This window comes from Tenebrio molitor, chromosome Y (genome assembly GCF_963966145.1).
Source record: "Tenebrio molitor chromosome Y, icTenMoli1.1, whole genome shotgun sequence".
NCBI classification, from domain to species: domain Eukaryota; kingdom Metazoa; phylum Arthropoda; class Insecta; order Coleoptera; family Tenebrionidae; genus Tenebrio; species Tenebrio molitor.
This window is the reverse complement of record NC_091056.1, coordinates 4,283,533-4,355,621: the sequence shown is the minus strand read 5'-3', so window position 1 is coordinate 4,355,621 and position 72,089 is coordinate 4,283,533. Positions and strand designations below refer to the sequence as shown.

The 72,089-nt window shown below is 38.5% G+C and overlaps 1 long non-coding RNA gene across 1 annotated transcript; it reads right to left on the bottom strand.

The window, feature by feature from the left end:
• Nucleotides 1–47,783: 47,783 nt before the first annotated feature.
• Nucleotides 47,784–51,672, bottom strand: LOC138140572 (uncharacterized). Its single transcript, XR_011162618.1, has 5 exons — nt 51,445–51,672; nt 50,480–50,670; nt 50,178–50,426; nt 50,011–50,124; nt 47,784–49,339 (listed from the first exon to the last, which is right to left on the bottom strand). It is a non-coding gene; the product is annotated as an uncharacterized lncRNA (long non-coding RNA).
• Between the last annotated feature and the right edge of the window lie 20,417 nt (nt 51,673–72,089).

Sequence of the window (72,089 nt, the reverse complement as noted above, 5' to 3'; positions counted from 1 at the left end):
CGGCGTTTAATAAAAATTGTGGTGGTATTTGTTCACATACTGCTACGATTCTTCTTACTAAATCATCTCTGTTATCGACCGGAGTCATTGTCTTGAATGTCCATAGCTCTCTTAGGCCCGGTTTCTGGAAACAATTTTATCGGGCCAGTTAGTTAACTCTCCGATAAATACAAAAATCCTGTAACGTGATTGGTTACTTTCTAGAGTTTCTATAGCAACGCTTGATTTAACCGGTCAGTTAGTTATTGGACCTTTCCAGAAATCGGGCATTAGTCACTTTGCAAAATTAGAATGCATTTTATAACTGTTTAATGTGACTGCCTGATAAAAAAATACATTATCTTTTAATTTCTTCTTTTTGTTTCTATGCATGAGCATGGTTGTTTACATTTTCATATTCAAAATAAAAATCTATAAAACTGACCAAAAAAAGTTAATAGTGCAATTTGAAAAAAAAAAGTTGACTATCATCTGCAGAGATCGGATTCAAATAGGCGTTAGGTAGGGTGGCTCGGGGGCCGCATGGCTGTCGGAGAAAGTACTCCGAGGTCGCGGTCCCGATGCTAGTGAGTTCGAATCTCACCGAAGGGGGAGGATTTTTTCCAAGGGAGAAACCTCCGCCGGGCTATGGATGTGTGTGTATGTCTCCTCGGGGCTGACGGTAGGGTGGTGGAAGGAAGAATCAACACTCTTTCGACCACCACCGCGAGGTCAGCACGGGTTCGAGTCCCGTCGGGAAAAGGAAGCGGAGAATCAGTTCCTAATATAATTGTATGCAAAAACACTAACCAAGTAGCCCAAGTACTAATCGCTCACAATTGATGTGGTGTCATATTATAAATACAATCAGCGCACGGAATAATGCTAGTTAATCCGACTTGCGATGGTGTTTATTGCTGAACAGGTCGACTGTATGGTTTTTGCCGAGTTTTTGTTCCGTTTTTATTCAGCGTGAGACGGAAGCAATGTCCGGTGGCGTCCCAAGTGTTTAGCGAATTTATTTGAGTAAAATTCGATATGGTTGTAAAGTAAAAAATAAATTATCAAATAATAATGGAAACAATATTCAAACCATAAGACGGCAGGTCATCTGTCGAGTCTTGTACTGCTTCAAAAAACAGACAAATCATTATTAAATCGTGAAATTACATTGGGCCCGACGCCCTGCAAGTACTGTGCCGCACGTTCATGAAATCGTCCCCCACTACTTAAATCGCCTAAATCTGTCCGAACACTGATTCATATGTCAAAAACAGAACTCAAAAACAAATATTCGATCAGTTCAAATTGTAGCCCATTTAAAACGATTTTGTTTGATATCAATTATTAAAATCGTATGAAAAATAAGGAAGTTACAGCACCAAAGATTTTTCATAATACATTGAGTCTGCGATGTCCTTTTTCTGTTAAAATTGACAAAACTTTGCTATATTCAACTGATATTTCTCGATGGATATTTAAATTTGCTAAACCGTTTAATTTATTTTCACCCATGGTGTTCCTAAGATAGGTTTTTATTTTACGCACTGTAGAAAACGATCTTTCTGCAGTACTTGTAGATACCGGTAAAGATGCAAATATGTATCTTTATTACAATCAAATAATACACATAAAAATTACTCTCTTATTAACGAAAAAATTAAATAATATCTGCAACAAAGTTTAATTTTAATCTGAGCCATCGTCCTGGATATTATCTTTGGCTTCATAACATTTTTGGCATGTAAAAACTGCATGCTGAACACAGTCCTGTATCACAAGTTTTGCAAAAGCAATTTGTCAGTATTCTTCTGTTTTCTAATGTACAAGGCGTACATGCTTTTTTTTTTTTGCGTGGAGCGTTGTTGTCGACGTTTCTTCCTTCTCCAACATTCTCTGTTGTGATGCATTCATAAAAACAAAAGAATAGTTTTTTTCGCCAATTTCTTGATTTTCCAGTCCATAAGGTTTATAAGCCAAGAATGGGAACTATGTACTACCCCAGGAGGAGATTTCAAATTTGATTAGGAGTATGCCCCGTCGTTGTGCTGAATTAATCCGGGTCAGAGGAGGTCATACCAGTTATTAATTTCTTTCTTTTTAACAATTTAAATTTTTTTATTAGCAAACAATTTGTACTTTTAAATATTTGGATTTAATTTTTTTCTTAAAAACATTTGCAATGTTTATTACTTAAAGAGTAATTGTTTCTAAAACAAATAAAAACAATTTTTTCAATAAGCATGTTATATACACACAAAAAAACTCCATTTTTATAAGTGTCTCCTTATTCGTTTTGAGTAGTTTAGAATTTTGATGAGACTTTTGATTTTCATGAAACTCTTGAAATTTTTTAATTAGTATCCTAACGCTGTTATCATCGTCACTATGAAATATTAGGGTAGATGTACCGAATATGGAATACTTAAGCTTTTTGTCATACATATGCAGTTAGTTTCGTTCTAAAAAAATTGGAATAAATGCAACCTATTCTTTTATTATAATACTTTATTATATTATATTGAAAATTAACATATTCTTAAAATAAAAATAATTAAAAAAATAATTGCATAATGTAATGTCATTTCATATTAGGAACACATTGCTGCTAATATGGAATAGTCGGTTTTCTAATATGAATTTCACTTTTTCTTGCCCTTTCGTCTAACATCCGACAATCCAACACATGCTAGACACTGAAATTGTTTTTTCGGATAGCCGGCACATCTTTCATGTGCCCACCGCTTGCAGCCCCGACATTTTACCCAATCACCGGATCCAGCGCTTCGTGACCAAAGTTTCTGACATTGCAAGCACCGTGCATCATCATCATCAGATTCAGAATCAAACTCTTCTTCTGATTCATTCATTGAATTTTCTGACGAAGAATCTCTTTTTGTGTTGGTACATTTCTTGCCCTTTCTTTTAGAAAAAAATTGTCTCTTTACCTCAGGTACTTTTGCCGATGTACTTGGTTTATTGATAGATCCCTCCAAGCTTCTTTATTAGGGGTGCTTGTCAAAATTTTAGCTTTGCCTTTTTTTCGTCCAAGAGACTGGTTAGCCTCGTTGGTTTCATATCGGGGAAGAGGACAAATGTTTTGTAACAGCAATAAGTCATCTGAAGTGTTTGCAGACATTTCAGATTGTTCCAGTTCCTGGGATTCTTCAATAAAGTCATGGTCTTCAAATACATTTTCATCTAAAGGATAAATGCCTGTTTTCCTAAAACCGTTCATGGCAGTTTCCAATGTAGCAGCTTTTGCAAATGCTTTTCCAATGAGTGAAGATATTTGGTAGTGTGTTATCGGTCTAACAGGGTTTCTGTGATTAGCCAACCACGTTCTTACTTCTTCATTGTAATAAGTTTTGAATGGAAGCATAAATGAGACATCCAATGGCTGAAGTTTATGCGAGCAGTGTGGTGGTAGACACACAATGGTTACAAAAGAATCACGAGCCAAAAGAACTACATCTAAATTTCGTGTATGGGAAAAGTGTCCATCTAAAACCAGAAGAACAGGGTCTTCTGCACTCGGCTTTACATAATTAATAAAATGTTTAAACCATGTGGTAAACATGTCCATTTGAATCCACCCTGACTTATGGCAAGCAAAAATTGATCCTGGTGGAGCACCATCCATAAGCTCGTTTTTCATTCTCTTACGCGGGAAAATTATTAGAGGTGGTACATCCCCCTGCACTCATACACGTTACAACAGTAATAACAGAACTAAGAGCGCCTATTTGTTTTTACCTTTCTTGGCAACAATTTTTACCTGTTTTCCTTGGACTATTGTGACACCCGTCTCGTCACAATGGAAAACCCTGTTAGCAGGAAAATGATTTTTTTCAAATGCAGTTTTCAAAATATGGAAACATTCTGAGACGCTTTTACGATTAAAACCTTTTACTGTACCAATTGAAGTAGCTTCAGGTGTTCTCAATGAGATGTCTGGGTTACGACGTAAAAAATTGTTAAACCATTTTCTCCCAGCTGTTTTGCTTTCCTTATTAAATGGTGCAGAAACTCCATAAGACTCTGCTAGTTGATAAGCAATTCTCAAAACATCACTTTTTGTTAAACCAAAGAATCTCCGCTCCATCTCCAAGCAATAAGAAGTTAGTTCTTTTTCTAACTGTAGAGAAAATACAGGTTTTCTGTCCAACTTTATTCCCAGAAGATCATCGAAGTCTAAATTAGGGTTACTTTTTTTCAGTTTTATAAACCTATGCAAGGTTCCTCGAGGGACACCAAACGTAGTTTGCGCCTTAAGATAACCAATTTCACCAGACATACAAGCTTCTATGGCAGCCTTCAGTTGATCATTGGTCCAGGTTCTTCGTCGTTTTGTTGTTTCCTGTGCCATAAATACAAAAATCCTGTAACGTGATTGGTTACTTTCTAGAGTTTCTATAGCAACGCTTGATTTAACCGGTCAGTTAGTTATTGGACCTTTCCAGAAATCGGGCATTAGTCACTTTGCAAAATTAGAATGCATTTTATAACTGTTTAATGTGACTGCCTGATAAAAAAATACATTATCTTTTAATTTCTTCTTTTTGTTTCTATGCATGAGCATGGTTGTTTACATTTTCATATTCAAAATAAAAATCTATAAAACTGACCAAAAAAAGTTAATAGTGCAATTTGAAAAAAAAAAGTTGACTATCATCTGCAGAGATCGGATTCAAATAGGCGTTAGGTAGGGTGGCTCGGGGGCCGCATGGCTGTCGGAGAAAGTACTCCGAGGTCGCGGTCCCGATGCTAGTGAGTTCGAATCTCACCGAAGGGGGAGGATTTTTTCCAAGGGAGAAACCTCCGCCGGGCTATGGATGTGTGTGTATGTCTCCTCGGGGCTGACGGTAGGGTGGTGGAAGGAAGAATCAACACTCTTTCGACCACCACCGCGAGGTCAGCACGGGTTCGAGTCCCGTCGGGAAAAGGAAGCGGAGAATCAGTTCCTAATATAATTGTATGCAAAAACACTAACCAAGTAGCCCAAGTACTAATCGCTCACAATTGATGTGGTGTCATATTATAAATACAATCAGCGCACGGAATAATGCTAGTTAATCCGACTTGCGATGGTGTTTATTGCTGAACAGGTCGACTGTATGGTTTTTGCCGAGTTTTTGTTCCGTTTTTATTCAGCGTGAGACGGAAGCAATGTCCGGTGGCGTCCCAAGTGTTTAGCGAATTTATTTGAGTAAAATTCGATAAGGTTGCTAGTTGATAAGCAATTCTCAAAACATCACTTTTTGTTAAACCAAAGAATCTCCGCTCCATCTCCAAGCAATAAGAAGTTAGTTCTTTTTCTAACTGTAGAGAAAATACAGGTTTTCTGCCCAACTTTATTCCCAGAAGATCATCGAAGTCTAAATTAGGGTTACTTTTTTTCAGTTTTATAAACCTATGCAAGGTTCCTCGAGGGACACCAAACGTAGTTTGCGCCTTAAGATAACCAATTTCACCAGACATACAAGCTTCTATGGCAGCCTTCAGTTGATCATTGGTCCAGGTTCTTCGTCGTTTTGTTGTTTCCTGTGCCATACTGGAAGAATAATATAAGAAGAATCGAACCATAAACTTGTGTTCCTAAAATGGAATATTCCATAATGGAAACGTATGCGTATTCCATATTAGGAAAAATGCAACATATGAAAAGGAACAGCATAACCTAATTTCTTAAATAACCAACTGGCTTTCCAAACACATGAAACACATAAAGAAAGAATGCGGAAGAAGCTTATACAAAAATAAATGGTTTCAGACGTACCTTACAACAGATATAGTCTAATATAACGACTAAAAAGATAATTCTCTTACACGCAAAATCTGTCTTGTGTGATATCATGTAAAACAATTTCTCACTCTCACTCCAGATGGCTCTGTATGTTATATTTGCTGTTTATAAAGTGATTCGTGTGGTAAATGTTAGACGACAACCCAAATTACATTTAATAGGCACTATTCCATTTTAGGAGCATATTCCATATTTGGTACAGTTCCCCTACGTCAGATTGCACATTAAAAGCCTTTTTAACTTACCCGACCAAAGGTGGGTAATAGTAATAGTTACGAGTATTGTGATCGGTCCAAAATTTCGAATTGCTAATTTCATCAGATCTTTACGTTTTGAGGTCCCCTGAACACGTTTGTGAAGTTTTTAGAATGATGTGTCTGTGCGTCTGTCTATCCCACTTTTCGTTCTCCCACGATTACTCAAAAACGCTTTGACCGATTGCTTTCAAATTAGATCAACACAAACTTACCCGTGGTCTCTCGAGTTGAAAAGCTTTTGTTGTCAATCGGACCACGGGGGGTGGAAGAGGGTGGGGGTAGGTCGAAAAAATAATAAGGGAAAATGGAAATTTGACTTTACCGTTTGAAAGGGCATGTGTTTTTATGTCGGAAACGATGTTTACCATTTGCGGATTTTTCCAATATGGCGGGCTTATAAAGTTATTTACGTCTTCATAGATCGACGGCGATAACTGCTGAAACTTTTAACAAAATAATCTCGGATCTTGCCATTGGAAATAACTCTGTAATAGTGACCACCGAATAGAGGGGACTACGAGGGGTGGAAGAGGGTGGGGGTTGCTCGAAAAAATAATGAGGTGACATGGAATTTTACATTACCAGTTGAAAGAGCATGTGTTTTTATGTTGGAAATAATATTTACTATTTGCGGGAATTAGAAGACGACTTATGTGGGTTAACACGGACAAGGTAGGTATCTCGGGTCAATTCAGATTGGTTTAAATTGATGTCGGGTAAGTTACTAGGCCGGGTCTTTGACTCGGCTCCATCCCAATTTTTTATATTGTGAATGTCACGATTTGTTGTATAATTAAATCTGTCATCCGCATTAAATGTTTTTCCAATATCTTCGAAAATTCGACGATTGGGAATCTCCTGGAATAGTTTCTCTGCTATTGTTGCTCTTTCGGATTTCTTTAGGCTAAGCCTTCCAACCTCTGCTTCATGTCCTATGTGGGTTTCCATAACTTCAACTTTAACTTCAATGTCATCCTCCTCCTTCACGGTCATACGTGCTGGACAGTGACAAACCTATTTTATTGGTTCCTTTCAATTTCATTCCTCTCTGACGCACTAAAGTTTTTTGTTGTGTACCGTAAATTCCAGATCGATGACAAATATATTTGGTCACGTTAGCATCTTTTTCATTATTCCATTTTTTTGAATCATAAAATCGAAACGATGACTTGGTATTTTTCTCGAAATCTAATTTCCATTCTTCAAATGTCTTTTTAGAACCGAATTTGAGATGTTGATATTTAGACACCACCCCATGATTTGGCCGAAGATGCCTATCAAGTAAGTCATAATTTGCAATTTCTGAGGCGCATAAAGGACACTTTAGACATGGCTTTTTGAAGTTATTTTCAATTCCATACATTTTTTTCATCTATCTATTTATGGTGGACTTTTTTGCAGATTTTGTAGCGCACAGTGTGCAAACATATACCGAAGCGGTTCTATAACGAAAGACAAATGCATTTTATTATACACTCACAAAACTTTCAAACTTTTAGAACTAGGTTGCGTTTTAGACGCTAGCGTCACAGAATATCGAAACCAGGAGTTTCACTCGCGTCGGCACCTTTGAACTTTGTGAGTGTAAAAATTTGACTTTGCGCGTCATTTTGTGAGAATAGAAAGCAGAGACGTATTCAGGAAAATGTTTAAATTGACAGACCCGTCCTTTTCATTTTTTCATATACATACATACAGGTTGATTCTGAAATAAGTTTGGAAAAAAAAACCCGTAATTGGTGATGATGAGAAGAAGTCATTGACAAAAAATTTTTCTTATAAAAGTTTTTCCGTTTTCGAGATACAAATAATTCAAAATTTGGTCAAAACTGCTGGTGCGCTGCTGAGTTAAAGGTGATTACCTGATTATGTTGGTAGTTTAGCAACAATAATAATCAAAGGTGCCCGTCAGTCACAAACGTAACTCCTCTCGGTCATTTCCATAGAAACATTTGCGAAGCAGTGTGCTTGCACCTACGACTTTATTGTGGAGTTGGTGTAACAATGGTTACTAATGAAGTGAACAAATTCGGACAAATTTTCCCCATTCATAGGCGTTGGAAATACAAGGATATAGGGTAATTTCCATCCTTTTACGCAGAATTATTTTGTGTCAAGGATACTCCACATTTTTTTTCCAAACTTATTTCAGAATCACCCTGTATAATACAATAAGTGGTCAAATTTTTTCCGACAAAATTTGCCATTTAAGACATGAGTAGCTTTCGCAACGAAAATTTTCCAGTTTTCCAAAAGCAAAAGCTACGAATGCCTTAAATGACAAATTTTGCAGAAAAAATTAGACCACGAATTGTATTCGACTTGACAATCCACCGAGAAAATTTTTATCGAGTTGACCTAATAAATTTGACGTTTCATTTTGACATAAAATTTTTTCGCTTAAAAACTACTAGTTGTTTTTTCACTCAGCTGGTTGTTTTTCACTCTGCTCGGTGTTTTTTCACTTTAAATCAATTTGATTGGTCCAAATTTGAAAAATGCTGCAATTCTATCGGTTATAAATTTTCGAGTTGGATTGTCAAGTTAAAAAGACTGCAAAAATTTGCATTATTAAAAATGCATGCATAATTAACCTGAATATTAAGAGAAATGTGTTAACTATAATGAATTGTTGTCACATGTCAAATCTGGTATGCTTTTTTTTTTGTATGTAGAGGAGGTAATAAAATACCAATACATTTAAAAATATAATTTATCGATGCCTCCATTTAATTAATTTGTTGCTTCCGGACGTATTCTTGAAGTTTCAATTTATAAATTTTAAAGTATAAAAAACTCTAAGTCTAATAAATAAATAAATGAAATATTTGTTTGGAAAATTTTTGCAGGGATGTTCAAATTTGATATCTACAGGGTGATTCTGAAATAAGTTTGGAAAAAAAACCGGTAATTGGTGATGAGAAGAAGTCATTGACAAAAAAAAAATCTTATAAAAGTTTTTTCGTTTTCGAGATACAAATGATTGAAAATTTAGTCAAAATCGCTAGTACGCTGCTGAGTTAAAGGTGATTTTACCTGATTATCTTGGTAGTTTAGCAACAATAATAATCAAAGGTCAGGTCAGTCACAAACGCAACGTTACTCCTCTCGATCATTTCCATAGAAACATTTACAAAGTAGTGTGCTTGCACCTACGACTTTATTATGGAGTTGATGTAACAATGGTTGCTAATGATGTGAACAAATTCGAACAAATTTTCCCTATTTATAGGCGTTGGAAATACAAGGATATAGCGTAGTTTCCATCCTTTTGATTTCACCTCCAAAAGTCATTTACGCAGAATTATTTTGTGTCAAGGATACTCCACATTTTTTTCCAAAATTACTTCAGAATCACCCTGTATAAGTATCTTATAAAGGTTATGTATTATTTTTAATTCAGTAGCAAAACTTTCAAAATTATTTTGCAATAATACTTCCATCATTGAAATATAATATACAAAATTGTCAGAGGGCATTTGCAAACTGCCAAAAGGTACCTCGCTTGTTTGGTAAGCCTTTGGGTAACAAAATAGAGATGAATCGTCCAATTCTTGGTACAGTTTGGCATATTCTTCACACACTGGACAAGAGTGTCGACCTAAACATTTTTTATTAAAAATTAACAAACATATCTTGTAAAATTTTGCTCCAATACGTCGCTTCTTTGGTAGTCCGTGTCTTCACTGTAAGTGTTGGTAACATAGTCGGCGATACAGAAGCTTGAATTATCTCTTCTTCAAGTCGTGTAGCTGTTGTTATCTTGAGTAGAAAATCATCTATGTCCCCCTCACAATTGTCATTTCCTGAATTAAATAATCTTGTGCAACAGATTTTTCTAAACGTTCTTTCGAACTGAATTGGGGTCGGATTTATGCAATTTCCATGTTGCTGCCTTATGGACCCAAATAAATTTTCCAAAGTGTCTTGGTTTAATCTCCTGGTAAAGATATATTGAATATTTTCATTTTCTTGTAATAATAATAATAATAGTTTATTTACGCCAAGAGAGCAACTACAAGAAAAACACACATGGAGCATTAGCAAGAACAAAAAGTGGGAACAAAGTGTATCACTTGCACAGAAGTCTCCTACAATCACTCTTGCACTTATTTATCGAGACTCCACAGAAGTAACTCGTTACAGTAAAGGTTGGCCAGGCGGAGGGCACTATTCAAGGGTGAATTGTAGGAGTAATTGTGTTTATGGCAGTAAATATGAATCAAATTCGGGTGTCTGAGGTTACATAAAGGAACATTAAAGCCGATATGAAGCAGAGCAGCAGAAGAATCAACATTATAATTAATTATTTTATGTAGAAAACACAGCTTGTGACAATCCCGTCTGTTTTTAAGTGAGGGCAAAGACATGTAAGCGGCTACAGAGTTCAAATTATCGAAATTATATTTCAAATACTTTAAGAAATTGTTCTGTACCGACTCGATACGTAAAATGTGAGTTCCGTAAAAAGGTGACCAGATAACACAATTGTATTCTAATGTGGAGCGGACCGATGAATTATATAATATTATTATCGCTCTGGTGTTCTTAAAATCTACTGTCCATCTTTTTAAACATCCCAGCATTTTTCTTCCCCTAGAAATCAAGAAGTCGTAATATTCATGAAACGATAGGTTGGAATCGAGAAAGAGACCCAGGTCTTTGATGACATTGATAATTTCCAGCTGCTCCCCTTCCAACGAGTAATAAGGAACGGAGTGCACAGTTTTCCTGCTGAAACACATTGCCTTGCATTTGCAAACATTAAGTTTCATACCATTGCGTGTGCACCAGTTTTCAATTCTTCTGACATCTTCCTGAAGATCAAATACATCCAGCTGCGTTTTGATTATTTAATAGATTTTGAGATCGTCCGCGTACAGCAACGATGCCAAGGTCAGACTATCAGTGATGTCATTGCAGACGACCTCACACCCTTAAGGACAACATGCTGAGTTCGATTAGAAATGTAGGTAGATGTCCAAGATAGGAACGGGTACGCATATAATTTATTTAAAAGGATCTTGTTATTAACAGTGTCAAATGCTTTGCAAAAATCAGTATAAATGCAATGCACATCAAAACCGCCCTCAAATGCATCAAAAACATCATTAACAAAAGCAAAATGTTTGGTTACCGTAGATCTATTGGCGAAAAACCCATGCTGTGATGGACTGATGACAGTTTTGAAGGAAGCGGACAAGTGTTTGTTCAACTAGCTTTTCAAAGACCTTGGCGGGAACTGATAGAATACTGATGGGTCGGTAATTCTCGAAGTTTTGTTTAGAGTCAGATTTAAACACTGGAGTGACAAGAGCTGATTTCCAACAGTTCGGAAAAACACCTGAGTTGAGTGAATACTTAAAAATACGCCACAAAGGATCAGTAAGCGATGTACAGCAATTTCAGTAAAAAATTGGAGGCAGCCCATCTGGCCCAGCACCTTTATTACAGTCGAGATGAGTTAGTTTATAAAAGACACTATCTGAAGTAAAGTCAAAATTTTTTAAATCAACGCTCAAACCGACAGGATTGTCACAAGCAGAAGCAGGCTGTGTGGTAACGACATCATCATAAACAGAAGAAAAATGTTCGGCAAAGGTATTAACAATATTGTCATTACCACATACAGGGTTATTGTGATAGATCATGATATTCGGTATTTCGTTACATTTGGTATGTTCGTTTATATATTTCCAAATTTTTTTCGGATCAGATGTAATAAAATTTTCAGTGCGTTTTATGTATTCTTTGTATGATTTCTTCAGGGCTTCTTTGCATTGTGTTCTGACTGCAGCAAATACAGCATAATCATTCGCATTGTGACTGATTTTATAGCGACGATGCAAGGTTGACTTCCGACGAATTAATCTACGAACCTCATGGTCGAACCACGGAGGAAATATGCTCTTACATTTTCTCTTCACAGGGACAAAAAGACCACAGACAAAATGTAAATAATTATAAAAAAGGCTCACAGCTTCATTAATGTCCCTGCAGGAATCAATGGTGTTCCAGTTCACATTAGACAAAAGTATGTTGATTTCATCATAATCGGCATTGGAATAATCATAAAAAAATGTCACAAAGATCTTCAACAAAAACATTATCAACACTTATTTCAAACATGAACGGTGGATGAAACACATCAGTCTTGGTAAATTCATTACAGTTTTCAATCTTAATATAGTCACAGTTAGAGAAACACAAATCAAGGATATTACCATTACAATTAGTTATAGTATTAAATTGACAGAAATCACAGGAATACAGACTGTCACAGATTATGATATCCTTATCAGAATTGGCGGCAGTATATATCAAAAAATTAGTATCACTATCATTAATCCATTTCACATTTGGCAAATTATAGTCGCCTAGAATAAAAAACGTAGTGCGACGATTATTATATAATAAATTTTTGACAATCTGGACATGTTTCGCATAACTAACAGTCCGGCGGAATATAGATTGCACCAAAAACAAAAGGATTGTTACAGCACTATAGCGAAATTCAAACATCTTCTAAGGAGGAGTTGGAATCACTCAAACGTTTGGAGGTGAGGAATTTCTTAACAGCAATTAAGACACCACCGCCAATACTTTTCCCACTGTTGTTCACATTTCTGTCGTTTCGATATACCACATACCTGTCATACAGCACTTCAGCATCAGAAATACCACCATGAAGCCATGTTTCGACCAGAACAATCACATCAAAGTTTTCACTCAAACATGACAAGTAACAGTCATTCAATTTGGTACGGAGTCCACGAGGATTTTGATAATAGTATACTCGTATTATAAACCAAGGTGAAGAAGTTCATGATTATAGCCAGAGCGCCAAGATTATTGCCCGAGGCGTGCCGAGGGTTCTAAGGCGCGAAGGCTATAAGGGACTTCTTCACCGTGGTTTATATACTATTTTTCCACTACTAGATACGTTAAAACCCTTTCGGATAATAATTAATTAAATTATTTTGTCCGATGCGACGATCCGAGTTCTCATTTTTCAACGGTTGCTATGAAAATCGTCTACGTTAACCAATGAAATCAACGAGAATCTTTCGTTGCTAGGTGACGGCTATTCATTATTCACCTAGGTTAAAATGAAAATTATTATTAACCTTGGGAGAGAAATTCTACTTCTGGGGTCGGTTCGGGAGTCAATAATGAAGCCTTCTGAGACTAGTAGTGGAAAATTGTATATTATAAACCAAGGTGAAGAAGTTCATGATTATAGCCAGAGCGCCAAGATTAGAGCCCGAGGCGTGCCGAGGGTTCTAAGACGCGAAGGCTATAAGGGACTTCTTCACCGTGGTTTATATACTATTTTTTCCACTACTAGATAGGTTAAAACCCTTTTGGATAATAAATTATTAATTAATAGTAAATTATGTTATGAGGAGCAAAAATGAAGTTTTATGTGCGGCCGCTGGTAGATTGGCTGCCGAACGCAGTGAGGCAGACAAACCAGCCAACGCACATAAAACCATTTTTGCTCCGAATAACATATAGGTACTACTTTTTCTTCAAACCTTCATAACAAATTATTTAACCACCCAAAAAAATATAATGTGGCATTTAAAGCCGAATAATACCAAGTAGATTCTTTAAAAGACTGCTGCTTATTTTTTTTAAATGTTAAGGCGCTCTCTGACCAGTCTGATTACACATCAAAGATAAAGTGCTTTAAGGGTTTCCAAGTTACAATTAATGGTTTCCTACACTTGTGGAATTTATTAGAAAGCGAGCCATGACTTCGAACACACGTTTTTCCCGTTATGTCCGATCTAAATTGTTCGTTCCACAAAGCTAGCAGTCCAAACTGCTGCTGCATCTAAATAGCCAAATCTGCCGTACAAATTTAAATTATGTGCTACTGTTGCACTGAAAAGTTGTGAGGCTAATTTCACCTTCATTTTATCAAAATTGGTGGGAAATATATACGCATCTGTGAGTTTTGGTGCACCTCGCAACAAATAGTTTTTGTCATACATATTTATAAAAATCAACAATATGTTGCCATGAAATCACCTTCTCATACATTAAATTATATTTAAGAAGATTATTTCTTACATAAATATAACTTTCATATTTTCAATAACAAAATAAGGTGTAGCCGGAGTGATTTCCAAATGTCATACTACATAGTTGCATATTGTTGGAACCCATGTCACAAATTAAGACACATACAGTAATACCAATCCTTTTCAACTTTAGGACAGTTCCCTTGACAAGCATTTCCAGTATTTCACTAGCACAAGAAGAATGTGAAAATTGATATACAAGTGGTTGGCTCCATTTTGAAAAAAATCCTTTAATTAATAGAACAGAACTACTCTGTACTGCTTGTACACATCCTCCACTCGATGTAGTGGACTACTACACGTGTGGTCGTGGTGGTGTTCGACGTTGGACTCCGCTTCGACTTGAGTGGTTGACTGTCACGCCCTCTTCAGACGCGGCAAATTTAAATTCAAATAAAAGTCTACAGTTTCGGCCAATCTGACCAACGATCGATATCGATCGTTCATAACAAATAAAATAAACATAACATCAAACTTATCAGCTAAATGAATTAACATTATCAAAATACATAACAAACAATGTAAGAGTCAATGGCACTCGAGTTTTAACATCACACATAAATTTTTCTTAAACCTAAGATATGTTTAAATTTGTTTTACATAAATCATATCTAAAATTAACAGTTACATAAGTGGATTCAACATAACAACTTTATAGCATAATTCTGCTAACATCATAATCATAAAGGTCTTTCATAAGTTTTTCATACACAAACATAACATCAATTCATAAGAAATATTTAATTTTTTGGTTTGGGACGTTACTGTCGTAGATATACTTGCAGACAGTTACGTATCGAAAACATCTGAAGTCTCAGGTTTTGCCGCTGAAATGGCTTGCAAACGCAAACATAGCAAATATATTTCAATTATTTCGTCAAACTACATATTTAAAGGTTTAGCCTTTGAAACCTTAGGCCCTTGGTGCAAAGAAACAATCGATTTCATTAATGTCATCGGAGACCGACTTATCGTGGTATCAGGGGATTCAAAATCTAAGAAATTCCTTTTTGAGAGGATTTCCCTTGGAAACGCTGCAAGCATTCGGGGCACTTTTCCAGATTCCGCATTATTATCGGAAATTTTTGCATTGTAAATTAAAAATCTCATGTAATTGTTTATTATTATTTTTTGTAATTCTAACTAACAATTTCCTTAAATTCGAGACAAAGTACTTTGTGAATTAACTTGATGAAGAAATGTAACTAATTTAGGGATCACTCGTCACATCCAGATCAACAGTAGAATTAAAAGAATTGGAGGTTGATAACCAAGGTTTAATTCGCGAAGCGTCATAAACACTTTTGAACGGAATCTGGGTGTGCTGGAACCCATCTATATCTTCGATCAAGTATCTATCATTCGGTAATACTTTTTTAACAATATATGGACCGCGAAATTTAGGTATACATTTTTTGTTAACTCCTGGAGTAACATCGGTATTCATTATCATAACGAAATAATTTTCTCTGTACTTGCGAGCCTCTTTTTTATTCTTATCGTGTACAGTTTGGTTGTAGTTTTGTAACTTTTGTATATTTTCTGAAGCTAGATTTCTGATTTCACTAAAATCGCGTTCTATTTTTAATTCCCAATAGAATTGGGAATGCTTCATTGACTAGGTGTTTCACTTTCAAGGATTTAGGCGTTACATTTGATGCTCAATTCACCTTCAACGAACATGTTGATATTATTGTGGCATCATCAGTCAAAACTTTAGGTTTCATCTTTCGATCGTGCAAACGATTCAGGTCTGAGAGTTGCTTAAGGGCACTTTATTTTACCTTGGTCAGATCTAAATTGGAGTACTGTTCAATTGTATGGTCGCCGATCTATCGAAGAGGTGTTGATGCTTTGGAGTCGGTTCAGAGGAAGTTTGCCAAGTATCTTCTGTTCAAGTTAATTGCTGAATTTCCTCCAAGAGGTACTCCTAATTCTGTTCTTTATGATATGGCAAATCTGCGTTCTCTCAATATGAGACGTAATGATAGTTTTCTGATATTTCTATATAAGATCATACACGGCATTATTAATTCTCCCTTCTTGTTATCCCAAATTTATTTCAATGTGCCTCGGGCAAATCTTAGATCTGGTCGTTTTTTTTATGTTCCGCGAGCAGTTACTAATTTACTGCATCGTTCCCCTCTTTATACTGCCTGCACATTATTCAATAGCAACTGTAGTGAGTGCGATATTTTTGTGATTAGTCTTGGACAATTTAAGAGATTGATTACCTGCATTTCAGAGGTTTAATTGAGCGTTTCCCGTAACGGATACACAGTCGCTTTTTGAGCTGTTGCATTGTATAACGCTGTTTACTGTTGGTTTTTGTTTGGGTGTACAACCTGTTAACCAACATACCAAATAATAATAATAATAACAATAATTCGCTTTCTAAATAATCACGTAGAGTATCTTCAATTGGTCTTCGCTGATTTATTCCGAACAATGACTTACTGGGAGTTTCTTTTGTCGATCGGTTTACTGTGTTGTTTATAGCAAATTCAACGGCAGCTAAAGCGTGGTCCCACTTATTTGGTTCTGAAACAGTCTTGGAAAATATTGGTGTCAAGTCGCGATTTGACCTTTCTATTTGATCATTCGCCAGGGGTGTTCCTGTAGCACTCAGAACGTGTTGTACATTGTTTTCGGATACAAACTCAAAAGCATCAGATCTAAATGCTGATCCCCGATCGGAAATAATACGCAATGGTCGGCTGTAATCTTGAAAATAATGGGACAAGTGCTTAATCACTTCTTTCGCGTCTGTTGAGCGGCAAGGGTAAAGCTTGATACATTTAGAGAAAGCATCGATTACTTTAAATACAGGGTGTTTGAAAATTGCTAGTACAAAAAAAAACTGTGGCATCTGGAAGCCCTAAGAAATCCAAGAAACCAATTTTGAATTTTTTAAAACAAAATGGATAAAGTAACCCTATCCCTGTATATTCTACGCCTCAGGCGGGGCAATATTTTTTAAACCTTGGTAACCAAGCGTGATAACGAAGGACTATACAACCAGTGTTGTTAAAACTACTTTCTAAAATGAAGTTAAGCTCAACTACAATCGCTCTTCCAAAAATGTATCTAAGCGCAGCTTAAATACATTTTTTTGTAAATGTATTTAACTACAATTTTAAATACATTGGAAATGTAGTTACCATTATTTATCTACATCACAGGAAAGCAGGGTATAGAGGAAAAAAAAATTGTACAAGAAATATATTTACATTTGATACAATTTCCAACAAATGTTTGAAGCTGGGTTTATCAACTGTTGCAAGTGGACGCATTTCTTCTATTATATAGTTGATCACTGCTTCGTTGCACTGTAAAAGGATAAATCTTAATCGTACCTAGTTACCGAAAGAAATTGTCAGATTATTGAATTTATTGTCTATTAGTTATTACCTTTTCAATAGGTACTGTTACGATTTAAATCGCCGCGCGATTGTAAATCTTCGCGATTTTTCTAGAATGTTCTAGAATCCATCGCGACGGAAACGTACTCGGACTTCCGCCGAAAAATCTGCGCACAGAGGGGGTGGAAGCTATAAATCGGGGGAACCAGAGACAGAGGGGGGGATTTTTCACGACCTTTTGCCGGGAGTGTTGTCAGTGCCTGGGGAGAGTCAAGGGGACAGTGATCGAGTGAATTTGCAGGGCCGACGAGACGACGTAGTGGAGTTCACGAGGGCCGTTGGAGACGATTCGTCTAAGTACCACCGCCCACATCGCCAAGCGGATCACGGACTTCACTACGGAAGGTTCCAGACCGAACGCTTTTGCGGATCAGGATCTCGTCGAGTTCTGTCAGTCCAGGTCGTCCCCGGACTCACCGGAAGGTGCCGGATCTACCCACCAGCAAGTCGGGAGCAGTGGTGACACCCCAATTTTTACAGGCCGTAGCTTCTCAAAGTTTTCGGTTGTATTTTGTCACTCCGTCGAACTAATTGAGCGTTTGTATTTAACTATAGTCAAATTTCCATTGTCACTCATTATTTCGACGGGTGAAAAGTTCCATCAAATTCATTAATTTGTATATCGCGTTTAGGATTATAATTTGTTCCACTGTTAAAGTTGCAGTTTTATAATAAGGCGCGTCATTTCATTAATCGTACTAACTTAAGAAAAAAATTTCCTTATCAAGTCCGTCGGGTTTTTATATTCACGAACGATTATCAATCGGTGAGTGACCTCGCCAGGAATTGTGTATCGCGCTCACCGAACATTTTTTTGCGCGTGGTTCTTCACCGGTCCGTACCGGAGAAAAACATCTTAACTTCAATTTTTTTTTGGAGCGAAGGAAGACTTGGAGGACCTCCCCGCTTATGCGGGCGGCGTAGCCGAATAGCGACGTTACGTAGGACCAGTCGGCCTTCCTCCTTCGCTAAAGAAAGGAATTTTTTTTACTGTTTCGCCGGTACTCGTTCGTTGAATATCTGGGACCCGGAGGACCCTCCGAGGAGTTAGGGTTATTCAATTTTGTACACGCCATAGGGCTAGTCAGGCTTCGTTGTTTTCTTTTTCATTTATATCATTATTTTCATTGTTTGACATCTGAATAAACGATTAGTTGGAAGATTGTGTATCATTTCCCGTACTCCGGGCTGTTCTCACCAATTTTTCAGCTTCGGTCGGCGTTTCTCGTGGTTCGCATTGTAAACCGAGTCGGAGCCACGACTTGTTCGTTATACCCCTGAACATTCCGGATTTGTAACCGGTAACAGGGTTGCCCAGTTTCGAGAGCGTAATTTATAACGTAACAATATTGGGGGCTCGTCCGGGATTCATTTTGAATTTCGTTGGCTTCGGTCGTCGGTAGCGCGGCCCGAGAGCGCAGACTGAGGGTTGATCGCCCCGGAGAGCGGGAAAACATTTTCTTGTGACTTTGTCTAATTTCTTCTTTGATTCTGTTTCGTCGGGGGAAAATCACTGGAACCTGACTGGGCTGCAACAACAACCCGGAGCCTGAGTGTGGAGATTGCCGCTTAGTCCACGGGGGAGGAGTGTCATTGCCTTCGGAGTTCTCGGAGGGGAACCGAAGTTCGTCGTCAGCGAAGAAGTTCCGAATTGGAGGTTCTTCAGGGTGGAGAGCCGCAGCTGGCCATGGCTACGGTATTGGTTCTGTGATGGGGTTTTATTTTTAGAGGTGCGCGCTTGCCAGTGGATTTGCCCGGGAGCCCGACCTTGAGCCCCAGTCACGGAGATTGTACCAAGGGTCCTCTGAGCGCAGCTGCCGTCTTCGTCCACCTGGAGAGAGGACAAGTAGGGCGAGGTATCAAAGACGACCGAACCTAGGGGAAGACTTCGTACTCCAGTGGTACCGTTGCTCACCCACGTCGGCGGACCGGTAACAACATTGTGTCACACCAGGTGGATTGCACCAGAAAGGAGTAAGTCGGAAAAGAGAATGGTGGTGAAAATATTTTAACGTGTTCATAGTGGTCGTCGGATTTTAGCAATTTCGTGTTTGTGTTGTCAGAGATTCACGGTCACTGGTACTCCAAGTTTTCTTTTGTCGGGACCTGGAGTTTCCAATTTTTTTTTCTCTTTGTTGGATCGTGAATGTCGCCAGCGTCTTCGTCCATTTTCAATGTCGATTTTCGAGTCTTTGGGAGGTTGGTTGGGAGTGCGGCAGGTCACTTTCGCGATTTTTTTTTTTTCACCGGTTCGGCTCGGTGTCGAAGAGCGAACGGTCGCGTGGTCAACATTGGGGGTGACAAGTGAATCGTTGCGTTTTGCGTTTCCATTTTTCTGTCTGGTTGTTGCGTTTCGTGAATCCGAGGAGTTTCTAGTTCGCAAGGGACGAAAGTTGTATTTTCGGACGTCGTGTCGTCAAGGTTAAAGACCCGGAGGACGGTAGCGTGGTCGTCGGCGTGGTGCGCGGGCGGTCCGGGGCGAAAGAGGGAGAATCGTGGTGAGGTTCACTAGGGGCGAGTGTCCTCTGGAGGGCCGAAGTTGAACGGTCGAGGAACTCGGCGCCATAGCGCTGCGGCGGATTTGGAACCTCACGCACGGAAGACCAAGAGTGGTCGAACGCCTAGTTGCGGATTTAATTCCTTACTTTTGCACTAGATCTTCGCGCCGTCCACGCGACGAAGAAGACCTACCACCGTGATGTCGTTCCGTTCGGGAAATTGAATCGGTTTTTGACAAAGTCGCCAGTTTTTTGAATTTTGCAACTCGGGGGAACGAACGCACGATCATCAATGTGGGACGCGGGCGAAGAGCGCGCCGACGGTTTCCAGCGGCTATTTCGAACTTGACCCACCAATGTTGACAGTCTTCAGGGTTTTTCGTGTGTTGTTTTGAAATTCGTGCTCGGTTGTGGTAGCAACGGCTACACAGCCGCACATGGGTTATCAGCTTTGCAAATCTTTGGGAGGATGGAAGGGCGAGCGGAGGTCTCTCTCGGGGTAGCCAGACCATCAAGGCGCTCAGGAGTAAACCCCAAATTTCAGGGCAGTCCAGCAACCGAGTCAATTTGCACAAATGCCTATTGTTTCAAGCCGTTATATCGACGTGGCTGTCGGTTCCTTCAGATACGGTAAAACGGACCCCTTATCACTCCGAAACTAAATTTCAGCGGCTGCGGCTAAATAGCAGCAAGGGGTGTGGGAGAGTTTTGTTATTATATGTTTGGGTTGTCAAGTTTTAAATAATTTGCATACGATCCTTCTGATCGCGTCAGTCTGGCAGGACTACAAACTGCTAGGTCTGTTCCAGAGACCTGGGGCTTCACCCCGAACAGAATCATCTACTGGACATTCATCTTGTGAGGTAATTTAACTCCGTGGTCGAGTTTACTACGTTGGGGGTCCACCAGTTTTCTCTATCGGTTCACGGTTTGTAAAAATTTCGCCCAGCTCAATTTTTATATTTTAGGGGGGGTCGCGTGTTACGATTTAAATCGCCGCGCGATTGTAAATCTTCGCGATTTTTCTAGAATGTTCTAGAATCCATCGCGACGGAAACGTACTCGGACTTCCGCCGAAAAATCTGCGCACAGAGGGGGTGGAAGCTATAAATCGGGGGAACCAGAGACAGAACGAGGATTTTTCACGACCTTTTGCCGGGAGTGTTGTCAGTGCCTGGGGAGAGTCAAGGGGACAGTGATCGAGTGAATTTGCAGGGCCGACGAGACGACGTAGTGGAGTTCACGAGGGCCGTTGGAGACGATTCGTCTAAGTACCACCGCCCACATCGCCAAGCGGATCACGGACTTCACAACGGAAGGTTCCAGACCGAACGCTTTTGCGGATCAGGATCTCGTCGAGTTCTGTCAGTCCAGGTCGTCCCCGGACTCACCGGAAGGTGCCGGATCTACCCACCAGCAAGTCCGGAGCAGTGGTGACACCCCAATTTTTACAGGCCGTAGCTTCTCAAAGTTTTCGGTTGTATTTTGTCACTCCGTCGAACTAATTGAGCGTTTGTATTTAACTATAGTCAAATTTCCATTGTCACTCATTATTTCGACGGGTGAAAAGTTCCATCAAATTCATTTATTTGTATATCGCGTTTAGGATTATAATTTGTTCCACTGTTAAAGTTGCAGTTTTATAATAAGGCGCGTCATTTCATTAATCGTACTAACTTAAGAAAAAAATTTCCTTATCAAGTCCGTCGGGTTTTTATATTCACGAACGATTATCAATCGGTGAGTGACCTCGCCAGGAATTGTGTATCGCGCTCACCGAACATTTTTTTTTTGCGTGGTTCTTCACCGGTCCGTACCGGAGAAAAACATCTTAACTTCAATTTTTTTTTGGAGCGAAGGAAGACTTGGAGGACCTCCCCGCTTATGCGGGCGGCGTAGCCGAATAGCGACGTTACGTAGGACCAGTCGGCCTTCCTCCTTCGCTAAAGAAGGAATTTTTTTTACTGTTTCGCCGGTACTCGTTCGTTGAATATCTGGGACCCGGAGGACCCTCCGAGGAGTTAGGGTTATTCAATTTTGTACACGCCATAGGGCTAGTCAGGCTTCGTTGTTTTCTTTTTCATTTATATCATTATTTTCATTGTTTGACATCTGAATAAACGATTAGTTGGAAGATTGTGTATCATTTCCCGTACTCCGGGCTGTTCTCACCAATTTTTCAGCTTCGGTCGGCGTTTCTCGTGGTTCGCATTGTAAACCGAGTCGGAGCCACGACTTGTTCGTTATACCCCTGAACATTCCGGATTTGTAACCGGTAACAGGGTTGCCCAGTTTCGAGAGCGTAATTTATAACGTAACAATATTGGGGGCTCGTCCGGGATTTGAACCCGGGACCTCTCGCATTCCAAGCGAAAATCATACCCCTAGATCTGGTTTGGAAACGATCCTATCCGACAACCGATGGCACCAAACATTTTAGCGCCAAATTGGCAAAACCATTCGTAGGTCCTTTTACAATCACGGAGCGCCTCGGTAAAAATGTCTACGCCCTCGTGGACGATCTCGGTGTCTACAAAGGCAAATGGCATGTAAAGGACCTCAAGCCAGATCACACACGCGAGAGCGAGGACGATCATGATTCCAGTTGCCCGGAGTTCACTGGACGGGAGTATGAAGACTCCGACGGCGGTTCCGACACGAGCTGGAATGAATAACGTTCAATCGTGTTTCGCAGTCACCAGGACAATCTTCAGGTTTTCTTTCTTTTTTTGAGTCTCACCGGACTTCACCGGGACCAACCGGAGCGAACGGCTAGCACGTGGCCTCGGTCCTACGTGTCGGGAGAAAGGACGGCATAAAGGGGGCTGCAAAGTTTTGTCGGGACCTGGAGTTCCCATTTTTTTTTCTTTTTTGGATCGTGAATGTCGCCAGCGTCCTCGTCCATTTTCGATGTCGATTTTTGGAGTTTTGGGAGGTTGGTTGGGAGTGCGGCAGGTCACTTTCGCGATTTTTTTTTTTTCTCACCGGTTCGGCTCGGTGTCGAAGAGCGAACGGTCGCGTGGTCAACATTGGGGGTGACAAGTGAATCGTTGCGTTTTGCGTTTCCATTTTTCTGTCTGGTTGTTGCGTTTCGTGAATCCGAGGAGTTTCTAGTTCGCAAGGGACGAAAGTTGTATTTTCGGACGTCGTGTCGTCAAGGTTAAAGACCCGGAGGACGGTAGCGTGGTCGTCGGCGTGGTGCGCGGGCGGTCCGGGGCGAAAGAGGGAGAATCGTGGTGAGGTTCACTAGGGGCGAGTGTCCTCTGGAGGGCCGAAGTTGAACGGTCGAGGAACTCGGCGCCATAGCGCTGCGGCGGATTTGGAACCTCACGCACGGAAGACCAAGAGTGGTCGAACGCCTAGTTGCGGATTTAATTCCTTACTTTTGCACTAGATCTTCGCGCCGTCCACGCGACGAAGAAGACCTACCACCGTGATGTCGTTCCGTTCGGGAAATTGAATCGGTTTTTGACAAAGTCGCCAGTTTTTTGAATTTTGCAACTCGGGGGAACGAACGCACGATCATCAATGTGGGACGCGGGCGAAGAGCGCGCCGACGGTTTCCAGCGGCTATTTCGAACTTGACCCACCAATGTTGACAGTCTTCAGGGTTTTTCGTGTGTTGTTTTGAAATTCGTGCTCGGTTGTGGTAGCAACGGCTACACAGCCGCACATGGGTTATCAGCTTTGCAAATCTTTGGGAGGATGGAAGGGCGAGCGGAGGTCTCTCTCGGGGTAGCCAGACCATCAAGGCGCTCAGGAGTAAACCCCAAATTTCAGGGCAGTCCAGCAACCGGGTCAATTTGCACAAATGCCTATTGTTTCAAGCCGCTATATCGACGTGGCTGTCGGTTCCTTCAGATACGGTAAAACGGACCCCTTATCACTCCGAAACTAAATTTCAGCGGCTGCGGCTAAATAGCAGCAAGGGGTGTGGGAGAGTTTTGTTATTTTATGTTTGGGTTTTCAAGTTTTAAATAATTTGCATACGATCCTTCTGATCGCGTCAGTCTGGCAGGACTACAAACTGCTAGGTCTGTTCCAGAGACCTGGGGCTTCACCCCGAACAGAATCATCTACTGGACATTCATCTTGTAAGGTAATTTAACTCCGTGGTCGAGTTTACTACGTTGGGGGTCCACCAGTTTTCTCTATCGGTTCACGGTTTGTAAAAATTTCGCCCAGCTCAATTTTTATATTTTAGGGGGGGTCGCGTGTTACGATTTAAATCGCCGCGCGATTGTAAATCTTCGCGATTTTTCTAGAATGTTCTAGAATCCATCGCGACGGAAACGTACTCGGACTTCCGCCGAAAAATCTGCGCACAGAGGGGGTGGAAGCTATAAATCGGGGGAACCAGAGACAGAGGGGGGGATTTTTCACGACCTTTTGCCGGGAGTGTTGTCAGTGCCTGGGGAGAGTCAAGGGGACAGTGATCGAGTGAATTTGCAGGGCCGACGAGACGACGTAGTGGAGTTCACGAGGGCCGTTGGAGACGATTCGTCTAAGTACCACCGCCCACATCGCCAAGCGGATCACGGACTTCACTACGGAAGGTTCCAGACCGAACGCTTTTGCGGATCAGGATCTCGTCGAGTTCTGTCAGTCCAGGTCGTCCCCGGACTCACCGGAAGGTGCCGGATCTACCCACCAGCAAGTCGGGAGCAGTGGTGACACCCCAATTTTTACAGGCCGTAGCTTCTCAAAGTTTTCGGTTGTATTTTGTCACTCCGTCGAACTAATTGAGCGTTTGTATTTAACTATAGTCAAATTTCCATTGTCACTCATTATTTCGACGGGTGAAAAGTTCCATCAAATTCATTAATTTGTATATCGCGTTTAGGATTATAATTTGTTCCACTGTTAAAGTTGCAGTTTTATAATAAGGCGCGTCATTTCATTAATCGTACTAACTTAAGAAAAAAATTTCCTTATCAAGTCCGTCGGGTTTTTATATTCACGAACGATTATCAATCGGTGAGTGACCTCGCCAGGAATTGTGTATCGCGCTCACCGAACATTTTTTTGCGCGTGGTTCTTCACCGGTCCGTACCGGAGAAAAACATCTTAACTTCAATTTTTTTTTGGAGCGAAGGAAGACTTGGAGGACCTCCCCGCTTATGCGGGCGGCGTAGCCGAATAGCGACGTTACGTAGGACCAGTCGGCCTTCCTCCTTCGCTAAAGAAAGGAATTTTTTTTACTGTTTCGCCGGTACTCGTTCGTTGAATATCTGGGACCCGGAGGACCCTCCGAGGAGTTAGGGTTATTCAATTTTGTACACGCCATAGGGCTAGTCAGGCTTCGTTGTTTTCTTTTTCATTTATATCATTATTTTCATTGTTTGACATCTGAATAAACGATTAGTTGGAAGATTGCGTATCATTTCCCGTACTCCGGGCTGTTCTCACCAATTTTTCAGCTTCGGTCGGCGTTTCTCGTGGTTCGCATTGTAAACCGAGTCGAAGCCACGACTTGTTCGTTATACCCCTGAACATTCCGGATTTGTAACCGGTAACAGGGTTGCCCAGTTTCTGGAGCGTAATTTATAACGTAACAGTACATATTCCTTTTCTTGAAGAGTTAGCGGAAGCGATTGTAAACGGGGTGCATTTCACACATTTTGGTTTCTTGCTTGGAGGTTGACCGTCTGTATCGTTATCAATCGTGATTGATGATCTTTTCATAGTTTTTCGTTGAATTACTTCATTCAAAACATCTACGCGTTGAGGATGTTTGCGTCGAATGTGAGTTAAGAAATTAGTGGTAGATTTAGTAGAACCACTAATTTCCCCCGATAAACCCACACATAATTGGCATTTTGTTTTAATTTTGTTACCATTGGTTTCAATGATCTTGAAAATATTAGTCTTAAAAATTGCTGGTAAACTCTTCTCGGTATTATTTTCCATTTTCTGCTCAGGTCAACACTAATAAAACTTTTAAACACACTTTGACTTTATTCCACTAAAAACACTCACAAATATCGCCATGGACCAATAGGCGATAACATGCTTACTTTTAAGTTACAGCCGGCATCAGATGCACCAGGCACCTCATTTCGTAGAAATATTTTCTGGACCCTCCTAATGACTATTTTTATTTAATAGTTCCTGGTATAGGGATTCGGATTAGAGACGGTACTGTTATCTATAACGGGTCAAACCTTTCCGAAGTATTATACAAATTTACCTGGACTAAGCTATGTTAAATACTGTAGTTAAATTGTAGGAGAAATGTAGTTATTTGTAATTAAGTTAACGCGTCGGAAAAAGTAGTTAGATGAATATTTAGATACATAAAATGTAGTTGAACTACATTTCCAACTACTTATAGTTAAATATTTAACAACACTGTATACAACAATATGAAAGATTTATATTTTTTTGCAAGATCTTGGCAACCACAGATTGACAGTTTAAGAACATCAAATGTTTTATTTCATTATTGCTAAACAACGTGAAGTATCTTTTTAAAATACCTTAACTCAGTGCCGCACTAACAATTTTAACCCAATTTTTAGTCATTTTTATCTAGAAAACTAGAGGATTTTTATTAGAATTTTTTTTTGCCGATGACTTCAACTCACCATCACCAATTACCAGTTTTTTTTTGTACTAGCAATTTTCAAACAGCCTGTATATACTGAAATCTTTGTTGGGTTTTTGGTAATGGATAAAAATGATCTATGTGAATAGTCGAAAATGGTACATCATCTTTAGGGATATTATGAAGCAAACTTTGTTTTTTACTTATTGGGGAAAAAGTTATACACTTAAGACAATTTGAGACATAATCATGCACTTTCTGCCTTAATTTGGGGAACCAATACCAAGCGTGTTATTAGTTCTATAACTTTATCAGGACCAACATGACCAAAATTGTCGTGATCCATTCACAAAATTTGTTGTTCCATTAATTGTGGTACATAAAAAAGCAAACGATCTTTGAATTTATAATACACCAACTCATCTCTTAATTCATACTTGTTGTGTTCTTGTTGTTCTAAAAACTCACGTAACTTGGATATTCCCGAATCTTGTAATTGCGTCAGGGACAAATTCTGCTCAAAAGTTGCTTCTAAGGTCATTACCGGTTGCCAACTTAGTGCATCTACGTGTTTCATTCTACTGCTAGCACGATGTTCTAATTTATAGTCATAGTTTTGTAGCCATAATGCCTATCTTGAAATTCGGGGTTTTAAATTTTCGGTCAAGAGTTAGCTTTAAACTATTGCATTCCTTGTAGGTACACATGAAAACGTTTTAGAGCGTAAATGATTGCCAAACATTCCAACTCAAAACTATGATATCGAGACTCTGCATCATTCGTTCTTTTACTAAAATATGAAATGGGATGGAATTTGTCATCCTTTTATTTTGTCTCTGGAAAATCACTGTTCCGAAGCCTAAGGAACTAGCATCACAATGAAGCGCTGTATCAGCCGTCAGTGAATAGATTGCTAATACGGGTTGAGAGGCAAGCATGTTCTTTAACAGTTCAAATGTTTCAAGTTCCTTCTCGCCAAAATCGAAATTTACACTCTTTTTAGTTAAATTGCATAACGGTTGAGCGATATACGAGAAATAATAAACCTTCTGAAATAGCTAACTAGACCTAGAAAACTTTGAACTTCTCTTGTATTCCGTGAAGTTGGAAAACGAAAAACAGAATCGATATGTTCCTGGCAAGGAGATATTCCTTCGGAAGTCCGAAATTGTTAAGTCGTCTTGTCTTCTACTGTTTTAGACGGAATTAAGATGTCATCCAGAAACACACAGATTTTTGACGCATCTATTAGTCGCGAAAAATTGTATTCAAATAACGCATAAAAATAGATGGACTATTACAAGATCCAAAAGGTAGTCTTTGATATTCGAATTGACCAAACGGAGTCAAAAAGGAAGTGTACTTCGTCGAGTCTGGAGAAAGCTTGATGTTATAAAAGGCATTTTTTTAAATCTAACTTGGTAAAATATTCCCCTCAACTTATTGATTTGATTGTCTATGAAGGGCAGCGGATATCGGTCTTTCACTACCTGCTTGTTTAATGTTAGAAAATCTATGCAAAGTCTTAGGCCACCAGTTTTCTTTTTTACTAGCACTATTGGAGAAGCGTAAGGAGAATTGCTTTCAGGGATTACACCCTCTCGTAATAAATTATCTAGTATTTCCCGTAACTGATTCTTTCCAAATACCGATAATCGACGCGCATTGAAATTAAAAGGAACATGATCAGGTTTCATTATTATCGTCGCCTCTAACTGAGTTCGAGGTACCGTCGGTTCCTCTTCTTGAAAATGTTGTAACAGAAAATTTAACTTACAGTCAGCCTGCTTATCTACCGCCGGATTTATGATTATATGATCAATGCCATCCCTTAGAACATGTGGATCAATTAAAAGTAATCTCCCACTTATGCTACACCTCTCATGTCTCCTTACAGTGCCAGACTAGAGTCAAGCTCAACAGAGTCTTCTATCCCCGCTAATTTTTCCAAGCCCGTTCCCTTGGCAGTGGTTTCGCTAGATAGTAGGTAGGGACAGGTTATGCTATTTGGGGGAAACCCCCGGCCTCTCTGCCCGGAGAGCGTAAGGCCGCACCGGTGTGCCTCTAGCGTGTCCACGTTGCCACTAAGAGTCCGTTCCCGTGGAAGGGCACCGGCTAGGCCGATGGGCTTCCCTCCCCCCTTAGTCCCACACATAAATTGCGAACCGCGACCCCCGTTGCCCACGGAGCGGTGGGATTGGGCAGTCTGCCGGAACGCTTTATGGGTAAACAGATTGTGGTCTGCCATTTACCCGTGCCACGCTTGGGGGCAGACTGCAGTCTCCCCCGTCCTCTTCCTGCCCGCAGGCAGGAAAGATCTTACACCGCGCATCGGTCCCCGAGACGGGGACCCTTACGGTGTCTCACGAACCTGGTCCCTTGAAGGGGACCCTCTCATCGTCCACTCTTAACCTTCTCATATCCATGCCTAAGTTATTCCGTCGCCTTCGGGGAGCTGTCTGCTCCCCTAGTCTCAGGGGCCCGAAGACCCGCACCCCGTCTACCTTCCGGGGACGGCTCATGTCGGCCCGAAGGTCCCACTCTCGGCCTCTGCCACAGGCCATCGTTATTTGCCACTCATTACCATCTAGATTTCCTAAACTTTGCCAGGTCGCTACTTCGGGGAGCTGTCTGCTCCCCTAGTTTAAAAGTGGGTGACCTAAGGCCACCCACCCCTGTCCACCTTACGGGGACATCATCCGATGAGCGGAACAGATAAACCTCCTTCTGAACCGCCCGATTTGCCCATAAAGTCTGCTACGATCAACCGTAGACCCGGTGGCTCCACGGGGAGGTCTGGGCGGGGTGTACACCATACGATCTCGGCAAACCACCTGCCGCGGTGTGATCTCGGGTGGTAGGTGTACACCTTCTGCCACGAGTAGGTAGGGACAGGTTTATGCTATTTGGGGGAAACCCCCGGCCTCTCTGCCCTGAGAGCGTAAGGCCGCACCGGTGTGCCTCCAGCGTATCCACGTTGCCACTAAGAGTCCGTTCCCGTGGGAGGGCATCGGCTAGGCCGATGGGCTTCCCCCCCCCCCTTAGTCCCACACATAAATTGCGAACCGCGACTCCCCGTTGCCCACCGAGCGTGGGATTGGGCAGTCTGCCGGAACGCTTTATGGGTAAACAGATTGTGGTCTGCCATTTACCTGTTCCACTCCTGGGGGCTAGACCGCAGTCTCCCCCGTTCTCTTCTTGCCCGAAGGCAAGAAAGATGTTACACCGCGCATCGGTCCCCTGTCCCGGGGGGACCCTTACAGTGTCTCACGCGCATCGGTCCCCCGAAGGGGACCCTCACGTCATCCGCTCGTGTACCATTAGCAAGTCCAGTCCAAATCGTTCGTCAACTTCGGGGAGCTGTCTGCTCCCCTAATCTCTGGGGCCCGAAGACCCGCACCCCGTCCACCTTCCGGGGACGGCTCACGCCGGCCCGAAGGCCCCGCTCTCGGCCCCTGCCACAGGCCATCGCTATAACCACTTCTTATTCCTTCTCATTGCCCTTCGCTTTGCTTGGTCACTACTTCGGGGAGCTGTCTGCTCCCCTAGTTCTTCGCCATGACGCCGTAGCTCACGGCATGAACGCCTGCACCACTATCTAGGAACTCCTGACCTGAGCCCCTGCAGGGGAACCACACTTTGCTTTGGTCCAAGAGAACTACACGGACGGGTCAAGGAAAAATCGTTAACCGGAGTTCCTCGTTGAGGACTTTACGGAATTTAGCTGGATCTCGTTCCTCACGCAGATCCACCCACGGGGAACCTCGCGGAGGTATCCGCCCGGCCGACTTGCCCAAGGTCTGACCGGCTCCGGCGCCACGTGCCAGCCGATAAACTCTTTTCTTTCCTCATTTAAATTCTCCTTCTCGACTATGCATCGTGACTAGCATTGCCGACTCTTTGATTTAGATAGTTAAAATTAATAAATTAAGACGAGGACGACATTGAGTTGTGACGAGGTGTAGAGTGCCCCGTCACAGAGCTCGTGTAAAACAGACAAGACATAGACGTTAAAATGGTGAGTCGACAAGCTATTTGGCCAGAAGTTTTACCTGTGAGGGTAGTTGACGCCCCCAACAGGCCGAGGGCGAGCCTTATAATCCATGAAAGCGTGATAAATTCTTATCGACGCTCTCAGAGCTATTAACGATATTGTTAACAGCGTTTTATGATCGGTAATTTCTAGCTTCCTGAGGGCTTCGATCGTCTCCTTGGGTAACGCTCTCCTCGTTCCCACCACAACCGGCAGGACTTCCCCAGACAACGCTCCCAGTTGTTCTTGGAGGTTTGGAAGCAGCGGTTCATACTTGTCCAGCTTTTCTTGCCGGCCCTGTGCAAGTAGATTCCCGTCTTCGTGGCGGACTGTTACATCGACCACGAAGACCCTTCCCTGGCTCTGTACCACCAGGTCAGGTTTGAGATTCCCACTCGCTGGAGTGCGGATGGTCGGCTCCAACGTTACTGCTGCTTCTTTGTCCTTTTTAGTTATCTCATCAGCGATGAGGTTATTGATTTCATCATGGCGATCGATTCTTTGGACCTTTGTACTCGTACAAATTCCGAGAATGTGCCCCAGTGTCTCAAGCTGAGCACCACATCTCCTACACATCAGATTCGCCTGTGGGACTGCCCTATTTAACGCCACCCTGTCACCGGCGACGTTGGCTCGCAGTCTGAGGGCCGAAATGAAATTGCCCGGCTTTAGGAGCTTTTTATTAGTAAGCCAGGCCTTGGCAATTTTATTGTCGGCGAAGGACTTAACCGACTTGCCCTGCGATACCAGGGACGCCCACTTTGCAAGCTCTGACCTCTTCATGGCCGACTTGTGGCGGTCGAGGTCTTTGGGGTCATTAGTTGGCCACGGATTTACTCGTGCGGATTTTGCGCTAGGCTATTTAGACGGCTTGCCATGCCTGCATTCATCCCAAAGAGCTTGCATCACTCGATCCGGGGAATGCTTGAATTTCAACCCCGATTTCAAGATGGAGGTGACAGCAATCGTCTCCAACTTGAGGATACCTAGTCCGCCGTCTTTCATGCCACAATATAAAAGCCCGTCTGCAGTGGATTGTGGCAAGTGGCAAATGCGTTTTATCACTCCTCTTAACTCTTGGTCTAGTTGCCTAATCAACTTGACTGGCGGAATTGCGACCACCAGTCGGTAGAGGTAGTGAGAGACTAGGTATCTGGAGATTAGTTCAACCTTGTGATGCGGTTTTAAAGAGAGACGGGAGGCCCTAAACAATGCCCCGCCAAACTCTTCCCTAGGCCCTCCAATTTCACATCTGCCCAAGGAGATATTTTCACACCCAGATAAGTGAACCCGGACTCCACGGCCGCAGCCGGGATCCTCTCTCCATTCTTCAGTGTCAACCCGGGGTCTGTTACGTACCAGGAGTCTTTAGTGAGTGCGATCTGAAAGGATGTACACTTGGGGGCTGAAATTTTCATTTCCAACCTTCCAAGGTACTCCTCCGTTACTCGTAACAGGGCGCTGGCCTGTGGTACATCAGTCGCTATTAAAAATATGTCATCTGCGAAAGCCAGACTTGAGACACTCGCAACTTCTCCAACCTTATACCCCGGGAGACTCTCCAGCTGCAGTAAAAGGGGTTCCAAAACTGCGTTGAATATGAAGGGGCTGAGGGGGTCGTCTTGCTTCACCCCTCGCTAGAGTTTCATGGGCACTTCCACTGTGCCCTGTTTGATGTTGGTGTACAGATCCTTGTAGGAATCCTCTACGAGTCGTACCACCGGCTCGGGAAGACCCTTCATTCGCAGTGCGGGACCAATAATTTGGTGCGGAACTGTGTCGAAGGCCTTAGACACATCCAGGCACACTGCGACCAGGCTTTGGTGTTGGCTCTTTGAGTGCCGCAGCAACTCACTTAGGATCTGTACGTTGTTGAAGCACCCTGCCTCCGACACGAACCCCTTTTGGCGAGGGTGGAACCGTATGTGCTCTCTGAGTTTCTGGTCGATTATGCCCCAGTATAATCGACTCAGCATTGAGCTTATTGTGATGGGACTGATGGTAACTCTCTGCCAGCGCCGGATCCTTACCGCGCTTGAGCAGGAGTTGCGTACGATTCATCCTCCATTGTGTTGGCTGCATCGTACAACACATTAATAGATTAAATATAAGGTGGAGGATCTCGTGTACAGTCCAACGGTTGAGGTGTCGCTTTTGAATGCCGTCTGGACCTGCAGCCGATTTAATCTTAGTTTTGGATATCCTCGTCTTAATTTCCCTCAGTGTTATGTATGTTAAGACGTCCTCAGTGTCTAGAGGGGGAGGAAATCCCAGTGAGGGTGCTGCACCTTCGGCTTGTGATTCCAAAGTGTTTGGTACAGCCTTTCGATGTCATCGTGATGGAGTTGTGTTTGGTCGTCCCCCAACCAACGTACATCTTCCCTCACATGTTGAGCCAATTGTCCTGGATTTCTTTTGAAGAGATCCTGGGTTCTCGCGTAGACGTACCGCCGAATAGCACGCCTTCCGCGACCCCTGTTCCTCTGGCGCTTGTCCTTAGTTGTATGATCTTCGGAAACTAGGTAACTAAGGACATGTTCGTAAATTTCGTCGCGACGTGCCTGGGGGAAAAAGCCGTTGGCAGTCTCGCGAAGGAGCGCCTTGCAGCTCCTGGATTACAGCTGCTGGTTCCTGAGAGACGACCTTCTCGGGCAAACTATGCTCTAGAGCGGCGGTTTTTATTCTCTCACTCCACCCGTTGTCAATGGAGTTGGAACCTGAGGAGCCAGTCTCACCCGCCGGGACCTCGGGACTACTGAACTCATCAGCATCCTCGGCGTCGAGATCCTCTTGAGAGTGTGAAGGTACCCCCTATTCCCTAGGCAACTTGGGCGTCGGTGGGACACTCTCTATGACCGGTTCGTCCTCCTCGCCCGCAGACGATTCGAACTCTTCCGCGTCTGACAAGGTCGGAATCCCCAAGCCCATGAGGTATTCCTCCCTTATCTGTTTGTATGAAGCCATATTCCGTTTATCCCTGAGCTGTTTGTTCGTTTTATTGGGGAAATATGACTCCATATCTTTGGCAACGCATCTGCGTTTCCGGACCTTGACTTCCAGCTCTAACATTAGTCGTACCTCTTCGTCTGTAAATACCTTAACGTGTGGGTTCCGGGTACGACTTTGGGCTGCCCTCAATGCCCTGTCAAGTTCCGCTGCCGCTATTTGTTCGTTTCTCAACGCAGGGTGTCTATGTCTGGTGTGTTGAGTCAGACCAGACTTACTTGTGCATACCAGCCCACACTGTTGACACTTGAAAACGTTACCTTGTGGGGCCGGTGCTCGCCCAGTGCACTAGGGCATATGGCAAAGAGCCGCATGTTTCGATCTATACTCTTTTAAGCAATTTGTGCACTTGTAAATGATTTGAGTAAATGGATGTCTGCCTGAAACATGCTTTATTTCATCAGCCAGGCTCAATGCTTGGTAGTTCCCCTTGCCGGAGTTGAGACATACTCCGCACGACCTTCGGTGAAAGGGCAACGTTCCATAAAAAGTTGCGAATCATTGTCACCTACTTGTAGGTGTATATCGGCATCTTCCGCTGCGTCGTCACTCGATGAATCCGGGGCGTTGCTTGGTCCTGCGCCCGCGTCTCTCGCGGGGTTGTTATAACGGCTGACCCCCTGCCGTGGCCGAAGCCTTCGAGGAGAAGCGGGGCCCTGCTTCCCCAAGTCCGAGGCATCATTAATTAAATTTGCTGCCGACAAACAAAGTGCTGGGAGGCAAAACCTAGCAACTTTCCCCTGCTGAAGCTTGGTCTATTGGCACCATCACCAATAGTTTCCAACTCTCACCACGCGGAGGTGTTCAGCATAGTTTCTCCGCTTTGGGCTTTTCAGGGCCTAGGCGTCAAAACCTTATGGGTGGGGTTTCCCATAAGAGAGTCATAGTTACTCCCGCCGTTTACCCGCACTTGCTTGAATTTCTTCACGTTGACATTCAGAGCACTGGGCAGAAATCACATTGAAGGGGAAACTATCCGCTCGCTTTTCGGTGGAGTTGCGGCGGTTTTGTGGGCATTTGAGTTCGGAACGTCGGCCATAGTGGAGGAGCTCGCGGCCAACTCCTTCCTCGCGTTCTCCAAATACATCTTGTATTGGGGTTTCTCCCGACGGTGGCGGATCTGGTGCTTAGTAAGCCCCGTAGCCGCCACCATGTCATTATAAAATATTCCAGTCGTATTCCTGGCCTCGACTTGGGCGATTTTCGCCAACAGTGAGCTTTCAGCTTCGGGGAGTCGGGCCTTCAGATCCTGCTTGTACAGGTCCGGGTGGGCCCTCCTCTCATGCTGCCTAACGCCGATGAAGGACGGAAAGCTGGCCTCGCAGAACTGACATTTAGAAATGTGTCGAGTGCCACAGTCCTTCTGATGCCTAGCCAGCCCAGGCTTGGCAACAAAACTCCTGCCACAGGGGCAGGTAAAGCCTCGACCTCACACGGGAGCCGAGGTGGAGGGCTGGTTGGAACCAGAATATGTCATCTTGGTCCCAGGACTATTAGTGTTTATACCCTTAGCCGCCGTTACTGCCGCCGGCGTATTAGGCTTAGACGGAGGGCCGGCTTCTGCACTAGGTGCGATGTTATGCCTGGCCGTATTCTGAGCTCTAAGCCCAGCATTTCGCCGAAGAGACATGATTCGCTAGACAAATATCTCTCAAAAAATATCCTACGGAAAACACTGAACTGCCTGTATTAGCTGACCGAAACAAGACCGATCACCCGATAAGAGAGTCATAGTTACTCCCGCCGTTTACCCGCGCTTGCTTGAATTTCTTCGCGTTGACATTCAGAGCACTGGGCAGAAATCACATTGCGTCAACACCCGCTGGGGCCATCGCAATGTTTTGTTTTAATTAGACAGTCGGATTCCCCCGGTCCGTGCCAGTTCTGAGCTGACCGTTGAATGGCGGCCGAAGAGGACATCCGGACACTCACAGCAAGACGGTTCCGCGGGAGGCCAAGGCACGGGACCGAGCTCGGATCATACGCTGGACGCCGAAACGCCGACGCTTCACCTCGCCCAGGCCCGGCACGTCAGCCGCGACCCGCTTCCCCGACATACATACCTCTATCTATCTTTTGGAAACGTAAAAAAGCTGAAGTTGCATGTATATTTCTTATTCTTGCAGTTTTTTGCAACACAGACAACACCAGCTTTCGTATTCATTGTTTTCATGATACCTGGGTGACCTCACAAACTTAAAAGTGTTTTTCTTAGAAGCACTAGCACAATTACAATAATGTTCAAAATTCCACTCACTCTTCTACTAACATTGGTTTTCAACAAGAAAGCGTTTTAAACGAACTAAGCAAGCCAGACTAAACAACGTAAACACCACGTGTCACCAACAAATAGCATTTTCTATTCTCACAACATGGCTGCGAAGCTGCGTAATGGAGGATGCTCATAACCGTCCCCACCACCGGAGTGAAACTTCTGGTCTTACTCTGTGCTAGTGTGATAAGCCCACTATTGAGTTTTAATGCTAAGCGGCGCTACGCCCTCTGACGGAGATTATTCGTATTCACGTCACGTGATGTGCAAGTGTGATTAACTCAGATGAATTTACGACAATTCAGTGGGTACGTACTGAAAAATTTTTTTTTTTCGGTAATTAATTAATTTACAAGTGAGTACTGACAGTATAATGAGTAGTAGAGCAAATTGTTGTGTCCCGCGTTGTAACTAACTATGCAATGAATTTTTTATCGATGAACCATAGGGATTTACATGGTGTAAACTTTAATGGCTTTTCTCTGCTAATTTCATAATTATTTTTCGCACACTTTTAGCTTGCGTAATTTTTTGCAGGTTCTGGTGGGTTTTTTTTTCCAAGAAACGTGCACACAATGGCCCTAAATAGGAATAATTTATGGGCAGACATTTTGGGACTTCATATCACTGGACTATTTTAATAATATTATTAATTTTATTATTCGACCATTTTCGAAACCGTTTAGAGGCTTTTTGGCAAACAGTTTGAACATTTAAAATAGCAAAATATTTTCCTGAGTCCCTTTTTTTAGCTTTCTAATTGAATTTTTTTTAATAATAATTAAACGTTGTTTGCTTTTCAGTTTTAGAGCTTCCAATGTCAGTGGACACAGCCTACAAAATTTAGTGAAATTGAAAAATGGGTTCAAATTATTAATGTAATGTAATAATATTTAAAGAAAACTATCAGAACTTGTAAAAAATTAAGTAAGCTAAGTGTGCGAAAAAATTTTGAAATTAGCAGTAGAAAAACGATTAACGCGAAATAAATTTTATACCATGTAAATCCCTATGGTTCATAATTAATATTAAAAAAAATCACTATAAAAATAATACGGAATTAACAATTGCCTAATGACCGTAAACTGATTGAATATGAAAATGAGTTTGGAATGCAGTCCGCGGCTGACAGGAAAAAAGTTTGGGAAATTAAATTAAAAATATGAAAGAGGATTACTAAAAACATGCCTGTTTGTTCTGAACGTTTCGTAGATGAAGATGTTATGGACGCAATATGCCCTCCCTATCCACTTGTTTGATAATTTCGAGGTTATGCCGCACAGCAATAAATGTTCTGCCCGTAAAACAGCTTCCCCCGCAACGTAGCATTTGTTACTTGGGGTAGCATTTAAGTAATTACAGACAATTGATGTACTAAAATGGATAATTTGTTATATACAATACAAAAGTAGGTAAGAGTAACGGGTGTTGATCACCATTGATCACACTTGCTGTCAAAACCAGCTGATTTTCGACAGAAGGTGGAGGGGATATCACATGACTTTTAATCTCAATACCGCTCTCGCGCGAGAGTTGGTCCTGCGCTCCTCCCCGCTTCGGGAAGGATCTCGCCACAACGTGAGAAACCTCCGGTCCGATAAAATGCGTCGTCCTACGTGAGCGACTAGCCTACGACGCACAGTGGGAAAAATTACCGTAAAGCTGGCCAAAAGTCGAAAGAATCAAAATAATTTATTGAAAATTGAGAAATAGGGATTTTGGAGGTCGCTGATTACGAATTTGTCATTAGTATTTCCAAAAATAAAATGCCGGACCCAAAATGGCGATTAGAAACAGTACAAAGAGTATCAATTTAAGTGAAATTTAGTATCTGGGGTTTTATGAGGTCACTGATTATGAATTTGTCATTAGCTTTTCGAAAAACAAAATGGTGGATACAAAATGGCGATTCGAAACGGTACAGTGTTTATCAATTTTAATGAAATTTAATAATGGAGGTGTTTTTTAGGTCACTGATTACAAATTAGGCATTAGTTTTTCCAAAACCAAAATTGCGGATCCTAAATGGTGACTCAAAACAGTACAAAGTTTATCAATTTCAATGCAAATCTGGTTCCAAAAGCAATTCAATCTCTTCAGAAGTTAATTCGTCTTTGCTTTTTCCTGGGAGCTTACGAATAGGTATTTGAAATGTAAAGATGTGAAGTTAGTAACAGTCGATTAATTAAGTCCGTCAATGTCGCAGTTCTACTGAATTTTCTTGTAAAATTTTGTCTGAAATCTTGAATACATTTGTTGCATGCTTCTTGGGCTTTTTCTGACATAACACCAATAGGAAGCAAAGCCGAAGCAATAATTTGTGGCCCATGAATACAAATTTTATGTACTGAAGTTGGCATGTATGTGGCATGTGGCACGCATAATTTTGTGGTTTCAAATGTGTAGGTTTGAAATTCAGTAATATTGAGTTCATGACCTGACGAAATTGCTTGTAAAATTACATAAAATTTGTTGATTAATTCTTCATCGACATCAGTTATGATGGATGAAGTCGATGCATTTGCAAAAAAGCGACGAGCATCGTTCCCATCATTGGAGCTTCCAAATCCTAGCTTCGGCTTATCAACAATTAGCCCTAATTGCGTCCTGAAACAATTTCCTTCGCTTTCGCGTCTCGCACCTGCCATTTTTTAATATCTGGTTTGTAAGATAAATGCAAGAGGTATCCAAAGCAACGAATCCACGCATGAAGGGAGGAGATGCCTAATTGCAAATGTCCTTCTATGACTTCGCGTTCTACCATGCTATCTAGATTATTGAATTCTTTTGAAGTTGCTTTACAAAGATAGCACCGCTGAGTAGAAGCAGTATTTGATAATGAATTACATACTTTTCCGTCAATCATTGTCAAAGACCTTCCGCTCTTGTTGTGTCTACAGTTTCTGGCTTAAATTTGATTTTTATAGGCCTACAAAATCGCGTAGAAGAAGGTCGTGGATTGTTCCAAACAAGAGTTTCTTTGTTAGTTGTATCCATGTGAAACATTTGCAATGGTGCTAATGATGTGAAAAAGATATTTTCATCAGTCATTGTACCATCATCAGAAAATGTTTGTTTGAAAGTGCTTTAACTAGATGTCCCGTCGCAGCCCCACTTACAAATAAAATGCAAATTTTTTAAATTATCATTATCAAATTTCAATAAAAGATCCGATTGTGTTATCAAAATTCTCTCTGCGTTGTGATTTAAAAGCTCTTGCAGTTCGACCGAAGCACATGTTTCGGTAATGATAATTGAATCCCTACGTGAATAACATGCCTCTTTTGCTTTCTGAATAACATAATAGGGAGGACAAACTTCGCTATGGGCGCTTTTCGATCCTGAGTATACCGGGTGATTCAGATTGGTATTCGCGCCCCTATATCTTTTTTATTTTAAGAAAAAAGTATAGCAAACCATACATATTTGTAAATCGCTTATGAAACTACAATAGATGGCGTTGTCAAATCTTCTCTACGATGACATACGTCAAAGTTAAGACAGTCAACTTTTTTTTTTATAAATAGTACATTATACATTTCTTAGTCTGTTCTTGTAAAGCTTTTTTTTCTATATTTGAATGTGTAAAAAAAGTTGACACTTGCAATATGAAAAAATCGAGAAAAAAAATAAAATATGATTTAATTTATTCGAAAGTGTTATTTCCTAAAAAGAGCTAGTTAGCCATGGAGACAATTGAATTTTGACATTAATCGCGTCAATTATTAACGTACCTACATTTAAATAAATAGCTATGTTATAAGTTATAACCTATATTTAAATAAATAACTATGATATAACATCTGACTTCGAAAGCTAACTTCTTCCTGACTATACCACTTTGAATGCATACACGATGAAAATATGTAGTTGAATTTTGATAGACATGATGAGTCTTGGGAATCGTATTCGAATTATTCGAATATTTGAATAGGTGACTATGTAAAATTCCAATAAGTGTAAATTCTAATATTCGAATAAAGTAAATTCAGGATGGATCTGGTATTTCACTGTCAAATAATTTTATTTTTTGGCTGTGTAATTCTTAAAATAGTGAGATGCAGGGAACCAACATAACGCGAATTTAGCATAATTCAGTATGGATTTGGTATTTCGTCCGAGTCTCAGTTTTCTTGCCGAGGCGCACCCGAGGCTTGAAAACAAACAAGGTCAAGTCATTTTATTTTTTGGCTACGTGGTTGTCTTGTAAATATTGACATGCAGGGAACCAACATAATGCGAATTTACATATGTTTGGTTTACTAGCTCTTTTTAGAAAATAACACTTTCGAATAAATTAAATCATATTTTATTATTTTTCTTGATTTTTTTCTGGTGTAAGTGTCAACCTTTTTTACACATTCAAATGTAGAGAAAAAAGCTTTACAAGAATAGGCTAAGAAATGTATAGTGTACTATTTAAAAAAAAAAGTTAACGGTCTTAACTTTGACATATGTCATCGTAGAGAAGATTTGACAACATCATCTATTGTAGTTTCACAAGCGATTTACAAATATATATGGTTTGCTATACTTTTTTCTTAAAACAAAAAAGATGTAGGGCCGCGAATACCAAACTGAATCACCCGGTATCACTTCATACTGCTGCCGGGTTAAATTGCTTTCCACAAAAATCGCGAGTGCTTCATGGGGTGTTAAGGGTCTCGCCTTAACCTGACCTACTGATGCTCGGTATGATGAAGCTCTTGAAGGACTACCCGCTGTAACGTCATTAACCACCTTTGCAGCATCTAGTTTTCCGTCTGCCCGAAGAATCATCTGAGTAGCATAAGCCAATTCCTGACTGCCGAATTCGTTACGCAATGTTTCAGTGTTTCTTTGCTTCGTCCTGTCACTTGCTGCAGCAAAACTTGTGGAATGCCGACCAATATCTCCATGATTCTCCAGTGCCAAGTTGTCGGTTAATAAAATTAATTCATCTAGCCATTTAGTGTTGTTTTTATAAAACCTGTCTTTCTTTCGTGAGCTCTCTTGGTATTTTATTCTTAATTTGGTCAGCAATTTTCTGATGCTTTTTCGCACCTCCTCAGGTAGGCTGTACGGGTGACCAAGGTTCTCAGACATGCTGTTTAACAATGTCCAATATAGTCTTGTTAGGTTCAGTTAAAGTTGATTTTATGAGCCTCAAAAATTGCAACCTCGTGAGATAAACACTTTTCTTGCTGCCGTCCATATCTCTAATAAAAACATTTTAACTATGAAAAAAACATGGTCAAATGTAGCTGTAAACTTTTTTGCTTTTTGGCGCTTTATCACAATTTCCGAAAAAAAATTGTGAAAATAAGGAAAAATCGTAGGTGGGCGCAGCTAATTTTGGCATATTTTTGTACAGGAAGGTTTAATAAACAATATAGAAACGATAAGAAAGTGGGTATTTTTTCGTATGCCACGTTTAATTCAAGATTTTTAATAAGACTAGAGGTCGCCCAGCGCTCGAAATTCGACCGTTTTCATTAAATTTGTAAGTTTGAACGTTACTGAGGTTTTTTTTATCAAAGAGTATACCTCTATAATAATCATCGCATATAATTTTTTTGAATTTCAGCTGTGAGCGTGTACAAATACCTCATTATGAACTAACTTTCGAGTTATTTGAAAAATACGAACGGTAGGAAAAATGAGGTATAGTTTGGCTATGCCATATTTAAAAAACCATAACGCGTTTTTTGACATTTCCTTCGGTTTTTTATTGCTGTACTGTCCATGTTTGTTAATTTGCCTATCGTTTTCAAATTACAGTGTGCCCACGAAAGTGGTGACAACTTTTACTTTAAACACATTTTTTTTATTGGTAGCTAATTTTGCTCATTGAAAACACGCCTGAGCTTGTATAAATCGAACTTTAGAAAACGCGCGTTTTCCATGGCAACATCGCGTGTTTTCCATGGAAACATCACCAACCCGAGAGGACCGGAGAAACGTGAAGTCTAAATGTTCTCATTTAACATAAAAAAAAATATATCATACAGTATTCGTGGAGAACTGGTCTTTAAAACACTTGCTCTATTTCGAACACTCCAGCTGCGCCGTCGTGCCCGAAAAATCGCGCGTGTTTTAAAGACCTGTATATCCACTTATACTTTAATATACTATTTGAATATTTAGGAGTTCATTATTTTTGACTTCTGCTTAACGTAATTTACAGTGGTACAGACAATGTTTGGTAATGTTGCCATATATCAAAAGTATTTTCTCTTAATATCTGGTGGAACTAATCAGAAAACTTGCTAAGTACCACTTTCCTGGGCATACTGTATATAAAATTGAAATAAAAAATTAATACAAAAAAATGAAAATGAAATAAAGAACACGTGCTTCGTATTTTTTATACCTACCTATATTTTTTATTGAAACAAAAAAACCGGACGGTTAAAAAATAAAATGTTATCCATTGAACTTAAAATAATAATTTGAATATTAATTTAATGATTCAAAACTTCTGTGTAGACGATGTTTTTTTGTAAAAACTCTTTCATCGTTTGCTAAATACCCTTGACCGTTATATTCGGGTATCCCGAATCTAACATCGGGAATATAAAATCTCAGACCATTGAATGATCGAACTCTACTTGCTTCGACGTACAATTGAAAACTGGCTGCCTCAATAAAATTCCAGTTTCTTCGAATATTTGTTTTTGAGATGCAATTAACTTTCGATACTAACTTACGAGTATGTGGTGGCAAAGCATTAATAGGCAAAGAATTATGTGTTTCACTCCCTCTTGAAGTGGATTTCACTGCGGGGGGGTTTAAATCAATTACCAATCATCGACTCCGCATTTACTCCAAATTCACTTCACATTAACTCCGCTAATTTTTTACAGTGTATGACCGTAAACAATGAATGTTTTGATATTTGTAACATCCAGGTGTCCCCGAAAAAGAAGAGGAGTCCATAACTCCCTTATTTATCGGAGGATTTTAATTACATATTTGTACACCAAATGAAATGGTTCTGAATAGGCTACAAAAAGCCCTAATAAATTTACATATAGGCCAAAGGGCTCCAGGGTTTAACTTTTTTTAACACTTCTGATAGAGATTTTTATTCTGAACCTAACAATGTATCACAAGTGTAGACTTACATACCAAAAATACAAAAAAAAAGTCAAAAAATGTTACTATCGTCGATACTTAAGGATGAACTGGAGTAACATTGAAGAATGGCGAAAATTGCTTAAAATTGGTACAATAGTCGTTTCATTTATTCTAAAGTACTGTGCCAAATTTAAAAAAATTTGATCGAGGAATTTTAAAGTTATTACCTTTTAAAGTTTCGGGATATTTTACACGTGTTTTTATGAGCATAAAAATTGATAAAAAACATATTTCAAAAACGCCAATTTTTCTTAAATTTTTCACACATAAAGTATCGATATCGTAGAATTTTCTTATGAATTTACAAAAAAAGTTGGTCGAGGATTTTCCATGTAATCGCTAATTATATGTGGAAAAACACGGTTTTTGAGGTTATGTATCTCTTTTAATTTCAATAAAAGTGAACAAAATGCATATAATTGACGTCGGTATGCAACATTACACTCATATCGCACGTTTTACTACAGTTACGTTAAGAACTTTAAGAGAAAACAATGAAAATTGAAATTGTGCTTCTGTTTACTTTCACGTACAGTCACATGTAAGTAATTATCTAAATATCAAGAAAATTAACACAAAATTTACTTGCAGCTCATTACAATTCGTTGCTCAATATTGTCATCTTCATGTTATATTATGTAGTTTAGCAAATTTTTTCGGTAAGAAACCTTAATGTTTTGATTTCTCCGGATTATGGAGGTAAAAATTGCAAAGTGTCCGAAATGTGGGAGGCGCCGAATTATTAGAGTGTCCGATACAATGTGTGTCCGGATTATCGAAGTTGTACTGTATTTGTCATTTGTTTTTCCAACTGACTTAATTTGGTTATTTTATTACATTGTAACGCAATGAATTTTAATACTTCTCGCTTGGTGTTCGTCATTGTTTATAATTGTTTCAAAATGTAATATTATTATTTTTTTTTATTTTTTCTTATATGAGGTTATAAATGTCATACATTGTTGGTTTCAGAATAAAAATCTCTATCAGAATTACTAAAAAAAAGTATGTGTTCGTATTAAAAAAAAAAGACAGTTTAACCTTGAAGTTCTTGGAGATTGACGTGAATTTAGTAGGCCGTTTTGTAGTCTATTCACAACCATTTAATTTGATGTATAAATAATTAAAATCCTCCGATAAATAAGGGAGCTATGGACTCGTCGTCTTTTTGGCGACATATTATTAATACATTTTTATCTTTGTGCACTTCTCCATATAACCTTGAACTATGCCAAATCTCACACTCCTCCGTGCGCCCAGTTAGCTTAAAAGGGGTACAAAGCTTTTCCTTCACGTATTAATATATAGATTTACGAAAAATACAGCTACATTCACCATTACACTAATAATTACAGATTTACAATTAACAAATGTTTTGTAGTACATTTCATTCCAGGTAGCTTGGAGAAGATGATCCATTTTGTTGCACTTTATTAACGCAAATTCTGACAAAATACGAAGCGAAATAATCAACAGCTCGTTTGAGGTTCAGAAACACCTCCAAAAGTGTGACGAACAATTGGGCCTTATTAATCGGTTTTTGTATGCCGAGAGTCCCTAGATAAAGAACGAAAATAGATAGCTGACTCTCTCAGCCCCGAGAGGTATCGAGTTTCAGCGCCATCTATACCTGCCTACAAAAAGTTGAACTAAAAGTCGGTAAATGTGTTAGTAGGTCTCTGTATAATAATGAAACCATGATTAACCCGGGAAATTTGAATTATCTAGTCTGGTATATAGGGGGGTAGGTAGGGATGTAAATGATAGAAAGCACTTTTTGACAAGGTAACTTACAATTTTGATTTAGTTTTGAAAATTCAACGGTTATTATTAAACGAAACTACCAATGCAGTTCTAAGTAGTTTCGCTTGATAATAATCTAATAATTTTCAAAACTAGATCAAAATTGTAAGTTACTTTTTCTAAAAGTGCTTTCTATCACTAACTTTCCTTTGCTATTTATACATACCTACTATACATATTTATATTGTTGTAATGCAAAATTAAAAAAAAATACATGTCTGTTATTCAACAACAATAATAACTAGTTTATTTACGGCAAGCCATTTACATTTATTATTATATTATTAAGTTAGGATAACAATCAAACATAAAACACAAAAACAAACTCTAATAAATAAACAGTATACAGTGGAACCTCGATAAGTCGAACTAGCATCTGCCACAAAAAGAATTCGCCTTATCGCGACTTCGAGTTACCAAACAAACACCAAAAATTTGTAGAAACCAACTGTTTTATTAATAAAATTACAATTATTTTCGCTGGAAATTGTCTGTAATTAGACTTTGACGTTTGTTGCCGCATTGTTCAACAAAATCTTGTAAATGTCTATAAGTCCCATTTGGTGTATTTTCAACAGAATAATACATAAAAAGACGTAATGTTTCTAATGCATCTAAAGCCATTGATGTTGTTTGTTATTTGTGCAGGTTTCGCCAGAATTTTTCACTAACTTAATAATTTCGACTTTTTACTTTAGAATTGTTGATACTGTGCTGGCTGGAATATTGAATTTGGCGGCTACATCTTTTTCTCATATTCCACTCTCGACATCTTTTAGAAATTTATATTTATCATTAATTGTTAAAGTTTTTAAAATTCGTTTTGGAGGCATTTTGAGTAATAAAGTTAACTACGTAGGTACACAACCATCAACAGTAAATTTATGACTGAAACTGAATGGAAAGACTAAACACTGAATTCGCAAAATGCAATCATTGCTTTTCTTGGAAAATTCGACTTATCCAGATCTAATGCCGCAGAAATAATTTGAGATATTAAGGATTTCGAGTTATCAAAGTTCGAGTTATCGAATAAGTTTTACATGGATTTGGTATCCCCAAATGCTACTGCCATCAAAATTAGTTTGACTTATTGAAAATTCGTCTTATCGAGGTTCGACTTATCGAGGTTCAACTGTAATTATTATCTAGAAAATTCAAAACTTTAATCTGAGGACTTAAATTATTTCTGAAATGAGATATTCAATAATTTTACATTTACATTTATTATTAAGTTAGCATAACAATCAAACATAAAACATAAAAACAAACTCTAATAAATAAATAGTATAATAATTAAAATTCGGAACTTTAATACATATTAGGACCTAAATTGTTTCCTAAATGAGATATTCAATAATTATACAAATTAAGAGAGAAGAAGAAGCAGAAGAGGGAAAGGGAGGGCAAAGAGATAAAGGAAATAAAAACAGAGAAGGACGTGTGGAAATATATAAACCAAGAGCGTAAGAAAAAGGAAGCAGTGAGCGAAGAAATAACAATGCAAGAATGGGAAGAGCACTTCATGAAATTGCGGAAGAGAGAAAGGTCGTAGCAAAGGCAGAAACAGAAACGAAGAGGAAGTAGACGGCGCCAGAAGGAACAGAAATCACAGTAGAAGAGGTGGAGAGGGAAATAAGGAATCTGAAATAGAGAAAGGCACCGGGGAAGGACAGAGTGCAGAATGAAGCATGGGTGTATGGGACAGAGAGAACACTTGAGAGAATGGTCGAAATAATGAACGGGGCATGGAGAGGAGAGGGATTGTCGGTGGACTGTAGGGACTGTTCACAATGTATTCGTGGACGAAATGCTAAAGAAAGCACAAGCGGGGGGGGGGGGAGTGTGGTGGTTAGGGAGAAAGTTTGCAGCCTGGCGTTTACGGACGACTGATACCTTGTGACTGTGGCGAAGAGTGAGAGAGAAATGAAAGAAATCATGAGGAACCTGGGAAAGTATATGAGGAAGAAAAAGCTGGTAGTGAATGTGGAAAAGAGGAAAATGTTGGTGTTTCATATGAGAAAGAGGAAAGGTAAAAAGAGAGGCGTGGAATTGAGAAGAAAGCAAAACAGAACGAGTAAGTGAGTTCAATTACTTGGGCTACACGTTCAACGAGAGAGCCAGCCGCGCACATTAGAGAGACAGTGAGAAAAGCGAACAAGGTCCTACCTATAGTTTGTCCAGCAAGAGACAGCGAGTAAACAGGAAATCCTTTAAAGCCCGTAGGGCAAATACAGTTTAATTCTACAAATTAAATTACTTTTTGCGGCGTTTGAGATATTTATCTTACGCTAATTTTATCAGAAGGTCTTGATTTACATGCCTTAAATCCTTCCCCAATAATTTTTTGTTAATATTGTTCAAATAAGAATGGAATATAACATTAACGCACAATTCTATAAATGAGGTAACACTATCTTGATGCTGTGGACAAAAGAGCGGCGAAATCTTTTGAAAACAATTGGCGGCACAAATTGAACGTAATTTTTGTTTGATACCGTAACATAATATATATTTTGGAATAGTTTCCAACAAAAATTGTCTGATTTGTGTAAAAATTAAAGTAAAATCACTACATGCGTGAATTAAATTGCACCTTTCAAATTGTCGTTGGGAAATTAAAATGTTTTGTTCTAGAGGAACAGCCATGGAAATTCTTTGCTTACAAAAGTCACACAAACTTTTTTGTAACATTTTCTTTGCAACGAACCCAGCCACATATGATGAGACATAATTTGTCACACAGCTCGTTCTAATAAAAATAGGTATAACTAATGGGGGTACATCAGGTTGGACGTGAATTGTATTTCGCTGCTCCACAAATGACCGTAAATTGTCTAAAGCACCTGTTGACGTATCTGGTATGCAATTAGCACCTGCGGAATGTTGTGAAACAAAATTATTCACAATTAAAGATTTACAAGACGATATAAAAGAAGAACATTTAGGATTTGTATTACGAACTCCATGGCTTCTAATACAAGAAAAGAAGTTTTCAACAGGATCTTGGTTGAAACGTCTAGGTGCAAAATAACGATTTTTTTTTTAAATAATTGCGGTGTTAAATAAATTAACCCACGAAGTGAAAATATCCAATTTTTCAAACATGGTGGTTTGACGGGTACTCTTGAATTAGGTAAAGTGAAAAACGTGGATGAAATAACTGGCAAGCAAGATTTCCAGAAAAAAAAAACATGTTTTGACTTTTGTGTCACTACACTCCGCAGTTCTTTTCCTGGTGATAGATGCTTAAAACTACCATTAACACTATCAAAAAGCTTATCAAAGAATAATAACAAATCAGCTGTCTCAGTAGCTTTCGGATGTATATAAAAGGCAGATTCTGCAGAGAGTTCTGTACTAACTCTGGCAGCTACATGCATAGCCGTACCTACTGTGTGACTAAACACTTGCGTACAGTTCTTTACCTTCATTTTTTTAATTTTAGAAGGTATGACATGTTCATCGGTGAGTTTTGTGAACTGACTGTATACACCCTGCTTCTTGTCTACCTCGTAGAGACGCTCAATGTGAGACCATGATGCTACTTTTTCGACACCTTCCTGAACAAAATGAAGTTCTTTAGTTAATAGCATGTTCCTAATACACTTGATTAAGTGGGGAAAATCAAATAAATGTACCACTTCTACCCCATCAATTAGATAAGCCTATTGCCTATTCGTACTTGAAATCAGTTGATTTACAACCGCCTGATTAGTAGCACCTTGGTCAGATATTGTCGCCAAAACAATCAGACCACAACTGCGTAACTGACGAATGACCTCTTTTAAAATTTTTGACAGCTGGTCGGTGGACGTCGTTCCTTCACAAAAAGTAAAGCAAACAGTTTGCTTCCACTTTTTGTAGATTCCTTTGACCATACAAGTTAATGCACGATCGGCAAATGCAAGGTGACGATCTGAACCGCCGGAATCCACAAAATCCTCTACAGAATCTGTTCGTGAATTATATTGTAAGCCGGGAGACAACGAAATTTCATCGAATATCAAAACACAGTGCTTTTCTATAGTTTCCATGTCAAATACACGTTTTTTCAGATGATTAAAAATTGATTCGTTAATTCCAGTTTGGAAAGGAATTTTATTTAACATTTCTGTAAGAATTTTTCTTGATGGTAAACTAAAAATTTTTGATAGGAAACGGTATCCACGACCACTGTGTTTATATATAGATAGAGCCAAAATTTGGTCATTTACAGTAAACCTGCGACCCCTCGGTTTATATTTTTGTGTTCGTAATTGGGACAAAAACAAAATCAGCAGTAATTTCATTAACGTCTTTTAAATATCTCAATACTCCTTCCTTCTTTGCCAAGTAATTTAATTTTCTGTTTACCCTTGTTTGCCCTTACTTCTTAATTTCGCCGCAACTTGTTGGAGAGACTTCGTTCGCTTGTAAAAAAATTTTGCTTTTGGCGAAAGATGATTTTGTCTTGTAACTACTACTGATTGAAGAAGGCCTTTACTCTTCTTTGAAGTTCTCACAGCTGTAAAATAAAAAAACCTTAGTCTCTTTGACTAAAAAACAATAATATCGAGTGTGTCAAAACAACCCTTTCAGCCAAGATTCTTGCTGCTTCATAGGTCACGAATTTGCATCAAAGAAAGTTCTGGAGCCTTCTTTTTTAAGAAAAACTGTTACAACTCTTATTCCCTTGTAAGTTATACTACGAACTTATTTTTGTAAATTTACAAACCGATATTTACTTCATAAAAATCTTTTTTTTGTCACTTGCAAATGCTCTTGTACGTTAACAAAGGGTCATTAACACAAATGATAAGTTTTCTCGATGTTCGGTGTACTTTCAGTGCTGTCCGCGATGATTGATACACCCGATGGATTAAAATAAAATTAAATATCAATGTATAAAATATCTGCTCAAACAGTACAGATTTGTACATTTTGAGCACACAATGATTCAATTAATTTAAATAAAATTACGGCAAAATAATAACTAGACTTAGGCGAAAAATAGTGAGCGCGTCAAGAATACCTCCCACCATCACGATCCAGTGCAGCGCGCTCCTATTATAAAACGATCCACGGTTCACGCTAGCAGCGAAAAGATAGCGGTGCGACGCTGTAGCGGACTGGTGGGGAGCGCCAACTATTTTCCGCCTAACCCTAATAATAACTAATGAAAATAAAGAAATTTACATTAATCGTGTTGCATTCTTGGAGTGGGACTAGCACTGGCACTAGAGGTAGATGGAAGTGCTTGCACGCCCAAATTGTACAACCCTGCTTCCTCGAATGTGTTAATAACGGAACCTAAAATTTTTAATTTTTTTTTCAAAAATTGACAATTTAATGTTGACACATACCTTTCAATACAGTATCAAACAAAGAAGTTTTCAGACGTTTCGCTTGTAGAGAAGATAAAGAAGAATATGTCTTCGTAGAAGTCTTTACAGACATGGCTTCCGGAGAATGCGGTAGAGTCGAAAGTGAAGATGGAAACCCACCTGAAAAAAAATTTGAAACAATACCTTTTAGTTTATCCGGAGTAATGCATTTGCGTTCTTCCGGAGGACGACTGAAACAATTCTCTTCACTGGATCCTTCTGTAAATGCTGAAAAACAAATTCATTTTTATTATGCATACATTTTTGTCCCAAGTACTTACCGTGTAGGTTCAAAGTAGGAAGTGCATATCGCAATAAACGGTCGCTCGCATCAATGCAGTTCTCAGCAAAGTGATTTTTTCAAACGCGATAATTTCTGCTTAAATTTTTTGGATCCAATCCTAGCAGTTTAGGATTACCAATTCTTTCGATCCAAATAGCATGAATCCGTTTTTCGGACGGTATAGCATATCTGTAAATTAATATATAAAATGACATAAAGTTATTATATTATACTTATTTATATTATTGGGTTCAAGAAAATCTAAATTAGGCTTAGAGTGGTGGCCGCCCTTGTATAAAAATTAATGTTGCTGTCATTCCTATTGCATTCTCTGTACGCGAAAATGATCTAATGAAGATTGACTTTTCAGTAACAGTAAACAAGGCAAATTAAAATCACATTCTTAAGACTACGATTTTTTTCATGTTAAATTATCCATAATTATTTTAAATTTCAGAAAAATATGTTTGTAAACAACAGACATATTAGACCTAAAAGCCTTAGGAGGGACACCCTATATAATAAAAAAAAAGGTCTAATGCTATTGTTTTACACAGTTCTTTTCGAAAGAACTTGTGAAGAGTAGATTATTACATGGTTTTTTACCACTTTTAAACGAAATTTTGGGCCTGATTTGTCCTTCGATTCCCATTTAAACAAAATACAAACACGATTGATACATAATATGAACAGTGAAGCGGCTATTTCGGAATTTATAACAGTACCTAATGTTTGTTTGAAAATTTGCCTAAAAATCTAATTTACAAGTTGCTATTTTATTTATATTGTTACAATTCTTAATTTTTACATACAATTAATGTTCTAGGACACTAATTGTATTGCGTAAAAAGTTTCTGTCTTATATGATCCACATATAATTAAGAAAATATGAAATATTAAAAAAAAACAGCATTATGGCTTGCTACTTTTTTGGCGAGACAGCATTAAATGATATTTACTTACCTGCGGCTAGTTTTATCTTCACATGCAGGTACACAACAACGTTTCATTTTCAAATACAAAAATGTTCAACTACAATAAAATCAAAGAAAATAGATCAAACAGGCGAAACTATCACTTGCACGCACTAAGATTCTCGAACAATTTTTTGTTTTTTAAATCTGAATGATCAGAGCTCTAGGTCTAGATAATATGTAAACTTTAAAAAGTTTAGGGAAACGCGTAAGAATTACCAACTCTGGGTTGGTAACAAATATTTTTAGCTGCCTGCAGCGCCATCTATACTCTCCTCGAAATAAAACTTGTTTCAAGGTCACCTATACGAGTCCACACCCCCTGCGAGAGTCTTCTACGAATAATTTATGTGCGAATTTATGTTTTCTCCCACTGTGCGCCGGCGCCGCACAGGGGAAAAAATTACCGAAAAGCTGGCCAAAAGTCGAAAGAATCAGAATAATTTATTGAAAATTGGCAGATAGGGGTTTTCGAGATCGCTGATTACGAATTTGTTATTACTTATTAGTATTTCCAAAAACAAAATGGCGGATATTTTTTCCAGATGTGCGTTTTCCTGGGTTATATGCAAATAAATATGCATTTATTGTAAAATATGCTTTTATTGCTAAATATGCAATAATATGCATAATAAGAATGATGTTATTTTATTTAGAATCATCTGAAATGCCAAGAAAACTTTAAAGTAATCCGAAGCTGTTTAGCAAAAAAATATGCAAATGCATATAAATCCGGCCTTTATTTATTACAAATAAAAAATCTCCAAAAAACATACAATAAATGAACAACATTTGTAAATTATCTATTTCAACAAGTTTGTTTTCTTTTGAAATTGGTAATAAGCACTAGTACGATTTTTTGTTTTTTTTTTCAATATTTTACGTATTTAAAATTTAATAAAGTTACGGCAGCATCTATGAACAAAATGTGACAATTATGTATCAGACAGAAATCACCAAAACTATTTAGAAAAAATATTTCTTTACTCACGCATTTTTAATACCCGTCTGGATCTAAAAATGCATATAGACTGGTATGCAATTTTTCTAAAAGAGCAACCACTTGCTTACTTGCATATTTTAATCTATAACTTTCATTATTGTATTCTTTGAAGCTTGTGAACAAATGTTCTTCTTCAGTTTGATCCGAATACAAATTATTTTTACAAATCTGACACTCATCTGGTAATTTTTTTTTTTTTAAATAAATAGCCGGCAGCGTATGCACCGGTCTGAGTTAAACATTTTTGATCTACAACATTCTTAGTAATAAGTGAATAAAAAAACTCGTCTGTCAGCAAATTCTGCTGGTATATAGTTTGTTGGGCATGCAGCAGAAGTACTTGGAAGGGCAATGTCTGCAGATGAAGTACTTGGAACATAAATGTCTGTAAATGAAGTACTTGTGGCAGAAATGTCTGTAGACAAATGGGTAATAGAAGTTAACTCCGATCTATTCAAGAATTTTTTAAAATTATCTAGATTTTGGCAGTCATCTGCCTCGCAGTTGGTCGACGGTGCCCTCGGCATTGCCAAATTATTAATTACCACCGTCTTGAGAGCTGCAACAAATTGGTGGCAACTTGGGTTAAATGTTTTGACAACAATGTTGTCGAATCATCCCAAATAAGTTTTCAGTGGGGTCCTGATTGAAAGAACGTAATTATGTAATTAAAACCCACATTTTTCAATTCACTCCATAAGTAACGAATGGCTCTAATAGATATTTGCCAATTTTGCAGATAAGGATATTCTGCAGTGACATCTTTATTAGTTTTGTCTGCAAAAATTATTTTCCAATATTTCATCTCTGTCAAAAGCGATTCCCATAACACTTTTTGTTCAAATTGTTCAGAGGGCTGCAAGAATGTCCTCACGTTCTGGAGAGGATCAGTTCGAGGGTTAACCGGTCGGGATCTAGGGTAAGGAGTGTTTTCTACATCGGTCAGCGCCACACGGACATCGGGCTTAAGTCACCTGTCACTCGAATGCTGCGAAATTACCCGATTGTCGAGGCCCACATCGATATTTTTTGTTGCAGCATTTCGCAGATCGAAAAATTCTTCTCCATCTTCTCGTGAACCAGTGCGATCCTACTCAGATGAGTGCTCGGTAGTTGTAGCCTGGGTGTTGGGATGCTCTGTGTGTAATGGTTGTTGTGTTGTGATTGTGTTTTGTGTATCATTTTCTTTTGGCAGGGCTTCTAATTGGGCGTCAAGCCTGTTAGCCGTCAACAATAATAATAATAACTCTGAATGAGGAGAACCATCTTGCAGAACGCAGCGATATCCCTTCCCGTGATCGGGAAATAAACTGTAGCCATTTAGAAAATCTAATAGGCAATCAATTTTTTCGACAAATTCTGCTGTATGAACACTTTCAGCCGGTAATCTGTCAGGATGTGACATGGAGTACACATTAATTGCAGCTGCGACAGTATGGCTCAGTTGAGCGGCTGCAGTTTTGACTCTCATTTTCACAAAGGAATCTTTGAAATTATGTAATAATTTAAACTAGCTTTCGGAATCGATATTTTGCATTTTGCAACTTTATTTGCTGCAAATTGTATACTGCAACGCAACATGGTATTTCTCATGCATTTTAGTAAATGCGGTACGTCGAAGATCGTAACAATCGGCTCTCCATTTACATAAAAAACGTATGGGTCAGAGCCATTGGTTTCAGAGCACAATTCTTTTAAGGCTTTCTTTGGTGTTGAGCCTTGGTCGCATATCGTTGCCATAGGCTTAAGGCCTATCTTTTGTAATTGAGCAATTCCGTTGGTCAAAATTGTTTTCAAGCTCAAGCTAGGCATACAAGCAAATGTAAAATAGTATGCTAGAACCTGTTTCCAATTTCGTCGCAAACCACTAATCATTATAACAAATGCATGATTGGCCGATTTCGCAGTTCGGCCTAACTCCCCCTAAATCTTCATATCCCAAAATTATATCCTTTTCTCGCTCGTAATGATATCCACTGCAGATATTTCATCAAATATTAGTGTAGGGTATTTTTTTAAATCATTCATTTCGTGATTTTTGGCTTTCAATTCCATTAATAATGTTTGATTAATACCAGCATCGAAAGGAATGTTAGACTAAATTTGTTTTAAGGTTCTTATAGAAGGCAACAAAAAATAGCCTGACAAATATCTATATACACGGGGGACTTCTCTTGTACATTAATGCGAACGCCTAATCTTCGTCGGTCCAGCGTCGACCATAATTTGGTTTGTTTGCATTACGAAGTTGTGATTTAATGAAATCCTTTGTTACATCATTTAATTTTTTTCAATAATATCAAAAGTATTTGCTTCAAGCAACTTTTTAATTGATTTTACTTGATTTTGTTCTTTCTCTAAACTTTTCTTTAATTTACACATACGCAAACTTATATTCCTGTGAATCTTATACATTTCGCGTTTTCTAGCTGTACATTCGTTTTTTGTAACTCCGACTTTTCTTAAATTGCCTTTGTTTTCCCCTTTTTTTGGAGTGGAGCAGCTGTCAGGTGGCGAAAGTTCACTAATGCTACTAACTTCCATTGCAACATATCCATTTGAATCAATTTTTTTGGGAATAACACAATTAACTACGGAATAATCATGATCGTTATGATCATTACAGTTATGTAAAACAGACTCTGAAGGGGAAGGTTCAGTATTTGCAACAGCTTATAGTTAGTTACCTTTGATTAATTTCGAGTATGTAAAATGTAAATAATTTATTCATTACATTATTTTGACTGTTTAACCACAATGAAGACGATACTCTTAATACACAGTTCTTCCACAATTTTGCACACACTAGCTCTACATTTATTTACACTTTGAGGAACACCACCTTATTTATTGTTCATTTATCTCTGGCTACAAAATCGGCTTTTGTACTTAAATAACCTAGTGAATTAACGCACACAGCCTACAGCGTTTTCAATAAATGTCATTAATTTGATTCAATTTGTCAGATACTGTTAGATACTGCCTTCCTTACAAACACCAAGAATTAATTCCTGACTAGGTACGTATTTTTCTGAACAGCAGTGTCGAATGGGTGTGGATAGGGGTTAATTTCTCCCCATTATTTTGGACCTAATAAAAATGGGTTTTCTGGACTTGTTAGATCCTTCTGATGGCCCAGAATTTTTTTGGCATGTTATATCGGGACCTACCTATATATTTCCATGTCTTGTAGCAGCAATTTTTGGAAAACAAACACTTTTGCTTTTTTTCCCAATCAGATTTTGAATGCGTATAAACAGAATAGCATTTAAAATTATTAGTTGTTATAAATACTCACCAGTTATTCTAAAACGCCTCATCTCATGCCATTCTGATGATTTTTGTGAAACCGTAGCCGCTGCTTCTAAATTTGTTTCTGAAAGATGCTTCATCATTTTTAGACAACAGTCTTTCAAATTTGGGATCTCAATCTGCAAACTTTGAATACAAACAGACCTCTCTGCATGGCATAGGTAGTACAGTTTTTAGCGCATGATCACAATGCTAATCGCCTTTGATTATTTTCAATTCCTTCCACGACACTTGTTGAATTACCCCCACAAATTCTTAAACTAAAATTCAAATACCAATGATTAAAATCAAGTTATAGTGAATATTTATTTTGATGACGTTCGAGAGACAATATAATTATTGTTATTTATGGTTTAACATCTTGAATATCCTGGGTCGCTTTACTTTTGGCACACATTAAGTCAGCAAGAGGTTTAGCATGAAAACCATCTCCGGCTTCTTTCTTGTTCTTATCCCAATAACATTTAATATCAGTAGATGATATTTTTTCTAAATTTGCAATAGCACTCCTACAGCAAAAAAACAACACACCCAAAGAAAAGAACTCAAACATAAAATGTGTTAAATCTCACAATAAAAATTGTTGGTAGGCCATCATGATTTGCCACTCATAACAAAAAATGTATTCAACCAGGAGCAGTGCAATAAACACGCCGAAATATGTTTGCAAGTTCCTGATAAACCAGCTTTACAGCTGCAACTAAAATTGTCCTCTTCGACGTTGTATCTTTAACAGATAACTGTCCTTTTATTTCATGTGGAGCACTACTCAAGGCACTTGTTTATAGACACAATCCAAAAATTTTGTACCTTGTTTTCACCACTTTAGTAACACCACTTAAAATTAATAACTTCGCACACAACACTTCTTCACCTTCCACAAGACATCTGCTTTCTGCTGTTGCCTCTAAATTAGCTAAAATTTTGTGTAACCTTACAAAAGCCATCACAAAAACCGCAAATTCACATAAAACCAACAGCTTATTTTAGCAAACAATGCACAAACATAAGCCGGATCGAGCGGGAGTATGACTTGAAATTTGGCAACCGTCCGTTTCAGTAGCGCCCCCAACGGTAGCCAAAATCGCCAATAATTTATTGGACGATTTCTGTAAATAAAGAATATTGTTAGCTTTATCCACTGCTTTGTTTCAAGATAGTTACCGAAATGTGCAATTAAACTTTTGGAATAAATTCTTCTCTGATAAGGCCATAGTGACAAAGGTTCATTGTCTTTATTATTTACACCGTTTTTTTCACATTCTGAACTGTCACTTCACTCGTACGTTTTTTCTCACGCCACGCTCTTGTTCTGATAAATGCCGTGAGTGTGACAAAGACAGAAGTATACACTATTTTGTATGTTTGTATCGTGTCAAACAGATTAATTTACATAATTAGACTCCAAATTAAGTGAGATGGAAATATTGGCGCAACCGTTGTGCGAGACAGTGTTTACCCCCACCACTTTTCGTCACACAAAAAGGTTGCCGATCAGAATTTCAAACCCCTCCCATAAAAAGTTTCACTTCAAAAATCACAGCAAAAACTAACGACTACGATGCATACTACGAGAGCAAGACTCAGTGACTGACTGTTAGATTCTAGACTCATGACTGAAACTGCTCCAGTCTCCAGTACTCAAGTCGAAATAAAACAAATTTAAAACAGAAAACAAAATTATTGGTTTATTTTCTTAAAACAAAATAATATCGCGTTAACTGACGTGTAGGGGGTACACAGAGACGATTCAACTTACATACAATGTGTATTTTGCTGTTGCGTATTACATTTGTTCGACTACGAGCACGAGCTGCTTTTTCTGCGGCGGTTGAAGGACGAGAGAGAGAGAGATTTTTCTCATTCGACCTCCCCCCTTGATCGTTGCTGAGTGTGGGGGTAGGGGTAGCTCCAGATTTGAAATTAGATACTTGTTCGCCTAAGAGGCGGCGCTACAGTACCCCCCCTTCCAGTGAAAATGTCATTTGAACGAATACTTACAAATTTTTACAAAAGTAGGTTGACAAATGTTAGAAACGGATATTTACAGAGTTTTACAAGAGTAGGTTGACAAATGATAGAAACGGAGAAGGTAACATAAAAGCAGCGCTCACAATAAGTACACTTGCAACATGTCGCCGAATCGTGTTGGAAATTTCACACCTGATCGTGTTGTGCGATTCATCTGCGCGTAGTCTGGGGAATTGTTTGACCTTGTCCGATGTGCGTTGGTACCATGGTTGGTAGTACCGGGACTGGTCGATCCTTGGCAGCTCACGCTCTTGTCACCGACGTGGTTCTCGGTTGTTGTTTCCAGCTACACCGGCTTCAACCTGTCTATTGAGACGTTGCTGCGTTTGTTTTTGATCTGCAACGAAAAATATTTAGGGTTCCTTGCCAACACTTTGTATGGACCGTCGTAAAGAGGCTGTAATGGCTTCCTCACGGCGTCGACTCGGACGAATACGTATTTGGCTTGCTGCAGGTCTCTTGGGAGGTAAACTGGGTTCTTGCCGTGTGTCTGTGAAGCCGTATACGGGATCGCGTTCATCTGCGACCGCAGTTCCTCTGCAAAGTGGGGTGTTGGTGCTTGGTTGTCCATGGAAGCGGGCGTGCTGGTTCGGATCATGTCTCTTGGTAATTGCAATGCAGTGCCGTAGACCAGGTCGGCTGGTGAAGCTTCGAGGTCTTCTTTTATCGTTGTCCGGAGACCTCTCAGTACTAGGGGCAGCGCTTCCGACCAAGAGGCTTGACGGTACATCAATGCTGCTTTCAGGGACCTGTGAAACCGTTCCACTGTACCATTGCTTTGTGGCTGATAAGCAGTTGTTTGGATGTGGTGTGTGACTCAAGAGTTGGTCGCGTTGCGTTAGCATTGGTGGTGAGTCACGTGGTCGTCTGCACAATGGCTGACACTTCCGCATTAATAGCTGTTTATTCTTAGTTTTCGAAATTTTTCTCTTTGGAATGCCCGGTAAGGATGGTAATTAAGGGCATCAACGAATTTCTTAAGTTATTTTCTATCTTTACAGTAGTTTTTTCTCATAAAATCAATGTTTTTTAACTGCACAATTTCAATTTTTATGTGCCCGCGAAACACCTGTCCATAAGATGCCATGTTATTCAGTCCATTTTCGAAAGCCTTTTATTCAAAATTTAACTCGGTAAGGCCCTTAAAAAACTTCGGATTTATATTCCAAAAGTGTTCAACTTTTGATGTGTACATTAAACACATCTATAGCATTTTCATCTCCCTTACATTTATAAATATTTTCTGAATAAAATCTTTTTTCTTATTGTCTGAAGGTTGAAAATTAATACAGTAGACACTCGATACCGTGAACAAAATAAAACGGCCACTTTTCACGTTAGCGAATTGTTCACATTAACGAAAGGTAGTTTCTGTGCATTAATAGCTTTGATTTAATCAATAATAATTAGTGAAATATTAAACAGTTTATTTATAAATGCAAACTACATTATTATATTTTCTGAAAAAAGTCTAAAATTTTTTTTTGTTTCTTTTTTTGTTCAATTGTCTGCTTGACTGCTTGTTCCCGTAACTGTTTGAGGACCATAACATCTGCAATACTTATCCCGCTACATTCTGCCCATTGAATTGTTGTATTCAAAGCATTTATTGCAGTCTCTGGTGAAATTTTTGTAGCTGAAATTGGTCGGTCTTCTTCAGTTTCAACAACCTCATTGTCTTCATCGTCACTTTGATTTGTACACTGATCGTCGATGCTATTCCATTCCAACACATCTACCTCCTTAAATGTATTTTCCGGTAACACTGTATTGAGCAGATCTGATACTTCAGATACTGAACCTACGTTGTCTAGGTACCGTGTCCTTAAAACTGACAGGGGCAAATCGTCTTCGTCTTCATTATTTTCGGAAACTTGTAAAATGTTTCTCCAGCATTTTGCAATCATTTTTGAATCAAGACGATTCCATGCGCCCATTAGATTTACAATCGCATCCTTAATGGTCAAACTTTTTAGTGATTCGGTGATGTTTGAGTCATTTGCTACAATGCTGGCAAGAAGGCTTTTCCTATAATACAGCTTTGTCAGTCTGATTACATTTTGATCCATGGACCGGATAAGTGGAGTAACATTTGGTGGTAGATACATTGTTACTATTTCCCCATCTTTACTCTTCAGATCTTCTTCTGGTGGATGTGATGGGGCATTATCTAACACAAGTAAGGCTTTTATTGGGAGACCTTTACTTTTTAAGAAACGTTTAACCTATAACCAGAATAGAAAAGGGCACACAATGCAAGACCGATTCATTAAAAAACTTACTTGCGGTACAAAAGACATATGAAACCAATTTTTAAAGATGGCTGCTGTCATCCACGCAGATTTTGAATGGTCATAATCCACAGGACAGGCAAAATTTTTAAATGCTCGTGGTGTTTTGGCTTTACCGATAACCAGTGGTTTAACTTTATGGTTTCCAGTAGCATTGGTGCAAGCAAAAAAAGTGATTCGTTGCTTCTCGGTTTTTCGACCAGGAGCTGTCTTTTCTGTTGACGAAACAAATGTTCTATCTGGCAGAAGTTTCCAATATAAACCGGTCTCATCAGCATTGTAGAGTTGATCCAATGTGAGATTTAGCTCTTGGATTTTGTTTTTTAATTCTAATTTAAAAGGATCTACAAGTTCCGGCTGCGAGGAAAGTTTTTCTCCAGAAACCTTTAAAAACCTAATACCAAAACGTCGTTTAAACCTTTGTAGCCATCCCTCACTGGCAGTAAATTCCTTCGAACTTTCCTTTATTTCAGAGTGTAATAATTTTGCTTTTTCCTTTATCATTTCACCAGACATTACAAGATTTTTATTTCGTTGAGTTGTAAACCAGTGGTATAGTCTTTTTTCCATCTTTGGTAACTCAGAGCTCTTTAACGTTCTTCTTTTCCCCGGTCCAACATAGGTATCGGTCACAGCATTTAAAATCACTTGCTTGTTCTTTTTTATTTTGCAGATTGTAGATTTTGCCACACCATATTTTTTAGATAAACTTGTTACAGTTAAACCATTATTTAGCTCTTCAATGACAAGAGCTTTTTCGCGAAGTGTCAAGCACATTGTTTTTTTTAGAGACATTGCAAATGGTACGCACTATGTTGTGTAACGGAGTTAACTAAAGCAAAACGAAATGAGCCACGTTCCTCGTTGGGCATATTGTGTCTGGAGTTGTAATTCTAAGAACGATAAAAGTCCAGAATCAGCTGGAATTGAATGTTCACGTTAGCGGACAGGTTCATGTTCACGTTATACAGTGGTTAATGCAATGAACAACGCTGTTCACGTTAGCCGGAGGTTTCCGTTACCCGATGTTCACAGTATAGAGTGTCTACTGTACATCCAGCGCGTGGACCCATCAACCTTCATTATTGCATCCAATGTAGAAACGGGCATTTTGTTTCTAAGTTTATCCTTTACAATATTCATAATTGAAAATGCTCTCTCTACTTGGGCATTTGAAAATGGTAAACATAGTATCTCCGTTTACCCTCTGGGGTCGTAATTTTTGATACTTCCACCCAGAAACTTTCAGTACTACAATTATTATTGGACCATTGAGAATGTGACATAAATTTCCATTCTGAAAGTGCAGAATCCACGAATAGGGAGAATGCACTACAAAAGTTAAAAATATTTTCTACCTAATTTTATTTCGTTAAAATGTCAGACGTTTCTTGTGTCATTTTCTACGCTGGAAAAATGTTGCAAACAATTGAATTTCCATAGGTTGCTCTAAATATAAATTTATTTGAAGGCCCGTTAATACATTGAACAAGTGTGTTTGGGTGCTGAGGCTTTTGGCCTTTTCAGCCGTGTGTCTTCTGATCGGGGTGTCGCAGATCTTATAGGGGTAGATTCCTCTTGCGCAGCCGGGAGAGTCAAAACGGTAGGGTGAGGGTAGCGCGATGGTGAGCGTAAGCAGCGATACTCTGTCGCCTAAAGTCGGAACTACTCGTACGCTTGTTACACACTTAGTTTTAATAATTACAATTTTATCTTGTTCAATATTAGATGATTCTCCATTGAAATTGTATCCACAACAAATGTAATTTACTTCCATTACATAATCTAAAAAATTGAAGCTTGTTATTTCATGTTTTAATATTTTGTTTAATCGCATTGGAGGAATGAGGATTGTCAAATATTCATGCAATAACAAATACAGGGTCATTATAAATGATTGTCCCATCGCAGTTGGCGTTGAAAACCCACACAAAATTGGAATGTGCCGCTAGCTTCGCAAGGTTAGACAAACTAGTAGACAAATTTACACTACCGCCAGCAGCGCTACCAATCGGCGATGCTAGTCTCACTCATGTTATAAAGCTTGCGGCACATTCAACTACCTCACCAACACCTACTGCGATGAGACAATCATTTATAATGACCCCGTAAAATCTTCCAACAATTGTAGTAGATCCGTATTTTCAGACAGAAAAAGTTTGTTAACAGCATTTAACTTTTCTAAACAAGAAGGTAGAAAAATTATATACAGGGTGACTGACGAAAAATCTTTGACACTGGATGTTACTTATTTTTTATCCGATTTGAATAGATGACACGTCAAATGAAATAATTCGAAAAACCCTTCATTACACTACCCGACATTTTTTATTTTTTTTTTATAACTGCAATGAAAACACCTGATCTGGGGTAATTAGGGTCTGCTGAATCTGTAAACGTTAACAGATTTATTCTAGCACGTCTAGATTCCGAGTTAAGAACAATAGGTGACAACCAATATGCATTAATGGCATTCTTATTGAAACAGTAAAAAAAACTTAAAAACTAATAATAATTCTCTTGAAAAGTGTTTTATAAATATGTACAAATTAACTTTAACACAGAAAAGGACAATTAAGTACCAGTACAATCCAGTAGGTACAAAATATTTTTTTTTCTTATGGGGGCTATCGTCTTCGTTTTGTAGAACCCAACAAAAATCATCCATCATAGCGGGATCCCATCTCCCCTGGTATCGTCTCTCCATGACACTGATGTCTTGGTGAAATCGTTCACCTTGCTCATCACTGACAGCTCCTAAATTCGCGGAAAAAAATTCCAGATGAGAGTGAAGAAAATGAACTTTAAGCGACATTCGACACCCCAGACCTTTGTAATTGACCAAAAGATCTTCCACCAACTCGGTGTAATTTGAACTTCTTTTATTCCCAAGAAAATGTGCACAAATTTGGGAGAAAGAAGTCAAGGCGGCAAGTTCCAAATTGTTCATTTTTTCCTGGAAATTTTGGTCTTTGAAGAGCTTTCTTATTTGCGGACCAACAAATATTCCTTCTCGAATTTTGGCGTCGCTCAACTTTGGAAATTTAATCTTGAGATACTTAAAACACTCGCCGTCTTTATCTAAGGGTTTCACGAACTGTGTAATTAAACCCAATTTTATGTGCAATGGCGGAAGAATAACAAATTTTGGGTCTACTAATGCCTCAAATTTTACGTTATACTCTCCAGGAACAAAGCTGTCTCGTCGCTGCCTGTGTTTAACGTTATAATGTGACTGAACAGCACGACTATCCCAGAGGCAGAGAAAACAACAGTACTTGGTAAAACCACCTTGTAATCCAAGTAGGATGGCAATAACCTTCAAATCTTCACAGATATGCCAAAGATACCGTTTATACTGAACTAAGTTTAAAATTGTCGACATAGATTCATATGTTTCTTTACTGGTTGTGGAATGGGCCAAGGGAATCGATGGTCTTTAATTACCATTATGTAACAAAACGGCCTTTAAACTTGTCTTAGATGAATCTATAAATAGACGCCATTCCCTGGGATTATGGTTGAAGCCCAGTTTTTGCATTAGAGCATCTATGTTATTACAAAAACAAAAATCATCTTTGATTTCGTAAAAGACACTCAGGATTTCATGTCGTTTTTTATATATATGGATATTCGAGTGTTTTTAATTTTTATGAAGAAGTTTCCACTCTTGTAAACGTGACCCTAACAATTGGACCTGTTCTTTGCATAGTTTCAGATCCCGAACCAAATCGTTTAGTTCAGGTTGTGTTATAAGATGAGGTTCCGTAGAAGACACAATCCAGCAGCGTTTTAAATCCAGCTGGATTTTTGCTGTACCAACATCATTCCAGCGCGGATCCAGCCATATATTGATATATTGATTTTTCAAGAAATGAAACGATTTTTTTTTAAATACTTAAGAAACTTTAATTATTTAGAATGGTCACCACAAATCAGTAAAACTTCTTACACAATTAGGTAATAAACTTAACCTTGGTATGGGTATATTACATCGCAAAAACACTCGCACTCGCCTTCGCCTCGTGTCTGATTAGTTTGAATGCTGTAAAATAATTAGGCCCGGTTGCATAAAGCTTAGTTAACATCGTGTCAGCCAACTACGCGTCAAGTCGAAAATCCGTCCATTTGATTGGCTGATTCAAATCCAATGTTAAATATCCCCCAATCAGATCGCTTGACAGTATGTTAACTTTAACAACGAATTGACATTGCTTTATACCACCGGGCCTTAGACTTGTTAGGCTCAACAAATGTTTTATTTTGCACTTTTGCAGATTTTAATCAAATGACAAATGTCAAACTTTTTGACATACAGAGCTGAAAATTTTGAAAGTGTAATTAATTCCGCAAAGGAAATTGCAGATATATTAGATGTAGACCCAGTTTTTCCAAAAATTCCAAAGAAAAAAAATTGATTATGAGGCGAATGATGATCATATAAATAACAAAGTCAAAATGCGGAGGCGAGACGCCGGTAATTATGTTGATAAGCACTGCACTATTACTTGATAGTAATATCCGTAATGGTGTATGTACTCCGGCAAAATTGCCGGGATAATTACCCAAGAAATAATTGAAAAAAAAAAAAATTAAAGTCTGCACAAACGCCGCTCATAAGCAGCCGGTATTTTCTTTCACATAATGTCTATGAAGGCTTTGTCAATGCAAACTTTTACATTACAGAAACGTTCAAGCATGCTGAGCAGACTGTTCCATCATAGCGCGGCGGTCAAGAATCAAACTCATTTCTTTGTTCTTCGCTTCCTTTACCTACTTTTGCAAAAACAAAATTAATCAAATCCTGCTGTATTTAAATTGTGTTCATTTAAATCTACGTTCACACGCTTAAAAAGTATAACGCGAAGGGTACTAAACTAGGAACGTTTTTTCCAATTACATTTTTTGGTTCAATTGCATTCATTAGTTTTAAACAATAATTTTTAAATGGAAACCTTAAATTAATCTGGTCAAGTAATTCTTGATAGAATCTTAAACATGACAACCGAAATTTAAGTAAGTCACCCGCAGGGATGTCTTTTCGGGTACAAAAAAATTAATGCTGCAAAAGAACCTCCTAGGTATATCGTTGGTTTGGAAGAAGACCGTCACAAATCAAAATACATTAATGTTGGGGAGAAGCTTTTGAAGAAATGACCAACATTATTAATTGAAATTGAGGGCAGTTATAAATAATTAATTTACTGAAACCGTAGCATGAACAAATTACGTTTATTATACAATTTAAAAAACAAATACATTAGAATCAAGTCAACTATAAATTGTTGTAAAAGTCAAAATAGTATCTAGGTACAATTTTTTTCTCAATCAAGGAGATAATTCCTTTCTTTTTGGCGTCTGTAATTCCTGGTCGTTGTTTATAGGCATTGTTTAGCTTAATTGATTGAAGATCTTTTTCTTGGCGATTTGCATTAACTATACTTATTGACAAAAAGTCTTCCTGTTGATAAGACGTTTTATAATGTAATATCTTGGGATTTTCTTTATTTACCATGAGAACTTTTATGTCAGTCATTTTGACTGTTTTATCTTCAGAATCTTTATAGATATTTTTGATGGCTATCTGGTTAGAAAGATCATTCAAATCGAAAAAATCTTCATGACACATTTCTTTAATTAGATAAGGTTTACCATTTTTTTAGCTTGTCTGATAATTGAAATGTACTGTTCGGGCACGAAAATAGGTCCAGATTTTTTAAACTTTTCAACGTTTCTTTCGATCATTGCATGGACGCTATCACCCTCATTTTGGGTATGCCCAGTAATGAGAAATTTATGAGTTATAGATAGAATGGACTCAAGTTTTGATAAAGCGTACATGTACAGACTTATTATAAATTTGTTTTTGTTCTGTCCCGTACAGTTATCTGTGTAGAAAATAACATCTACTTTCTTTGTCTTGTCTGAAGATATATAGATATTTTCTTGTATAGTTGTCAAATAGTTCCATACACATGAACCAATTTCATTTGCCCTTCGGTGGGCTTGTGCTTCGTGCCAAATGTAACAACTTGCTTCATTTGTTTGTAATTTATACATTGTTAGATTAAACACATTTAGTTTAGATACGTAGTAAAAGGACGATGCATTTCCTACTGGACATGGCAATACTGCTTGCAAATCAAATAAAGCAACCACGCTGTTTGAAGATTTATCTTTGTTTTTTTCTATTGGAGAAAGCTCTTTTTCTCGTAAGTGTCATATTTTTCCTGCAATTCTGTCTTCTCTTCTGGACTTCTTTCTGTAAATGCAAGACATAGCTCGCATTGATCTTTTTTAGGGCTAAAAAAGCCAATATTAAACTCTTTATTAAATACCGTGTAGTAATTCAAGTAGTTCGCATAGGACACGTTTTGCTCCTGACAATACTTCTTGTACTCTCTGTATAGATCAGCTATTAACTTTCCACCTTCAATATACTGCAGTATGATGGGTATGTTTTCCTCTTTTCTCTGGTTCAATTATTCCTTTAGTCAAGGTTTCTTGTTTCTCAATTACAGTGCGTATTATTCTACTATTTATTCCTAAGGTTGCCATAAAAAACTGCTTGCAGACACGAACTTTTCTTGTTTCACAATCTAAGTGAAATGCATTATTTAAACGACGTACACTTTCGGCTTTTTCATACCCATACTTTGGCTTTATAAACTCTATTGCACCTATTATGAAATCGCGCTGTCTTTGGAGATTTCCCATTTCCCAATACTGGACAAATATTTTTTGCCTATTTTCCTCAGTAAATTTAGAAAAACACTTTAGCCGACGTTTTACACCACATGGAGGTAACTTTTTTTTGCCTCTCGCTTTTTTTTAACCCGTTCTATAGTTCCGTCATTTTTTTTTTACTTGCATGGATTCATAACACATTCCTTTGTTTCTAAGCTCTTTTGCCTTATTTTTTTGCCACTCATCTTTTTTATTATTCTTTCGTTTTCGACTAAAAGTCTTCTCTATTTGAGAAGAATGTTGTACTGAACGACGACGTTTAGTTTTGTCAGTGTCATTCCGAATTTCATCGATAACTTCTTCAAAGTCAGAATGAATAGATGATGAAGATGAGTGTTTTGGTTCTGCAACAAAATCAGGATCTGCATCGGAATGCCCAGCGCCAAATGGTTCAACAAAGCTTTCATCACTAGAATCATCGTTTTCATTGAAGCAAAATATAGTTTTAGAAGATGAGGCACCTTTAGGAACAAAGCAATCTGAATTATTATCAATTTTCAATCATGCAGTTTCTATTACAAGTACTTACCAGTTATTATCTGCATAACTGGTACTAGGAAGATTTATATCATTATTTTCTATAGTTATATTATCGTTCATAAATTCTGAAACAGGGCACAGACATTATAGTTCATTTTTATTTATTATGATATTTAAACACACAACCTCCGTCTCGTTTATGTTTATTCATAGAATCTTCTATTAGGTTATATTTAATAGGGCTATTACTGATATCTGCCAGAACTTTAGAGGTGTGAACGACCGTACCGACATTTATGGCGGTTTCTGTAGAAGCAGACAATATTTCTTTTCCCGTATCACATTCTTTCTGCTCTCTAGCAAGTTTTAAAATAAGTTGTGAGCGATTCATTCCTTACAGAACCAAAAATTACGAATGACACAATTATTTCGAGGTTTTTACAATAATATATTCTAGGTTATGTCAAGTCTTATTATAAAAATGATACTATTTTTTTTTTAGACAAAAGGGTCATAACTAGAAATATTGCATGACCATTGAGACTTATGTAAAATAATTTTTATTGAAGACTGGCATATTCCGAAATAATACTCAAAAGCAATAAAATTATTGAATGCTTTAGTCTTACCTTATGGAGAAGACTATATTAAGTCAAAATATGACGGTATTGCACCAAACAATAAAAATCAAATAACGTCACTTCTGAAGATGTGTCACTTTTGTCGAAAAAAGTACACGTTACTCCAACAAATGATAGGTACGACAATACTGAGATGTGACTGTATTCCACCTAAATATGTTACAAAGTGCGGAAAACTCAATTTGTTACAAGAGCCATCTATCGATTACAGAACGAGTTTAACTTGTGACGCTCTTAGGGAATAAAAATATGAGTTATTTAGAGTTGTTACCATCCAATTTCTTAAAAACTAAAATTTTTTACTTATGACGGTCTTCTTCCAAGTCGACGATATATCTTCTACCAAACGAATATTATGAGGATTTTTATAATCAATATTAGAAAGTGGTAATGTTTTTTGTAAATATTCTTTTTTGGTAAACATTTCACGTATAGTTTTATAAACGCACTCAACTCTGGAATATAAGATGTGAATTTTTGGTGTCTTCAACTGCATTTCCTTATTAAGGTCGGTCATGTACGGTAAAATAAAATCTAAAAACTGAAGGTATAATTTACTAAAAACATCGTGCATTTTATTAAAAATAATTTCAGCTGCCTCATTTATAAAGAATAATTTTAACGCGTCCCATTGCTCAAGAATAGGTTTTACCACTGCTTGTAAAGACAGCCATCGAGTTTGGCAAGGATGTAATATTTTTTGCGGTTTAAATCACAGAATTGTTGAAATTCCTTTAATTCACTAGCCTTTTTTGCGCTATACTGAAAAAATTTAAACATTTCTCTCACCAAATTTTCTATGCTATCAGGAAGCTTCTTGCAAGCATATGAAGTACACAACACAAAGGAATGGAAAATACATTTGAACACAAGCAATTCTGGAACATCATTTTTAAGTAATGTACTAACAGATTGCCGCTCCCCCATCATGACGTTGGCTCCATCAGCCGCAAACATTGAATATTATTTATTGTAAAGAAACTTTTAATTAAAGTATAGATCATTTCAGATTTACCGTCACTTACTGGAATTAGAGTTAAAAACGCATCTCTTGTTACATAATTGTCTTTAAAACGAGCTATCAAAGCTAAAATAAATGTTTAGTTGTACTTTTGTCGGTAGACTTGTCAATCACTAGAGAAAACTTTTGTTGCCTTAACAAACTAAATAATTTCTCTTGATTAAATGCTCCCATTACATTTTTCACTAAATCAGTACATTTAGTTTTTGAGCAATGAATGCCTTGAGCAATTTTGTCTAGTGGGCAGATATTTTTAATCAACTTCACTAAATGGTTAGCAGTGTTGAAAGATAAGTTGTGTTCAACAATAAACCCTGCAATGTGAAGTTCCGCTTCTTTAATTTTGGTTTCTAGGTGATTTTTATCATTGAATTAGTCCAATATTGTTTGCTGTCGTTTAATAGATGAAGCATTTCTTGTGTGTTTTGTCGTAAGTTCATGGCGTTTTATTTCCGTTACTCCACCGTGATAGTCACCTCTGCAGCATTTGCAATACTACTTACTAAAAGGAGGATTTTTAGCGTTTCTTGTCAGTGTCATTTATTTATTAATGGATTAATTGCGTATATCTCTCTGATACCTGAACGTTAACGTTATATTTTTATATTCTGAAAATTTGTTATTGTGTACCTATAGTAAAATAATCAATTTAATCCTTATCCAATTTTGTCTTTACCAAATCCTACAGGTAACCTCGCCCTTAAGATTTTTTTTAATGGAATTTTAACGAGGGGGGTATTAAACATAGATTATCAATGACTCTCATTGCGTTGATTCTTTGGAAACGACATTACGATTTAAAATTTGTTATGTATAATGTGAGGCTGAGCCGTAGAAGGGTTGAGTACCATATTTTTCTCACCTGATCGATTAAAAGACGTGTTGTTGAGATGAATTTATTGGTCTGCGTGTTACGGCATTGGTCTCTATTAGCTATGTACAAAGTTTTTATAAACAGGGTGCAAGTAACCTGGAAAAACCCCTGGTGTGACGTGACTCGTGTGGATATATTCAATTTTTCACCCAAGGGACACCAGATGAAGATGGTGGTACCGACCGTTACATCGTAATTTTACCCTAAAAATACTTTACGATAAGATTCATTTTTGTCTTCTTCATAATTCTTGTCAAATCAGGTAGAAACTCCGAACGAATATTCAATCCCTCATCTGCATGGAGCGTTCTTAGTAAATAGTAGATTTAATAGTAAGTAACACTTGAGGAAATACAACTACACAATGGCGCTCTCTGTATTTGGTGAATATTATAGTTTTATTGGGCGGGCTTTCAGGATCAGATATACAGTACGTCCCCGGATTGAGTTTACCTACAAGAGGGAAAATTTTTTTTTTTTTGATTTTACGCAAAAACTTCAGAGGAATAATGTATCTGTCACAATAGTGTTAGTGGTAATGTTAATGTTATTGTTAGCCAGAATCTTCAGAACATTGGTGAAACGTTCAACCGTTCACAATAATGGTGATGGTGATGTTAATGTTAGAAACGATGTTAAGAGATCCAGAAAATAACATCTTCGTTAACATCTACCAATCACCATCGAGAATTTCACGCACGCGCAGGCGCAGTGACAGTTCACACCAGGTTGTCAGCTGTAAGAGTAACATTCCGTTAACATTATTGTGAACACTGGACTACTAACATCACCATTGCCTTCTCCACTAACATTATAACATTATGTACCACTAAAATTAACACTATTGTGACAGACCCATAACACTTTTTGCTTCATTTGAAACTCCCATTGTCTGTTATTAAAAAGATGATTCAATGCTCTGATTCTCTGATTGACATTATATAAAATAAATGCATTGTGTATTTTTTCTTCCGTTTATTATTTCCTTCATTCATATAAAAAAGCCGTAGTTGCTATGGTTTTTCTGGTTTTTATATCGGTTAAATTTGAAACGTCAAAATTTAGCCGGGTAAATATCAATGTGTCAAAATTTACTCGCTTCTGAATTTTTTGCAATCATTGTCAAAGATGTTGCAAATAATTCGTTATAAAATCTATTTGTTCATAATAATTCAGGAAATAATAATTCCGAATACCCCGCTTGCATGAAAATAACCTGATTAAATTTTGAAGTTTTTTGTCGCAACGTTTTGCTTAAATAAATATTTCTCGTAAATTTTCCACCCAAAATCCCTCGTGCTACGACATATTTCTAAGCAAAACCTTTTGACAAAACGTCAAATTTTAATCGGTTATTTTCATGCACTTGGGATATTACTGTTGAATATATTTTAAAATTTATTTTATCACAGTAATAATTCAAACAACTTGAGATTTTTTTTAAATGTCAAGTAGATATTTTGATGTAACATTGTTATTCGATTACATACATTCATTGACGTGTTTTTTTTAACTAAACGTAAGGACTAAGTATGGGCAATGTTCGGAGTTAAATATAATATACAGGGTGTTTTCGAAGTTGAGGCGTTCCTTTTAACATGTGATAGTATGCGTTGTTCTAAAGAGTTTTAACCAAAATCACCTTAGTAAAATGTGTACGGCAATGAAGATACAATAAGTTAATTTTTTTGAAATTTTTGAAACCGGTCCTGCTCAAATTTGCGCTGATTTTTTAGAAATTAGAATTGACACAAAAAAATCAAATGAGTATGGGCGTTAATCAAAAATACTGTCAGAGTTGTCATCTAATTAGTTGGAATGGCTTAATCATTACGAAAATAATGAGCTTACAGATATGTTGCTAATGTATGGGCAATGTTATCACGTTATCAGAATGGAGCTGCGGCGTCCAGAGAGTACGCAGAGCAATTTCCAGAAAGACATCATCCTGGGCCACGTCAGTTATTAAGCGGAGAAATAGACAGGACCGGACTCAAAATTTTAGAAAACAATAAAAATATACAGTCAATTATCTCCGTTAATACAAACATTTTACTAAGAAGATTTTGGCTAAAATTCTTAAGAATAATGTATACTACCTCGTGTTACAAGGAACGCCTCAACTTCGAAAACACCCTGTATATGCCGTTCATGATTGTTTTAAAAACGCAGGAGGCCACGATATTTTTATGTTAGATTGGCGTCAGGTCCTGCCATATGACGTTTCGTCATTA